We start from the raw sequence: 68908 nt of genomic DNA, 5'->3' as shown, positions 1-68908 counted from the left end.
CCACGCAGCCCAGGTACCCATGGGGAGCGTGGCCTTGCATGGAAAGGGGGATCTGCAGAGGGGTCAGGCTAAGGGTCATGAGCTGGGAGAGCCGCCTGGGCTCCCCGGGTGGGCAGTCAGTGCCGTCGTCTGTGCCCTTATAAGAGCGAGGCGGAGGGGCTCAGGCCCCACAGAGAAGGCGATGGAAGGTGGAGCAGAGAGAGGTTGGAAGATGCGGGCCTCGAAGGCTGGTGTGAGGCAGCCACAAGCCCAGGACACTGGGGCCCCCAGAAGCTGGGAGAGAACGAAGGATCCGGCCCCTGAGCCCCTGGAGGGAGCAAAGCCCCCCGACACCTTGACTCTGGCCAGTACTACAGATTTCAGGCTTCTGGCTTCCAGAACTGTGAGGGAATAAATGTGTCTTGTTTGAAGCCATCAGGTTTGTGCTCAGTTATTACGGCAGCCCCAGGACACCACGACACCATCCCACGAAAGCCCACGTCGCCTGCCTCGTGTTTGTGGGCACCGAGGGTGTCTCTGCGTGTGCCTGAGGGGCTGGGGGCTCCTTGGCGGGGAGGGGGCCCCACTCATGTCTGCTGCCCCAGTGAGGAGGGCACCCCCAGATGGAGGACACCTACCGGGGGGCAGGGAGAACCCCCACTGGTCCCAGCGATGCGGGTGGAGGTGGGGGGCAGGCATGCCCGGCGGGCAGGTGGGAGCCGCCCGGCTGGCTCCCCGAGGACGAGCAGGCCGGGGGTGGGGTGGGGACCCTGGGAGGCTCCCGGAGCGGGAGGGTGCACGGGCGGAGCACGGGTGGGGGCTGTGAGGGACCCTCCGAGCGAGCGTGACTCCGTGCAGCGTGTGGCAGCCAGCCGAGCCCTTTTAAGAAGAAACACAAATATTTGTGCTGCCTGTCGTGCGTGTTGGGGTTCAGTTTTCTCCTGGAGGCTAAAAATAGGCCCTTGTCGGCCCCCCGTGGCCTGCCCTGGCTTGTGCAAGGCCCGACTGGGGCTCCGGGCTGCTGAGTCCTGGCGCACCTGCCCGAGGACCCGAAAACGATTATGGGATTAGGGCGGCTGCCCCGGGGCCTGTCCCCGCCGCCCGGGAGGGGGCATCAGCCGGGCCAGAGGGCCCCACCCCGGGGGCTCGGGGCAGGGAGGACGGGGTGGGGGCGGCGACACCGTCCAGACCCCCTGCCCCCTCCTCACTCGAAGGTTGACATAACAAACGCGCCCTTGAGGAGTGAACAGGTGGGGGAGGTGTGGGTGCCCTGCAGGAAGTGGGGTCCTGGTTCAGGCCTGGGGGTGATCAGGAGCGAGCCAGGAGGGGGAGGCCGGGTCCCGGTCAGAGGGGGCAGCGGGGACACAAGCAGGGCCGGGAGGCCGCGCCCTGGGGTGCGTCCCAGACGGGGGACAGTGCTGTTCCCACGCTATGGTGTGCTCAGGGACCCCACCCCCACCCCCACGGGGCTCAGCGGTCAAGGGGACGGGGTGCAGGATGACAGGTGCAGCTTTGACGGCTGAGGGAGCCATGGGGGGGCTGGGAGAGGAGCCTGGGGCCCTGAGCCCCCCTCATTCAGGGGCCAGTGCCAGGGAGGGTGTGGAGGGGTGAGCGGGGGGTGGGAGGACCCAGAAGACGAGCAGAGGGGTAGGAGAGGGGCTGCGGGGTCTTGGGGGGTTGTCAGGTAAGGGAGGGGGTGGCGAGCTGGGGGACAGTGGTGAGAGGGGGGTGTGGAAGTGGGGCCGTGGGAGAGCTTTGGCTGTAAAGGGGGAGGGGGCAGGTGGCACCCGGCGGGGGTACACATGGTTTTTCAAACAACAGAAAAGACTCAGGTGAGTCTGGGGAGGGGTGGGCATGAGGACATACATCGAGGGTCTTCATCCCACCAGACAACCGCCCTGCAGGGTGCTCGAGGCTGAGCCAGCCGGTGGTCGTGGGGCCATTTGTGAACTCTGTGTCATCACCATTAAGTGATCCAGCTGCCGTCAGAACAGCTCCCGGAGCACCCAGCGTCCCAGCAGCCCCACCCCTGGGGCCTGGCCAGGGGCCACCTGCCGACCGAGGTCCCCAGGGAGAGAGCGCAGCACCCCCCCCCCAGGCAGCAGTGGGGCTGGCCTGCCACCCTGCACCCCCTCTAAGGGGCAGCGATTGCCCTGAGCCAGGCAGGGGCTGGAGGGGGGCACTCCTGCCTTCCTGGGGGTCAGAGTTGGGGTCCCAGCCCAGGGGAACATCTCTCAGCCCCTAGATGGCCTGGATGGCCGGGAAGGAGAGAAGTAGGAGGAGGTGGAAAAGGATCAGGAGGAAGGGGAGGAGGGTGGAAGGGGAGGGGGAGGATGTGGGGGGGCAGAGAGGGAGGGGGACGGGGAGGAGGGGGAAGGGGAGGATGTGGGGGAGGACGGAGAGGAGCCATAGCCCCTGCCAAGCACTCTCCCCGGCCATCCCTCCCAACCCACATCACAGCCCCTAGACAGGCTCTCTCGCCCTGTCTTAAGAGGAGGAAACCGAGGCACAGGGCTGAGGTCAGGTGGCCAGAGAGTATCAGGGCAGGGACTCGGAGCCGCTGGCTCTCCTGCGCTCGGAGCCTGGATCTGTGAACCCCAGTCCCTGTCTCACTGGACTCGGGGAGACCTGGCCGTGGAGCCCCTCAGGGCCTGGGTCCCGCCTCCTCCCCACTCCCAGGCCCTGGGACGTTCCCACCCCTCTGGTCGTCTCCTCCTGAGGCGCAGCTCAGGGCCCCGGCTCCTTGGGGCGCTGCCACTCTCCTGCCAGTGACATCCAGGCTCCTCCTCACCCATCTTCCGCTACCACCCCTGCCCCGGGACCTCGCTCTGCCCAGTAGCCGGAGGGTCCCACTGAAGACGGAGTCGGGCCACAGGCCCTCCCAGGCCCCAGACTCTCTCAGAGGGAAAGCCCCGGCCCTGGGGTGGGCCCCAGCAGCCACCAGCCCCAGCACACCTCCCCCACCACCCCCACCCTCCGTCCCAGCCCCGGGGCCTGCGGCTGCCCGGCCCCCCAGGCCTGCTCTGGCCTCCACCCTGGCTGGAGCCCCGACCACCCTGAGCCTCTGGGACCGTCTCAGGGACCCCTTCGCTCTGATAATCTCTCCAGGCTGAGGAGGTCAGGATTTACTCCACTGAGCACGTTCCCAGGAAATGCTCGCTGTCTCAGGCCCCTCTGGACGGCCAGCTCCTCAGGGCTGGGCTTTCGCCCGCGTGGCCCCTGCCGTCCCCCAGCATCCCACCGTCTGCCTGAAACACCATAGATGCACAGTCACACCTGTTGAATGAATTAAAAAAGGGGAAGGCAAAGACCTTCTGCCTCTAAAGGGAACTCCGGGTGCCAGGCAAGACGGGCAGGGTCTGGGTAAGACGGGCCCTCCAGAACCCAACCCTGCACCCACTGGGCTTTGACCCGGAAAGATGATCCCTTCAGACCACAGGACCAAGCCTGGTGGTCCTGGGACCCCAGGCCCAAACACACAGACTCTTAGCATCCAGGAATCGTGGAATCAGAGCACCGCAGGGCCGCAGACCTCCCACCCCACCACCTAGAGATCAAGCCATGCTTGAATTCCTCTGGAGATGGGGAGCTCACTTCCTACAGCTCAGGCCACGAGAAAGGCCTTTCCAATGCAGACTGAGCCCTGCAGCACCCCGCCATGACTGGGTCTCCTGGGGCTGCCCCAAAGGCCCCCAGCTGGGAGGTGCCAGGGACCCCAACAGCCAGCAGACCTTCCTCCAGAGCCCAGCCCTTTGAGACGGGGGTGCTCCCCTCCCTGCAGAGAGAGATGGGCCCATGACTCAGCCCTGCCGCCACCTCCCCCTCCTGCTGTTTGCCGTTGAGATTTAATCGATCCCTCTTCCCTGGGATCCCAGGCAGGGAGGCAGGCATTAGTCACCAGGTCTGTGTCGGGGCCCATCGGTGGGCCCATCCTGCTCCCTTGTTAGCTGAAAGGGGACAGGCCTGGGGAGCCCGGGGGCACCTCTCAGTGACCAGCCGGCTCGGCCACCCTGGCAAGTGGGGCCGTCTGGGACCAGCCAGTGCAGACAGGGCAGCGAGGCCCCTCTCCAGATGTTTGCACTGAGCTGGTGGGACCCCGTGAAACAGCCTCCTCTCTAGTCTGGGGGAAGGGGGGAGAAGAAGCCTCGGGGGAGACCCCAGTGCCGAGCCCTGGCTCCCCTCACACTCCCACTCCCAGCCCAGTGACTCTTACTTGAGACACTTTTCTACTGGGAAATGTGTCCAAGCTCTAGACATGTCAGAGAAGCCAGCTGGCAGGCAGGTCCTTTGCCCAGAGCAGTGTGGGACTGGGTTAGCCACAGTGTGTGTGGGGGGAGGGGGCAGGGGGGGTCCTGCCAAATGCTAAAAAAACCCACAGCATCACATGCAAGCTTCCCCTCCATCCTTCCAGAACCTTCCAAAACCTAGTCAGCTGGGGGATGCCTCTTCTAGCTCCACTCTCTTCACTGCCCCAGCTCCGCACCTCCACCCCAAACTCCATGCTCCACTGTCCCTTCGGTTAACCCTGGGTCACCCTGGACCCTCACTCACCACCATTCCTTTGCCCAAATCGTCCTTGTCCCTCCCTCTGCCTCCCTCCCACCTCCTCTCTTTGCTTCCCTTTCCTCCTCCAGGAGGCTCTTACTGACCACCTCCCTCCCCAAGGCCGGGGGCCGACCCACCCGCGCTGCCCCAGCTCCTCCGTCCTCCATTGCAGACTTGAATATGGGGGGCTGAAAGGCTGCTGGTTCTTCCTTCTGTCCCCCAGCCTGGCCCGGCGGCTGCTTAAAGGAAACCCCCCTTTCAGACTCAGCTCTGGGACCCGCGACGGCCGGCTCCACACTGGGCCCCGCGGCGCTCAGCAGTGACCGAGGAGTGACCCAGTGAAGGGAAGATGGAAGGATGCACGCACTGCCTCGTCCTGCGTGGTGCAAAAAGCAGAGGCTCGGGGACAGAGGGAGGGCTTGGGTCAGAAATCAGGCGAGGGACGCCGGGCGAGGTGCCCCGGGGTGCTCGGGGCTGGGCTTGGGGGCACATCCCCCCGCCAGGGGCTCCCGGAGCTGCAGACACCCGAGGCCCCTCCCAGGGCTAGTGCTGGAAGGGCTGGTGTCCCAGATGCCCTCCCACTGCTGCAGTGTGGGGCAGGGTGGGCGGGCTGCCCAGGAAGGACCCCCTTAGCCAGCCCCTGGGGGTGTCCCAGCCCTGTCCTACCGGCCACCGGCGTTTTGCCTGTAGGTGGAGTAAGAGGCCTCTCGAAGCTTCCTGGCAAGGCTGTGAAGGTTTCCCACCCTACTGGATCCCATCCTACAGGATCCCATCTTACTGGATCCCATTTTGTAGGATCCTTCCTACTGGATCCCACCATACGAGATCCCAGCCGTGCTCTGGTTGGGGAGGGCCCAGGCCAGGAGGATGCTGGCTGAGAGGCAGCCGGGCCACGAGAGGACGGGAGAGGCAGCTGGAGGCCCAGTGCCCTCCCCTGGCACAGCTGCACCTGCTCTGCGGTGGGGCCGCACCTCTCAGTTCTGGCTGGGGCACTGCTCACCCCAAACCAGCCGTTGGGGCCCTGCAGGCATCACCTGCCCAGGTAGGCTGCAGAGGGCCAAGGGGCCCCCTCTGCCTCTCTCTGTTGGCACAGCCGCACACCCCAGGCCTGTAACTCCCTGGGCCCTTGAAGACTCACAAGGGTCCTGGGACACCCAGGCCAAGTGGCTCTGAGTCCCTGAGTCCTTCAAGACCAAAAACCCAGGGGACAGGCAGTGGAAACCCAGAGAAGGGAGGCGAGGCCAGCTCAGGCCAAGAGGAAGGAAACGAGAGAGAGTAGCAGCAAGCAAGCCCCAGGCCAGCTTCCAGCTGAACTTCCTGGCTCCTGGTGGTGAGGGGCAGGCAGCACTGTTCCCAGGCTCAGCCCTCCCAGGAGCGGGCCCTGGCCGTGCAGCCAGGGGAGCCTGAGTGATTCAACTTCCATCGCCCCTCTCTTCCCCCTCCCGGCCCACCTCCTCTCTGCCCCCTCAGACCACAGGCCCCACCTGCCCCGGGTGGCTCCAGCCCAGGACACCTCCCCCTCCTCTCTTTACCAGAGCGGAGGTGACCCCATAGCCCCTCCCAGCTGATCCCCCTCCTGCATCTCCCAGCCTGGGAGGTTCACCCTGATGTCTAACCCAGATCTTGCCTGCTGCTTTTGAACCCAGTCTTTCTTGTTCTGTCCTTGGTGAAGAAGCAGCATTGCTTGCCATCTCCTCTCTACCTGCTTTCACCGTTCCCTTCCCACTCACTTGACGTGTCGCCTTGGGCCAGGACCCCAGGCCTCCCTTTTCCCTCATGGGAAGAGGCATCGGAGTTGGTGGGAAGGAGCTCCTCCCTTGGCCCCAGAGGGCTCTGAGTTCTGTGACCTTGGGCAGGTCCCTTTATTTCTCCGTGCCTCGGTTTCTCCATCTGTAAACGGAGTTAGCACTAGCCCATCTGAGGAGGGTGCTGTGAGGGTTGGGGTCGGGGCACGGTCAGTATTCCGCAGAGTGTCCCGCTTCTGGGGAACTTCAGCCTGCTTGGGGGTCAGGGTCAGCCACAGACGTGGGACCCCTGACCCTAGGCCTGAGAGCCAGGATAGGGTGAGGGAGGGAACTGAGGCCCCAGCAAGACTCATGGGAAGGAGGGGCGGGGGGAAGGCCAGTGGGAGCAAGGGCCCCCCAGGCGGCAAAGGCAGGGGCTGCACGTGGTGGGCAGCCCTGGGGGAGGCCGGCAGGGGCTGGGGGCTTCACATGTGCATGGAGTGGAGCAGACGTGGGAAGTGAGGCTCAGCAGTCGGGAGGGACTCTAAGGCCACCCTGAGGAGAGAGCCTTTGCCCCCTCCCCCACACACAGGCCGGAGGAGGGCTTTGGGCCGGGGCACACGCGGTGAGCTCTGGCTGACAGGTAGCAGCAGGGCGGACAGCGGTGGCCATTGTGGGATATCCCGATACTGGAGCTCAGCCTGAGGGAAGAGTGTGGGCAGGGGTGTCCTCCAAATGGAGAAGGAGGGAGCCCAGGCCTCGCCAGGGCACAGCATTTGTTCTTCTTATGCCCATTCTACAGACGGGGAAACCGAGGCTGGAGGCATGGAGGAACTTGTCCAAGGCCCTTTCCCTTCTCCCAGGCTGCTCAGTCAGCAGACCACACCCCCTAAAAGGGGCTGCCTGCCGCACCAGCAGCCATGGGCATGGGGCAAGAGAATGCGGCAAAGGGCCAGAGCCCCTGGAGGTCAGGGCCAGGCATGAATCATCCCCACGGCATCCCACCCAGGGCTTGGCCTCAAGAGTGCTGACAGAGTGAATGAGCAAGCAAATGGATGGATGAAGGCTAGAAGGATGGATGGATGGTTGGATGGGTACATGGATGAAAGCATGGATGGATGGATAGATGGATGGGTACATGGATGATGGAGGGATAGATGGATGGACAGATGGATGGATGGATAGATACATGATGGATAGGTGGGTGCATGGATGGGTGAGTGGATGGACAGATGGATGGGTGGATAGGTGGATGGGTGGATGGATGGGTGGATGGGTGGGTGGATAGATTGATGGGTGGATGTATGGATACATGGATGAATGGATAGATGGATAGGTGGGTTGATGGATGGGTGGATAGGTGGATGGATAGATAGGTGGATGGATAGATGGATGGATGGATGGGAGGATGGATGTATGGATAGGTGGGTGGATGGGTGGATGGATAGATGGATGGATGGATGGATAGGTGGATAGGTGGATGGGTGGACTGATGGATGGATGGATGGATGGGTGGATGGGTAGATGGGTGGATGGATAGATGGGTGGATGGATAGATGGGTGGATGGGCAGGTGGAAGGGTGGATGGTAGAAACATGCTCCCAGAACTCCAGGTTCTCCCCAATGAGTTTGCTGAAATCCCACCCACAGAAGCATGCCCGCTTTGCTTCTGCCTGTGCTACTGCATGGCAGTCTGCTCTCCCGGAGTGGAGCGGGAAGCTGAGCCTGGTGAGGGAGCAGCCGGGGTAGACAAGGAGAGGCAGCAAGGCACCTGGTGCATGCAGGACCGGCTGGAGCTGAGGGGGTTTGAGGGGGGTGGAAAGGGTAAGAGGCACAATGAGCCACCCCGTGGGGCAGTGTGGGGCTGGCCTGGGGTAAGTGCTTCCAAAGTTCTAGCTTTAGAGGCAGGGCTGGGGACTGAGGGTCAGGCAGGACCCCAGCCCAGGCTGGCAGTGTGGTCTTGACACCTGGGAAAGGGTCCCTCAGAGGATGTGCTGGGCCCACTGGTGGGGTTGAACCGTGGCCAAGCCCTAAGAACAGTCTGGGCACTGGGGCTGTGGCATTCTCGGTGCTCTTTCCTCATTCCTGCCCCTGTGGGAGTAGCCGTGCCCAGGCGTTCTGCAGTAGCAACCGCCACGGATTTTCTTACCATCTCATGTGGAATGGGGCCCCTGCCAAAAACCCAGCCGCCAGCCCCCAGGCCAATCCTGAGTCCTAGCCCCAGGCCACCCCCACTCTCCAGATGGGGAAACTGAGGCCATACATCTAGGGTGAGGGGAGGGAGAGGATGTAACAGAGGCTGCCCTGCAGTCTGTGCCAAGAAGGGGCAGGCCTGGGACCCGAGGGCAGGGCTCCCCCTCCCCACACCCCCTCCTCTGTCTCCCACTCGGCACACCCGGGAAGGCTGATCCCCCTTGAAAAGCCTGCCTGGTGGGCCCCTGCACTGGGGCCGGGAGCTGGGGCCAGGCTCCGTGGGTGCCTGGGCTGCGCGCAGGGCGGCCAGGGCTGTTTGATCAGCGGTTCCGCCCGATGCCAGGCCGCCTGGACAGCGGGCAGTGGCCAAACCGGCCGCGCTACATACCTCCTGGCCCTCAGCCCCCATCAGGAATGTCATTCACCCAGGGGTGTGCAGGGCTGGGCCCAGCCAACAGGGGGGCTCCTGCCCAGGGGCACTGGGCCCCAGTGGAGGGACTGCAGGGCCCCTGGGGGCAGGCCCCTTGCAGGGCGAGGGGTGCAGAGGCATAGGCATGGCTGATCTGGCCAGCCTGAGAGCAGCCCCCACCGGCCCCCACGTGGGCTCCGGGGACAGGCCATGGCCCTGGTGTGTCTGCAGCCCCGGGCAGTCCACGGAGGCCTCGGGGCAGTGTCCAGTCCCCACCAGCCTTGCCTGTGGCCTGCAGGAGGGTTCTGGAAGGTTTTTGGAGGCAGGCAGACAGGACTCGGGAGAGCCCAGAGGCAGCGGCTCGGCCCAGTGGGAGCCCCCCGAGCCGGGGAGAAGGGCGAGGATGTACAAAGGACTGGGGTGCATGACGGCCAAGAGGGCCGGGGGTTTGTCCTCAGTGGACAGTGCATGTGTTCAGAAAGAACGAGAACCTCCCCAACTCCACCCCCAGGGGGCCAAGCAGGCCAGCACGGCAGGAGTGTCACCCAGGGGTCCACACACACGTGCTTCTCCGATTCCAGCTTTTATTGAGCCGAGTGCCTCCCTGCGGGGTCCCACAGCCTGGGCGAACCCCACCACCACCACCGCCCTCGTGGGGGATCCTGGCTGGCATGGCTCGCCGCATCGCCCCGGGCCAGCCAGGTCACCAACAGCATCAGGAGGCGGCCGGGATCCCAGCTGGGCGGGCAGCGGGCTGCAGTGGCGGCCGAGGCACAGTGCAAGGGACTCGGGGCGTCGGGAGCCCCAAGGGTCTGTTTCAAGCGGAAGAAGGAGCCTGGCTGGGGGGGGGGGTGGCCTCGGCACCCCCCGCCCCTCCGTACCCAGTGTAGGTCACAATAATTTAAGACACTATAGACATTTCGACGCTATATAACAATATAAGTTAATCAGGTTCCTTGGCAGAGCATGCTGGGCCTGCAGGCTTGGGGTGTCCCGGACTTGGGGAATGACAGGGCCGGGTGGGGTGCAGGGCTTCAGGGCAGCCCAGGGCTCCCCACGACGGCAGCCAAGGGAAGGTTCCGGCAGCTGGGACACGTGAGCTAGAACGCCAGGGCCAGGTCCCAGATGGGGCCACTTGCCCCAGGCCGACGTCCAGCCCACTCAGCTCCTTGGCAGCCCCGAGAACATGTTTTCCAGAAGCTTCTGTTGAGAAAACGGGGCCATAGGCAGTGGAGGGGCAGGTTGCTTGGGCAAGTGGCTCCCTGGCTTCAGTCTCCTCAGGGAGGGTGGGGGGTGCACCCACGAAGGGCACTTTGAGCCCCAAGTCCCAGGTGAGGGAGCCCCCCAAGAGGCCCCCAAAGGCACCGTGAGAGGGTGCGGGCCCAAGTGTGTGGGTAGTGGGGAAGGGGTGGCCAGGCTTCTCCAGGCATCGGGGCCTTCTCGCCCCCACTCCCGGATGGTTCCAGAACATCTTGAGCTGAGTCTGAACGCCAAGCCGTGCAGGAGCCATCGCTCACGACTGCAGGGCCCCTGGCACGTCCTCAGGCCTTTCTGGGCCTCAGTTTGTCTGCTATTGAGTGAGGCAAACATCCCTGAACAAGTCAGCAGCCGCAGCGCTGGGTGGGGGGCTCTGTCAACCGGAGCGAGCCGGGCTGGCGAGGGGCTGGCAGGTGCCGGGGAGGGGCTGTGGCACTCAGGAGCCTGACCTGGTGACACCTGGATTTGCTCGATGTGATTTTCAGGAAGGAGGAAAGAGGGGGCTGGAGGGCCCTGTCCGTGCCCCTCCTCAGAGCCTCCCAGGCACTGGGCCAGGAGCGGAAGCAGAAGGGGTGCGAGGAAATTCCCTAACACGGAGGACGGTGAGACCTGGCTATGCGTAGCTGGGGATCGCTTCTGGGACTAAGAAAACATAAATAATTTCTGTCAACATCTGTCCAGATCGTCCAGGGTCAGCAGCGGATATGGCCTCGGTTACAGTCTTGAGTGTGGCCAGCCCATGTAGCCTCTCCATGTCCGTGCCACTGGGCAGGGGAGGGACACTCCGATCATGTCACTTTGCTCCCAGGGGGCACATGTGTGTCCTTGGGATTCCCCCTTCCAGACAAAAGGAGTTTGCCAGGTCCTGTCCCAGGGCCATTTTGCTTTGCCCTCTTGGCCAGGTCGTGGACACTGTTCTGCCCCCAAGAAGTGACAGAGGAAGTGCAGGAAGGAGCCGTGGGGGGTCAGCGAGAGGGTGACGGGCCCCCGCTGGTGCCTTCCTGCCCTGCGCCCCCCATCTCCACCCACCGAAGCAGGCAGAGCCGCAGCAGAGGACGGTGACGGGTGGATGTGCAAAATGCCTTCGGCTGAGCCATGGCTGCCCGCCGGAGCCCCCTGCCCAGTGACCGTTCTCTGTGGCCCCTCACCGCCGTGACTGCCCGATGCCACCCCACCCGCCGTGGCCCCGTCACCGCGGCCCTGCCTTGGCTGCCGGCTCACTTGCAGGTGAAAACCTCGGTGCGCTCGCTGCATGTGTTGCACTTCACGAAGCAGCACCAGTGGAACTTGCAATTGCACTGCCAGACCTTGGTGTACTGGTGAGTGTTGTAGCCGCGGCCGCAGCACATGGTGTCGCAGCCGTCGGCGCCGGGCGAGGTGCGGTTGCACAGGCGGCCCTGTGTGCCCACGCTGCCCGTGGCCGCGTCCTCCTCGCAGTAGTTGGGCGACTTCTCGATGTACACCAGGTCCGTCTCCATGGGCTTCTGGTAGCTGCGCAGCTGCTTTATGCGCAGGAAGGTGGGCTGGCGCAGGCGGCTGGCGCGCACCACCTCCACCTGCACGGCCGCGTTGTACTTCTCCTTGAGCAGGTGGCCCACCTCGCGGAACTTGGGCAGCGTGGTCCAGCACGTCTTGGTGGTGCACGAGCCCGACACGCCGTGGCACTTGCACTCCAGTTTCATGCGCTCCTCCAGGACCTGTGGGGACAGAGTGGCCATTCAGTGGGGGTGAGCCGGGCCCCCGCTGCTGCCCGGCCTGACGCGGGCACCCAGCCGTGGGAGCCTCGGTCTCCTGCTCTGTCGAGGACGCTGACAGCGGGACCTCCCGCACGAGAGGGTGCATGCTGGGAAGATTCAGTACGCAGCAGAGCATGGCATGCATTTATCAGATGCAATCCGTTCACTTCCACAACCAGAAAGCTGCTGTGATGACTGCCAAGGCACTGATGGGGTAACTGAGGCTTGTGGTCCCAGAATTTGCACCTGGTCACAGGGAACAGGTGGCAGAGCTGGTGCTCACATCTCTGCACCGCCTCCTGAGAGGCACCTTGCTGTGGCACCTGGCCTAGCAACAGTGGGCGTTTAATAATTGCAGATCCCATTCCTCTCCCTGTGTCGGGCATAAGGCTTGCATGCAGTTGGAGCCTAATAAGTGTCTGTGAGAGGAAAGCTGGAGTGTAGATGGAGCTCAGTCCCTGTTTGCTAAGGCCTGAGGAAGGGGATGAGCAGGTGGGGGGCAGCAGCTCTCCCCAGCTCCGTGAGGGACGGCAGCAGCCCAGGCTTTCCTCGGGCCTCCCCCTGGGGCCCCGGAAGACTGCTTCCCAGAGCCAGCCCTGACCCCCGGCACTCATTTACCTGGATCGAAAGGGCCTGCCAAGGCCTGATTGAAGATGGGGAATCATTAGCCGCCAGCCGTGGCCTCGGAAGGACCATTTGTCAGCTGCTGGGGCTCCCGCCGCCCTAACCTTGGCAGCCTGGCGCCGCCGGGGGCTCGGCCACCCTCTGCCGCCCAGGCCAGCACCCACCGCCATGGAGCACCCCTCTGTCCACCCCCACCCCGGTGGCCTGACCCAGGGCCTCCTCCCTCCCCACCCTGGGATGGGGTGGGGAGGCAGCCAGGCACCCCGCTGTGTTACCACGGGGGCTGCACTGAGCGACTTGCCCTGAGAGGCCAGTTCCCAACGCCAGTGGGACATGCTGGTCTGTGCCCAGGGCCCGATCTCACTCCTGGGAGGGACAGGCCTGGAGACCAAGTCCCAGTGGGCCTGGACGAGGACCGGAGCCAAACCCGGATCCCGTCTCCTGGCTCCTCCCCTCACCGCACCCCCGGCTCTGCCCACGAGAGCCTGATGGTTCTGGCCCAGATGAGGGGTCCCCTGGTGCACGAATGAATGAATGAATGAAGGAATGAATGAAAAAGGAGAGAGAAACCATCCCCTAGGGATAGCTACTGCCCCAAGCCCCCTCGCACATTTGGCCTGGACCTCAGCAAGGAAGGACACTAAATTCTACCCCCTCGGGGCTCCCGTCCAATGGGGACAGAGAAGGAAACCAGCAGATGCAATGCAGGGGCCGTGGGGTCCTGAAGGCCTCGTGCTGCCTGGGGCAATCGGGTATAGGGTGAGGGCTTCCTGGAGGAGGTGTCACCTACACTGGGCCTGGAGGTACGAGTGGGAGTTCACTAAGCAAAGCTGAGGGGGGGTGCTGCAGGAGGGGTTACAGCCTTAGCCCAGGGCTGAGGGGGGACGACTCGGCCCCACGGGGCATCAGCTGGGGGCTGGGGGTCCTGGGTCAGATTCCGAGGAGGGCGCCCTGGGGCAGGGGCTGGAGGCTGAAGGTGGGGGAGGCTGAGCCACGCCAGGGGCTGTGCGGAAGGCACAAGGGGCCCAGGCCCTGGGGGCGGGAAAGGGGCCTCCAGACGGGACCTGGCAGGGCCGGGTGACGGGGAGTGGGTGTCTGGGTGGCGGTGGGCCTCCGCTAGGGGAGTGCATCCTGGGGCCTCGGGGTCTCCTCCCTGCTTCCCGCCCCTCTCCACCCGCCTGCCCACCCCCAGTCAGACTTCCTGGAGCCCCACGTAGCTCTGGCTGGACTGACCCCATCCTCATGCTCACCTTTGCTTGCACCCCGTCCCCTCCCCTGGGAGCCCCCTGCACCTAACCTGCCCCTCAGAGCCCGGAAGCCTCTCCCGCCCTGGCCACTCTGCTGTGGATGCCCTCAGGCCAGGCCCTGCTCCAGGAGCTGACCCAAAGCACCCCCTCTCGGAGCCCCCAGCCTAGGGGGCAGCTGGGCCAGAAGACCCCTCCTCAGACAGGCCCTGACGGACGGAGACATGGGGGTGTCCACCTGGGCCCCCACCCTGCAGGACTCCGTCGTCTGTCCCTGACCCCTCCCCACCCTCACCCCTGCCCCCACCTCCATTTCCCCGCGGAGGCAGGGAGCCCGGCCTCGGCCCCCCGGGACAGCCAGGCCCCGCCCGGCCACGTCCAGGTGGCACCACCTGGGCAGCTGCCCTCAGCGGAGGGGCTGTGTCCTCCCTCCACTGTCCCCTGGGCCACCGGCTCCCCCGGGAAGGTGCCGCATCCTGCTCCATCGTCCACGTGATAAGAGGGACGTGAAGGTGGTGGTGGCTCCAGCCAGGGACCCCAGACCAGCCCCTCAGCCCCGGGAACCTCAAGGGGACCCCAAGACCAGCTCCACAGCCCCAAGAGATGCAAGGGGATCCTGAGATGAGCCCCACAGCCCCAGGAACAGCAAGGAGACCCCGAGACCAGCCCCTCGGCCCCAGGAAGGAGCTTCAGAGGCCCCAAGCCCACCCGGGAGGGTGCACAGTGACTCTGCCCTGCCAGGGCCTCCCACGTGGCCTCGTTCACCCCGGCCCTGGCTGGAGCAGGGGTACATGGGGGGCTCCAGAGAATGGCTGACCTGGTGTTATTTCCAGAATAAAGGCACAGGCCTCACTCCAGGAACAAAGCTCGGTTACGGCATGGGGTGGGGGTGTGGAAGGGGGTGACCCCCTCCATGGGGTGGGGGAGCCAGGAGCTCAGGAGGGAGTTCACACCCCATCCCGGTCCAGCCTCAGGCAGGTGGCTCTGTACGGCGAGTGGGGGCCCGCACCCCCCTGCCTGGCCCCCCTCACAGCCTCTTTGATCCGGACCCCTCAGTCCGCGAGCCCTTGGGTGACAGCCTCCCTGAGACCTTGCACACGGCTGGGTAAGGGCTGGGCCCAGACGCACCACAGGCCCCTCTAACGGGGTCCCCTTGCCCAGCCCCCAGCACGGGGTGGCCTCGTCCTCCATGGCTTAGACCGTCACGTCCCCAAGAAAACAGAGCCAGAGCCTCCCTGACTCAGGGCTTCCCCAGGGCCCGAGCCTGCCTTCCCCGACTGCCTCCATCTTGTCCCAGCCCTTCCCACTCAGCATGGGGACCCCCCTGGGGGCAGCCCCAGCCTTCTGACCATAGTGGGCACTCGGCGAGCTGTCCGCACGGGCACCATGTCGCCCCTCAGCAGATGGGAGGGCGTCAGGGAGCCCGGCCAGGGCCTCGGCTCTGCAGGAGCAGGTGGGAGGTGGGCTCCCAGCTCACCCTGCCTGGATGCAGCCCACCTTGGGACACGATGGCCAGGCTGAACCACAAGACCCCAAGAATGGCAGGGGGAACGGGGGGGGCAGGGGGGACCTGGATGCCTGATGGCAGGACCAGAGCGAAGGGATGGACCTGGTTCAGAAGGAAACCCCAAAAGGCCACAGTCTGCCCTCCCACAGCCTCAGTGCCACCCAGTGCTGCTGGGAAGAGAAGATCCCAAGGTCCCCGTGAGGCCACAGCCCTGGTCTCTCCTGAGGGCTCAGGCCACCTGTGTGCTGTGCAGCCCCAGGAGGGGTCGCAGATGGGGAGACTGAGGCTGAGAAAGGGGGAGGGGTGAGGCTGAGAAGGGGGGAGGGGTCAGTCTGTTCCCCTCCCCTGCCCCCTGTCTGGACCCCCTCCTTTCCTCACCTTCACCCAGCCCAGCCCATCTCCAGCCCCTAGTTCTCCAGCCTCCTGCACCCCCAGGGGCCTCCTCCTGGCTTTATGCCCTCTTACCCCCTGCCAGGTGCCCCCAGAGCCCCACGCCCTGTCGTTGGCACAGGGCCCAGGGCTGAGGTAGACACACCCCTTCACAGGAGGCCCATCCCCCCTGCCTGGCACACCAGGCCCCAAGCCCCCCGTGCCTTCTCCCTGAGGTTCCTCTCCCCACAGACCCTTCCCACATCTCTGCCACTGACCAGCCACATCCCCATGGAAGAGAAACCAGAGCTCAGCTCCGGGGGGTGCCCAGCCGGCTCGGCTGCCCGCTCTGGGCCTCACTGCCCTCATCTTCCCCCCAAGGGTGCAGGAAAGTCCCTGCTCAGGGGTGACATTTCCATCCAGGGCTCAGCATGCCTCCTCCTCCAGGGAGTGCTCCCTGATTCCCCCCAGAAAGTGGACTGGACCTCCTCTGCCCTCCCACTGTGGGTGCTTTATTCCGACACATATTTCGATCGAGCTGGGCCCAGGTGTGGGGCTTACAATCTGTTGGTGGGCTCCTTGAAGGCAAAGACCATGTCACTCACTCACTCGTTCATTCATGCACTCATTCGTTCATTTGACGATCATTTAACACCCCCTGCTGCCTTACACCCTCCAAGTCTGCATGATAAAGCCAAGCCCTGGGCCCGGCATTCAAGGCCTGTTCTGAGCCGGGCATGCTTACTTCTCGAACCCCACCTGGCCCCCACCCCACCCAAGCACCCATAGCCTGGCCACGGCAGCCCCCACACGGGCCAGCTCCTCTAGGCAGACTCTGCAATCTCCGTGGGCCCCCGGGGCCCCTGGGGTGGGCTCTGCCCCCTCATGGGCCTCCGGAGCTGGTGTGGAGCTGCTCTCCGTCCCCGCACCCAGCCCAGTGCAGGCTTGGAGAACACAGGGCGAGTTTGTTGAGCAAATGAACGGGCACCTGGAGGCCGCACACCTCGGTCCCTGGGACAGAGGGCATTTTCACCTCCTCACCTGGAGAGGCAAGTCCGTCCCCTGCCCGCAGAGCACCTTGGGGCCCGGGCCCTGGGTGCTGCCCCCGGGCTGGGGAGGAGGACTCAGCGAGAGTTCCGCTTGGCTGGCCGCCCTATCTCGGGCCATCTCGCCGCCATGGCGGCCGCTCCTTCCAGCCCGATGTCTGGGCGCTCATCTCCCGGTGGGCAGGGCCGGGCTTACCTTGACTTCTGCCCCAGAGAGGCCCTGCTGGAATGTCCTTCCTCATCAACCACCAGGCTCCAGCCCACCCATGCGGGAAGCTCCCAGCTCACAGCTTCCGCCCCTCCTCCTGCCTCCTGAGACCACCCCTTCCCCGCGTCTCTCTCTTGGCAATCTCCACACCTCCTCCAGGAAGCCCTCCCTGGTGTGTTGGAAGGGCCCCTCTGGGACCAGGAGCAACACAAAGGATGTGAGCGCTGGGGCCTGGGGCCTCCACCCTGGCGTCCCCAGGCAGGCCTGGCTCACACCCTGCATGGAAATGGGGGCCCTGTCTCAGAGGGCCCCTTGAGGGCATCACATCCCTACACTGAGCCTCAGTGTTTGCTCCCATGAAACAGGAACAGTGAGCCGTCTCTTAGAACTTGGGAGGTTCAGAGGTGACGCTCAGAAAGGCCATCCTGCTTTCTCATAGAAGACGAGCCTGAGGTTCAGAGAGGTCGTGGCCCACCCAGGGTCACACACTGTCACATGACCCTGTGCCCCCTGGCTGCACGCCTGGCCCCCTGGCCGCAGCTCGGCCACCCCCTGGTCGCCCCCTACCCCGGCACATCTACCTGGGACCCCCAGCCCCACCCCGCCCCCATGGCCACCCCCTGGCCTACCTTCCTGCCCGCCTCGTTGTTGTGCAGGTTCATGAGGCGCCGCGCGTTCTTCTTGATCTCGCGGGCGTCCACGAAGCGCCGGGAGAAGTCGATGCCGTAGCGCACGTCGGCCGAGCAGCCGCCCCACTTCCAGCCCTCGGCCTGGTTGTAGTGACCCTGCTTCTCGCGGTCGCAGCCGCAGTTGCTGAGGTTGCCCTGGCTGCAGGCGGCTGTCACGGCGTGGGCCACGCCGGCTGCGGTGATGGCGTAGGTGAAGGCGGCCTCACGGCTTCCTGGGGGGCAGCGGGGGGCACGGTGAAACCTGCCGTCCGGGCCGGGCGGGGCTCCGGGGGCACAGGGCTGGGGGACCCTGAGCTTGGCACACCCCCTCTCTGCAAAGTGGAGACCCCATTGCTGGGCTGCCGTGAGGCAGTGCCGGTATGCAGTGGGTGCTTACTACCTGCCCCGGCCCTCCCACCAGCAGGCAGGGCCTTCCTCGGCCGGTCTCCCTGCCCCCAGAGGGAGCCTGCAGGAGGGGGCTGGGGGGTCTGCACCTCTGCCAGCTTCCCCGTCGCTGCTCATCACCCATGGGCCTTTCGTGCTGGTCCCCGTGGGGACCCCAAGTACATGGCAAGAGGGGCAGTACAGGGGACCCCACCCACCCAGCCAGGAGCCCAGGCAGAGCTCACACGCCCCTGAACCCCACCCTGGGCTCTGTGTCACCGCTTCTTCTCTCTGCCCTCCTCCATGTAGTCCATACCCGACCCTGCTGCTTCTGCTCCCCCTGAGTCCCCCTTTCCCTCCCCGACAGCCCTGCCTGGTCCCCTCTTCCCAGGCTCGCCTGCCGCCCTGGTCCCCCCACACCTCCCAATCACCAGCCAGGTGGTGCCAAAGGGCAGCTCTGGGCAGGGCCCTCCCCCCGGGGCTTTCACTGGCTCCCCTATGCCCACACCGAGCGGGGAAGCCCCCAGTCCCCACCCGCGGGCTTCCCCAGCCCGGTGCAGCCCTGCTCCACCCGAACGAGGATCCCTCCTTCCCGGGGCTGCTCGTCTCCTTACTGCGGGTTTTCCTGGTCTTTGGGGTGAAATTCCCTTCCTCTTCCTGCCCGAGTCCTGTCTCCCAAGGTCGTGTTCGGACACGGCCTCCTGCAGGCAGACCTCCCAGATGCCCCAGCCAGAAGCAGGCCCTCGCTGCCCGACCTCCCTTGGCCCCAGATCTGACCCCTCCTGGCTCTTGACTCCCTCCACCCTGGTTAGTGCTAGGAGTGGAGACTTCCGGGCACCTCGGGGTCCAAAGCTTCCCTGGCTGGTCGGCTCCAGCTTGTATTGTCCACCACCCAGGCTGGCCCTGAGCCTCCTGCCCCCCGGACTCTTGGGCCCGTCTACTTCCCCCCAGCACGGAGGCTCCCGAGGGCCAGGGCTGGGTCTGCTTCATCTTCTTGTCCACAGCACCCAGACCCAGCGGGCTCCACCGAGCTGGCTGAAGAACCAAAAGCCAAATTCCGGGGAGTGGGCACCTCACTGGCCCATTCCCACAATAAAGAGCGTGCCCCAGGGCTCAATTGTGAAGGGCAGCAGGAAACCCACAACCCGGAATTCACACAATTCCGGAAAGTTCTGGAAGGCCCTTGGCATGCTCAGCCACCGTCCCCACCACTCGGGCTGAGGTGATGGCTGTTGAGAGTCAAGTCTGTTCCACAAACACTCACTGATGGCCTGCTCGTGCCCAGGACCACCTCATCCGCCAGCGGCTGTGTCCTCCCTGGGGGCTCCAACCTCACCGGGGTCCCAGTTCCCCTGGGGCTTTCTCCCCACAGGGTGAGGACCGGGGAGGGGCTGCCAGGGGTCAGAGGGGCTTTGTCTGCTGTCAGCTAAAGGCCCCCTGGGAGGAACTGAGGGGACGGTGGTGTTAGGCGCCCCTGCCTCCCCCAAGCAAGGCTGAGTCTGCAGAGGCCTCCCTCCCCCTCCTCCTTTCCCTCCTCCCCTCCTCCCCTCCTCTCCCTCCTCCCCCTGCCACACTGGCCCAGCCTCTCCTTCCTGGCCGCCACCTGTCACTGGGCCCGCTCCATGCTGGGCCAGCCCCCGGCAGGACCCTCACTGGGCATGATCCCAGGGACCTGCCTTCTCCCTCAGCCTCCCCCGCACCTCAGTCAGAGCTCCCCCTCCACACAGCTCAGGGCCCAAGTTGCTCTTTGCTGCCATGGTCACTCTTTGAGGGGCACAGATGAGCCCAGTCCCCCCACATGGTGCCGGCCATGCCAGCAGGGCTCCCGGCCAGGGCCCCACGGCCTAAGAGGACAGAAAGGCATGGAGACGGGTAAAACACAGGAAGCAGATCAGGTCAGGACAATGCAAAGGGAAGCCCCCCAGCCTGCAGGGCCCCCAGACAGGCTGTTCGCACGGCATGGCTTAAGAGGCTCGGACCGGAAGGCCTTGGGCAGGCGGCTGCACCTCGGGCACCACAGGCACAGTGGGGAAAGAACCTCAGGGAACCACAGGTACCACAGGGAACCACGGGGAACCTCAGGGAACCACGGGTACCAAGGGGAACCACGGGGAACCTCGGGGAACCACAGGTACCACGGGGAACCACGGGGAACCTCGGGGAACCACGGGTACCACGGGGAACCACGGGGAACCTCGGGGAACCACGGGTACCAAGGGGAACCACGGGGAACCTCGGGGAACCACGGGTACCACGGGGAACCACGGGGAACCTCGGGGAACCACGGGTACCAAGGGGAACCACGGGGAACCTCGGGGAACCACGGGTACCACAGGGAACCACGGGTACCACGGGGAACCACGGGGAACCTCAGGGAACCATGGAGAACCTCGGGGAACCATGGGGAACCACAGGTACCACAGGGAGCCATGGGGAACCACAGGTACCACGGGAAACCACGGGTACCACAGGGAACTACAGGTACCATGGGCAACTACAGACACCACAGGGAGCCACAGGCACCACAGGGAACCCCAGTGCACCACAGGGAAATACGGGCACCATGGGAACCATGGGCATCAGGGGTACCACGACAGCACTTTCTTGCAGGGGCCAGAATTGGATGCAGTAGGATCTGGACTTTAGAGAGCATGCTCTGACTGCGTGAGAGAGGAGATTCTAGAACTCTAAGAAGGCAGATGAGCAAAGCTGTACTACAAATGATAATTATGATGGTGATGATGATAATGAGGTTGATGGTGGTGGTGATGGTGGTGATGATGGTGATGGTGGTGGTGATGGTGGTGATGATGGTAGTGATGATGTTGAAGATGAGAGTGATGGTGGTGACGGTGATGGTGATGGTAGTGATGGTGATGGTGGAGATATTACAGTTTGCTAATGCTGCTGTTTTGCAAAACACTAGAAATGGATTGGCTTTTATAAACGGGGTTTATTTGGTTAGAAAGTTACAGTCTTAAGGCCATAAAGTGTCCAAGGTAACACATCAGCAATCGGGTACCTTCACTGGCGGATGGCCAATAGTGTCCGGAAAACCTCTGTTAGCTGGGAAGGCATGTGGCTGGCGTCTGCTTGCTCCCAGATTGCATTTCAAAATGGTGTTCTCCAAAATGTTGCTTTTGGGGCGTTTTGTCCTCTCTTAGCTGCAGCTCCTCTTCAGGATGTCACTCTCAATTGCTCTCTGTTCCTTCTGTCTGTGAATTGCTTTATATTACTGACTCCAGTGATCCAATCAAAACCCACCCTGAATGGGCAGGGCAACACCTCCATGGAAATTATCCAATCAAACGGTTCACTCACAGTTGATTGAGTCACATCTCCATGGAAACACTCCATCAAAGGAGTCTAACCTAATCAACACTAATACAACTGCCCCCACAAGTTTGCATCAAAGAACATAGTGTTTTGGGGACATAACACATCTAAACCGGCACAGTGGTGCTGATGGCGGTGGTGATGGTGGCTAACACTTTCGTAGCTCCCGTGGGGCACCAGGCGTGTTCTCACCGGCTCACGTACATTGTCATTTAACTCTCATGACAGCACGACCTGGGGTCTATGGCCACCTCCATTGTGCAGATGAGGAGACCGAGGAACAGAGAAGCTACGGAACCAGCCCTTAGTGGCGGCGGGAGAGTGAACCCAGGCAGAAGGATCCAAGGCCCTGGGAGGCCAAGGGAGGGACAAGGTCCTGGGCTGTGAGTTTTTGGAAGCCTGTGGCCCCGGCTCGGCCCCTTCCCAACTAATGAGCTTGGGCCAGAGGAGCCAGGAGCAGCCCTTGGGGAGCAGCTGCTGTGTTTGGACCCCCTGGGGGGCCTCCTGATCCCAGCAGGCAGACAAATGCTGGGTTGAGGGCTGTGTTGAGGAATCTGGGGTTCCGAGCTGGCAGTAGAATGAGCGCCTGTCTCAAGCTGGGCCCCTGATGAGGGTTTAGAAAGCTCAAACAGTTGTGCAATCATTTCCAGAGACCCGGCTGGTGGAGGTAAAAAGTCCAACAACCCAGAGAGCCCTGCCTGGCCCAAGACAGATGAGGGTGTTCTCTCGGGGGCCGCAGAATCTGCCAGCCTCCTGGGACCTCCTCTCCTGCGATGCCCCCACGGAGGGCCCACCGGGCGGTTTGGGCATGGTGCCGTCCTGCAGGCCCCACGCCAGGAGCAGGTGCTGAGGCTGGATTGTGCTTTTCAGGGACACGGAGCGGAAACCTAGCACCCCTCCTTCTGGGCGCTGCTTTCGCTTGGTTTCTGCCCGTAGCGGGCACAGATGCTCAGTTACTTACTCATCAGTTACTCATCAGACCGCCACTCCCACCAATTCCTTTTTTATTTGGTTTTAACGAGACAAACCCGCTCGTCTCCCGCCACTGAGTCGAGGAGAGGCGAGCTGCCGAGAGGAGTCATTTTGGGAGAACCGGTGAGGAAGTGTCGATGACAGCAAGAGAGACGAGCCGCAGATCCAGGGCTGCCGACCCCCCACGTGTGGCTCACGTACTCCCCACTTAGTCCTCACACGGCCCCACGGGGACAGGACCAAGGCCCCTGCTCGAGGGCTTTGTGACGGGCCCCCGATCTCAGTGCACAGAGAATAGGGCCCAAAGGGGGGCCATCCTGCCAGTCCCAGCTCTCAGCCACTTTCTCCTCCTGGCACCAGCCCTGGTGGGCCAAGAACCAGTGAGTGCTGAGATTGTCAAAGAACCTGACTTCTTTAAGCCTGTGGGCTGCTGCTGCTCAGCCACCCTCCGTGGCTCCCAGGGTTCTGAGCCGGCTCTGAGTGCCTTAGCCTGGCTCCCAGGGCCCCTGAGGCCCGGCCCCACTCAGAGCCCCCACCACCCCCACCCACCTGGGCAGGGGCCCTACCCCAGCGTGCAGCGGCGATGTGTGAATGAATGAATGGCCCCGCGGCCTGCCTTGGAGGTCAGCGGCCCTCGCTCTTTTGGGAATGTCTGCCCCATTCCCACAGGTCCACACCCTTCCCAGGTTCCAGGAGGCAGAACCAGGGGGAGAAGGTGCCCTCAGTCTCCACACCTGATGCTTTTGTTTAGCCCCCACATTTCCCCCACGTGAGCAGGTCTGGCTGGAGCGTTCTACCCACATCACCTTGTTTTATCTCCACAGCAGCCCCGGGAAGTGGGTCCTTATGATCAGCCCATTTCCCAGATGGGAACACTGAGCCCCCACGGTGGTCAGTGACTGCCCGGGATGCACAGCAAGGCAGCAGTGGCTGCAGCAGACTGCCCCCAGGAGCCGCTCTAGACGTGTCCAGTGACGACGGGGCCGGGGGACAGCAGGGAGTTGGATGAAACAGCAGGGATGGTCTGCTCGGGGCCAGCTGCTGTCTCGGGGCACACTCGGGGGGTCTCAGGAGCCCCAGGGACCCTTCTCAGGCCCTAGAGACTGACCAGTGGGGTCGGCCCGCTGGGGGCCGGTGCCCTGGCCTGTGAGCACAGGTAACGGGGCAACAGCAGCTTTCAGCAACCAGGCCGCACGCTGGCCCCCTCACCTGCAGCCTCCCAAGTCCCAGGTGGGCTTCTGTGCCCTGAGGGTCCCTGAGCCCACCAGCCCCATGCACAGCCCTGCCCCCCATGCTGTCCCCCCACCCTGGCACCCAGACAAACCATTAGCCCTGCCAACCCTGGCCCGAAAGGCTCAGGGAAAGCAGAGGGAGGCAGTGGAGGGTCAGGGCGGAGCGGACAGGCTGCTGTGTGTCCCCAGGCAAGTCGCAAACCCTCTCTGAGGCTGCTTCTCTACTTGCCATGTGGGGCTAGTGATCTCCAGCCTGCCCCACGGCCCCTGGGGCCAGCTCTGTGAGCAAACCCAAGCGGTCATTGCCATCCCCAATGTGGAGAGAGCACATGGGTCAGAGCCAGACACGGCACAGGACGTCTGAACTGGAAAACACCTCCTCCCGGAAGCAGCCCTCCAGGACCACCCAGCCATTCCCACTATAAAGAGGAAACCCAGAAAATTAGCAGCAGAGTCCCAGGCACTAAGACCACGGGGTAGACTGAGGCTGCTGGGGGCAGGGGCTCACCCAGACCACTCGGGGACAATCCAGCTCTGCACGCCCCTTCCCCAGCCAGGCAGACCCCGGCGCCCAGGGACGTCCGCCCTCCTCCCTCCAGTTGGCCCTGGGCGGGCACCAGGGAGCCAGCCCCGAATTCATAAGACGCTTCTGGAAAGGGCAAAGCCGGGGCTGGGGCAGAACAGAGCTTCCTGCCTGCCCTCTCCAGGTCAGAGCTGGCCCTGTGCCCACTGCCCTCTGCCCCAGGCAGCAGCCCCACGCCAACCACCCAGCGCTGCTGGCACTTCCTAGCATCCACTTCCTTGCTAGCACACGATTTCTAGAAAGCCACAAAGAGCCACCTTGGCGCTCATGATGACCTGATTAACGTGGGTATGGGGAGGCAAAGCGGGAGATGCCTTGTTCCCATTAGGAGGGGAGCCAGGAGCCAGAACCTCGGTGCTGGGGGGAGCCTCTGGGGCCACCGGTGAAACCCCCCAGCCTCCAGCAAGGAGCCTGAGGCCCAGAGAGGGGCAGACAGCCTCCCGGGGCCACACAGCAGCTGGGGCAGTGGGGGAGCCCAGACCCAACGCATCTGCAGTGGCTGAGGGGACCCAAAGGCTTGCAGTTTGGGGGCACACTGTCCCAGAGCCCTTCTGGAAGCTCAGGGTCTGACACCTTGAGTTCAAGTCCAGGCCCTAAAATTTGCCCAATTCGCTCCCAGGTGGCCGAGTCACTGTGGCTGGGGAAGGAGGAAATGGAAGTAATGGCTAATGGGTGCAGGGTTTCTCTTGGGGGGGATGGAAACGTTCCAGAATTGACTGCGGAGATGGCTGGATGGTTACATTGTACCTGTTGTGAATTTGTGAGCCGCAGAGCTGGGCCCCGACCCCGGACCCCTGCCCCTCAGACAGAACCTCACCCACCCCCAGGACAGGGCACCTTCTCCATTCAGCCTCCCGCTGCACAACCAGGCCCAGGGCCCCGTTTGCCAGTGCCCGCTGTCCAACACTGGCTCCCACGCTCTCCCCTTCTTCCCTGCCTCATTTTGTCGCCCTCTGGGTATCTCCCCAGCACCAAACACAGCCCCCCCCCCCACCTCCTGGCCAGACCCCCAGAGTCCAGGGTGAGGCGCTCACCACACCTGTCCGTCCAGCCCCTGCCAGGGACCTGCCCCGGAGCTGAGTACACGCAGGGCAAAACCGACACGCCACGCAGGGGGCTGAGGGGCTGGGACGGGCTTCGCCAGACAGTGGAGGTGGGGGGCAGTGGGAGGGGGCAGCTGGGGGGCTGGGGTGTAGGTGGTCAGGGGGCCCCCTCTCAGGAAGGGAGCCACACAGAGGTGCAGGGAACAGTGTTCCGGGCAGATGGAAGAGTGTGTGCGAAGGCCCTGAGGTGGGAGTGAGTGAGGCGTGTGAGGTGTGAGCAGCAGGAGTGGCAGTGGGTGAGTGCCTCGGGAGTCACCAAGAGGGCTCTGGATTTTATCCTCGGAAGACGGGAACCCCCTGGAGGGAGTCGATGTGACTTACATATAAGAGACCTCAGTGGTCCTGGTAGCACGGGTGGAAGCAGGGGCACCAGGCGGAGGCCATGGCAAGGGTTCTGGTGACCAACGGGGGCTGGGCCAGAAGGGGGAGGCAGCCAGTGGCCAGATTTGGAGCCAACAGGATTTGCAGGTGGATCGACAAAGAGGGTGGGGAAAGAGGAGCCCAGAAGGGCTCCCAGGTGTGGGGCCTGAGAGCCGGGGGGCTTCCTCCAAGAGGGGGGCACTTGAAAATGACCAGGTTTGGGGGCAGTCTAGAGACTGCTAGGGCTGTGGGCAGCTCGAGGTGCCCATGGGGCAGCAGGGGGAGGTGACCCCCCAGCACTGGGGCCAACCCCAAATGTGCCTGGGGCGCACGTGCATGGCCTTGGCCAGGATCTTTCCCTGGACGGGGGAGGTGAGGACTGGGGTAGGGTCTGGAGGCTTCTCTCTGTGGGAGGGCTTTGTGTCAGGTGGGCACCCCCCAGCAGGAGAGCAGAGCAGGGAGGCTGGGGCAGAAGTGGGGTACAGGTGGATGGGTGGGGGCCGAGTCACCTCCAGAGGCCTGAGCTATCCCCACCCCACCTGCACCCCCAAGCTCCTCACCAGCTGGAGTGGGTGGGTGAGGACTGCACCCCCCGCCAGTTTAGATATGGCGAGATCGAGGCTCAGAGAGACGAGGCAGCCCTGGGTCACACCACCAGCTCCTGTGTCACGAGGTGGGCTGGGGTCCAGGTCCCTGGGCCATGGTCCACAGGGGGCCCTTGGGAGACCACTGGGCATAGGAGCTGGGCCTGAGAATCTCAGGGACCCAGGCAGGGCCCAGAGTGTCCCCTGGGCTCAGCTCAGCTTTGGGCGGCCCCGTCTGTGGCCTGGGGCCAGTCCCTCTTGACCCCTGGCATGGGGAGTGCCCACTCCCTGCCTGCTCAAGCTGGTCTCAGATCTGCATCCTCAGGACACACAGGGCCCGAGCCGACGGAGCAGGGGAGACATGGGCTCAGACCAGGGGACACTGGGGAGACGCGGGGATGGTGGAGGAGGGACAGCGGGCACCAGGGGAGCCCAGAGATGCCCACTGGGCCCTGGGTAGGCCCAAACCCCTAATTCTGCTGATGAGGAGACAGAAGCCCAGAGCCCTGGCTGGCCGCCACCCCGCAAGCCTGGTCAGGGGTTTGGAGTCGGAGCCTGGTGGGACCACCCAGGTCCCACCCAAGCTGCGCCCGGGGACACCGGACAGGTGGCTTCACCCCCGTGTGCCTCGGTTCCTGCACCTGTGGAGTGGAGGGACCAACAGCAGCACCTCACTGGGCAAGGAGAGCCGCGGGGTGTGCGCGATGCAAGGGGGCTGCTTGCACCATCGCCCTCAGAGTGGGCACAGACCCTGGGCCCTGCAGGCCTGGGAAGCGGGCAGGCGAGTGGGGGGCAGCAAACCTCATTAGCACTGTGTGTGCCCATGAGAGTAGGTGTGTGATGTGTACACGTCTGCACAATTGTATGTGCGTGTGTGTACGTGTGTGTGCCTGTGTGTGTGCATGTGTGTGCATCTGTGACGTGTGTGCCCGCACAAGGACATGAGCGTGTGCATGTGTGTGTGTGCATGTGTGTGTGCGTGCACGTGGGGCTCTCTCCGTGTGTCTCTGCCTCTCCATCCTTTTCTGCCTCTGCTCCTCTTTGTCCCTCTGTCGCTCTCGGTCCCTCTGTCTCCCCCCAGCTCCGCCCTGGCCCCGCGGCTCGGGCTGAGTCAGGGGCTCCTCGCTAAGCTCTCCCCTGCTGCTGTCATCAACAGAGCGCGGGAGCAGCCGGGCCAGGCCCGAACACGCCAGCGCACCCGGGTGCCCGTGGCCTTTGCTCCGCCTCAGCGGAGACCCTCACCCACCGCCGAGCGGCCCCGCGGGCGGGGCGGGCTGCAGCTGGGCAGCGACTGTCATGTCCCACCCAACGCATAGGACCGGGGGTCACTGAGGCCCAGGGCAGGCAGAGATGGGTCCGGGGCCACGTGGCAAGGGGAGGCACGGAGCTCGGGGTCCGCATCCCGAGCCCTGCACCCTGAGCTGGGCCTGGCCTTCTGTGAGCTCCCCCTCGGCCCCCCACCACTGGCAGCTCTGGGGGTGGCTGGGGAGGCTTTCTGCCAGCTCTGCCCTCATCCGGGGCTTGCAGCAAAATCAGGGCCCCCCCTTGCCTCCCGGCACCCAGACCCCTCTGGGCATGGTGGTTGAGTGGGTCCCTGTGCGGCCCAGGGTGAGTCAGCCCCCCATCTGTGGCATGAGGAAAGAGGCCCTGAAACGAGGGAGCTGTGTGAAGGGACCCCCACCCATGCCCGGGCCCACAGCAGGGCCGCAGGAAACAGCTGATTGTCGCACAGCAGCAGGAGGTGACTGAGGTCCCTGCTCGGCCTTGCCCTCGGGGACTGTGTCCTGCCTCAGGGGCCCAGAGCCCCTTGTCCAGGGGAACCCTTGAGGGGAGCCCCAGTGTGGGCAACTTGGGGCTGGGGAAGCAGGAGGCCTCCCTGCCCCCCATTCTGAGGGGCAACCTCCAGGTCCTGAGTGGGCCCCAGCCCATCCTGATGCAGGTGGGTAGACCGAGGCCCCGAGAGCACGAGAGCGTGGCGCCCTCTCCCCTCCCGAGCCCACCTCGCCTCCCCCAACGGCCTGGTCTACCTGCCGGGACCCTGCCCAGGGGGGTGGAGACTTCCTGTCATGGACCCAGTCCAAGGGCCCTTCGAGGGCTGTGTGGAGGGACCCGGGGCTGGAAGGACAGACCACCCACCCAGACCCCGGCCCCTGGTTCATCGGCAGGGCCCGGCCTGCTGCCCCCCAGAAGGCACCTCTACAGTCACCTCAGGAATCCCCCTCCTGGGGGGTAGCTGGCCTCCCAGGGGAGGGGACTGAGCCCCAGCCCGGCCCCCCAGTCACCTCAGGCCTGGCCCCCCAGGGCCTCCGTGCTGCATTCTGAACCCCGAGCCGGCCAGAGAATCCCTGCCTCCCAGCTGACTGTCGGACCCCTGCCTTTGAGGCCCCAGTCACCCGCTGTGCTCCGAGCCTCGGAAACATCCGTCCTGTGGCTGCCTCAGGCTGGGCCTCCAGAAGGGGAGGGTGGGGGTGGGTGGGAGGTGGCAGGGTCCTCAGCCCCTCTGAAGCCCCCCCCCCACAGCGGGGGGCCCTGGGCCAAGAGGGTGCGGCCCTCCCATCACAGCCCCTCCCACCCGTGCTCACCAAGGCCCCAAGCTCTGAGATGGCGGGGGAGGGGGCCTCCCCCACCCCCAGAGCCCTGCCCCAGACCCAGCATCCAGCAGGCGCTCAATGCATGCAGGCTGAAAGACAGACGGCGACCGACAGAAGGGAGCCACCCTCCAGGCCCCTTCCTCCCATACCTTGAGCTGCCCCCAGTCACCCTCGGCCCTGGGGTCCACCGAGCTGGCACTGGGGGACGAGGTCCCAGAAGGGGATAGATCCGGGTTCAAATCTCAGCCCTGCCCCTCCCCAGGGTGACCGTGGGTCTCTAGCCACCTCAGAGAGAAGCACTGCCCAACAGGAGCCTAAACCAGCCACAGAGTACTTCAAAATGTTCTAGAAGCCACACTAAGAAAAGTGAAAAGTAAGCATGTGAGATTACTTTTAACAGCATAGTTTATTTAGCCAATATTGACAAAGCATTATTTCAACATGGAATCAATAAAAAATTATCAGTGCAGTATTTTGCGTGCTTCATGTGTGCGAAGGCTCCGAGCGCGGCGTCTTACATTTAACAGCACATCTCCGCACCCGCCTTGTTTCCAGCGTTTGCTGTAGCGGACAGTGCGGCCCCAGGGCCCTCATCCCTGCAGGAGGCCAGACCGCCCCTGGGTCTGGTTTGCAGAGCCCGGGCCGGGTGTCAGCAGGCCGCAGGGGCACAGGCCCAGGAGCCCCCCTCTTCTCCGGGGCCCCAGCCACGGACCAGCAGGGCAGCCTGGAGGCCTCGCCCCTCAGACACCCCAAGCAGAGGCCGTCTGCCCTCCTCCCATGTTCCAGGGCCTGGAGGCCTTTCCGGAGCCCTGACTCTGCCCGGCCAGTGGGCTCAAGCTCGGGGCTCCAACAGGCAAACACCCTGGAAAGCCACTCCCAATGCAAATTGCACCCACAAACAAACAGGTTGGGAGGGAGCTGCCCTGCCGCCCCGGGGCCGCTCATGTGAGCCGGGATTAGGGCAGCCCTATGCCTGGTCATGGCCGAGGCCGGCACATGACGGGCAGACGCAGCCTTCCAAGGAAGCCCCATGGGGGGCGGAGACCCAGCACACACAGCCGCAGCCCCTGTGCCCAATGTCAGCGGGTCCCAGGGGGCTCCGGGCCCAGGTGGGGGTGTGGCAGGGACTGGAGGGGGCCAGCGTGCAGAGAGAATCCCCTGCTGCCTCTGCCCCTCCAGCCCCAGGGCTCCCTCCTCCACCCCCCTTGACCCCTGATGTCCTTGCAGTTCCTGGAAAATGCCGTCCGTCCTCTGCCTCTGGACCTTAGCACATGCCGTTCCTTCCACCGGAACCCGCTTCCCTGCACTCACCCCCAGGCTGGCCTGGGTCACTCCGACCGACCCTCCCTGGGTTCTCAACCTGCTTGTCACCTCTTCAGGGAAGCCCTCACCAACAATCGTAACTTGGTTGTGGGCCCCGAAGGACACTTCCTGACGTCCTCAGGGACCCCAGGTTCTCAGAGACTTCCCTGGAACACAAGGTTCACCCCCATTCTCATGTCTCCCCCTCAGCCCTCAGGTGACCCACCCTTGGGCAGTCAATAGCCAGGTGAGAACACGGTCACCCCCAACTTGCTTCCAGCTAACAGGAGAGACAGGCGGGGAGGACCCTGGCCAAACGCCTCCCTTGAAAAGTGAGGAGCAGGCCTGGGGAAGGCTGGAGGGTGGGGGGCTGCCAGGCCTGAGGGAACCCAGGCGATGTCAGGGAAGGGAGGCCCAGAGTGGGCCTTGAGCCCTTGAAGGGAGCACAGCAGCCAGCACCGGGGGCCCCACGGCAAAGCCAGCCCAGGGCAGTCAGAAGAAAGATCTAGCTAAGGGGCAGGAGTGAGTTCCCTGTCCCTGGAAGCATGCAAGCAGCAGCACCAGGTGCTGGAAGAGGGATTGGGATTTTGCACAGGGGGCCAGTTTGTCCCTTTAAAGAGGTTCCCTTTAGCCCCGAAGATGTAGGCATGGCCCAAAGTCACAGGCAACCCCACCCACCCAGGCTGTTCCCCCTCTCACAGCCAATCATTAATTGGCACGGGGTGAGCGGCTGCCCCCCGAGTGCCCCCCGGCCGCCTGCCAGCTCGTGGCCCGGCTCCCATCCCGTGCCTGGGGCCCCCAGCAGCCCCCACAGGGCTCGGCCCCTCTCCCGGCTCACGCCTCCAGCACCCAGGCCTGGCAGGGGCACGAAGCACCAGGAGGTGGGGGGCTGTGGCCTGGCTGTGGCCAGAGAAGACCAAGGAGGGGACAGAAAGGCACCCCCAGAGGGAATGAGCGGTAAACAGGCAGAGCAGAGGGGAAGGGCCTCCCGGGCTGAGGGAACAGCAGCTGCCGAGGCCCAGAGGTGGGACGAGCCGGAGGTCCCCGTGGGTCGGCCACAACGAGCAGCCCCCAGAGAGCCACCGAGCCGGTCCTGGTCCCAAGGGAGAGGTGGTGGCCGGAGACAGGGTGGGGTCAGCAGGTCCCCGGGCAGGAAGGAGCTCCCCGGCTGGGGGGCACCTGGGGAAGCCAACACCTCCCGGCCAGGGAGGACTCGGAAGGAGCAGCCAGCGAGGTGAGGGGAGCTGGGGCCGGGCCCGGACCTCCCAACCCAGGGACGCGGAGGTCACTAAGGGCCCCGACAAGGAGGGCCAGGGGCGAGGAAGAGGGCAGCGGGTGTGGACAGCTCTGCCGAAAAGCGTGGCTCGGACAGGCTTGAGCACGAGTGGGTGGTCCTCGGGGGGGCTTCCCTGGGTGCGGAGCCTGCGGGCTCGGGTGCTCTCGGGGGAGAGGGGGCAGGGAAGCAGGACGGGCCCGGGCACAGCAGCCGGGGGAGGCCGCGGCCTCGTGGCCTGGGTGGAGACCAGCTTCCTTCCACCTGCGCCCGCGGGGAGCTCTGGGCCCCTCGGCCACGGCCGCTCCTGGTGTGGGGACAGCTGTGGCCACTCTCAGGCCCCGGTCCTGCCAAGGGCCAGAGTTCAGAGTTCCCCTCGCGGAATCTCAACAGCATTTAAACACTCAGCAAAGGGGACAGGGGGCTGGCGGGGCTGCTCCCCCAGGGCCACCCTTCAGGCTTTGGACCGTCAGTGGGAGATGATTTCTCGGGGTGCCATCATAAAACCCCTGCCTGGCGGGGAGAGGCCATAGTGTCCAGCACACCCTCTGTAACCATGGCAACCACAGCAACTTCTCGGTCGTGGAACGGGGATGCTCACAGCCGCCTCAGAGCCCAGAGCCTCGGGGGTGCCCCAGGCTGACAGCCCCCCCACACTGGGGTGCAGGGGCAGGGGCACTCCACCGCTGCCCTGCGGGTGCTCGGACGGAGGGAGCTGCACTTGGGTGGTGGGGCCCTAGGGAGGGGGGCGGTGCCACCTTCCTGGCTGAGCCAGGAGCCACCCACAGCCTGCTCACCGCAAAGGGGCCCCCGGGGGCTTTCCGCGCCACCCCCAGCCCTGTGCCAGCCTTCCAAGGCTTGAGGACTCGGCCCTGCTTGGCCCTGGCTCCTCAGCCCGTGGGGAATCAGGAGGCCGTGCCGTGCCCGTGGGCTGGGAGCTGAGCTAACAGGGCTCCCTGGCTTACTTGGCCCTGCACCCTGAGTTAGCGCTCCCCAGGTTAGCGCCCCCCGCCACGTGACCCTACCTCGTCCTCACCCCCACCCTCATTCATTCAACGGCAATTAACTGAGCCCACTCACAGGGAGCTCAGATGACAAACGAGGAAACTGAGGCCCCAAGCTGCCCCAAGGGTCGTGCCCAAGGTCATGCGGCTGGATTCAAACCCAGGCCACTTCCAGAAATGCCACTTTTTCCTTGAAGCCCCTCCCTGGGCTGCCAGATGGGCTCTCTCTGTGCCTCAGTTTCCTCATCTGTAAAATGGGCACATGAGCCCCTTTCTTGGGGCTGTGAAGACAGGGAGAGGAGGCATCAGCAGCGGCAGGGCTCGGTCAGCACGATGCGTGCCCCCAGCTGAGGAGCTCCAGCGGCCTCCACGTCCTCTTGTCTCTGCCCATCGCTCCTTGTCAAATTGGAAGGTCACCCTCTCCCCCAGTACCGACACCGCCTGCACACCCCACCCACCCTGCCCTCCAGCCACCGGGCCCCAAACCCAGCACACTGGAGCTGTCTGCCCCCTTCACCCATGCTGTTCCCTCGGGCTGGAATTCCCTTCCCCTCGCGGAATCTCAACAGCATTTAAACAGCACGTGCCGTGAGCCGGCGCTCTTCTCACTCAACCCCCGGCAGCCCACATGGCAAATACCATGACGTTCCCCATCATTCAGGCGCAGAAACGGAGGCACAGAGAGGCCGAGCGCAGGCATCGGTCCGCACCTTTGGGGTGCAGAAGCAGGTATGCCCGGCCCTGCGTGCCCCCAGCCTGCCAGGCTCACACCCATGCTGGGACGACGTGCCCTGGCCACGGCCCAGAGTGAGGCCCACGCCTGCCCACTCGGGCCAGCCCTGGGTCTCCATGGAGGGGGCCTGGCACCCCAGCCACCCCAGCCCCGAGGCCAGGCCCCACGAGCCCGGAGAGCCCTTACCTACTCGGAGCTCTTGCCCGAAGACAGTCTTCTCTCCAAGGGCGGAGCAGTTCCATCGGCCGAAACGGAACTGGTACTGGCACTCGTTGATGCCCATCTGAGCCCCCTCCCCAATCACGATGATGGCATCGGGCCGGCTCTGGCAGATGGCGCGCTGCCGCGGGGCCAAGCCGGGGATCTTGTTGCAGATGATGTTGGCTCCCAGGGCCACCACGGAAGACAGCGCTCTGTGGGGTGGGAGAGGGACAGGTGGTGAGATGGGGGGCTCGGTCTGCAGCCGGCGGAATTTACCAGCACCCACCGCGAGCCAAGTGCCGTTCACCACTGAACGAAGCACGGACGCCCGCCTTCCAGGGGCTCACACGTGTGATTCCAGCTCGAGAAGGCCCTCACGCCCTGCTTCCGCCCCAGAACTGCAAATCCCATAGAATCGCAGGAACGTGGAATCCTGAGACCCAGTCATCGCAATTCCCATGGAATCACAAATCCCACAAATCACGATCCTGTGGAATTGCAAGAACCACAGAATCACAAGTCCCACGAATCACAAATCCCACAAATCTCAAGCCCCACAGATCTAGAGTCCCACAGATCTCAAGTCCCAGGGATGACAACTACCACAAATCAGAAGTCCCACAGAATTTCAAGTCCCATAAAACTTCAAGTTCCACGGACTGGCAAGCCCCATGGAATCACTGAACTTAAGTTCCACAGCTCCCCAAGCTTCTGAATCAGACACGCAGATCCTTCAGGGCAGAGAGCTCCACACTTGGGATCTCTCAGCTGTCTATTTGGGACCATCTGCAGCTGCCCCCAAGCAGCACACCCCAATCCCAGACAACCAGGACTTTTGTAAACCCCGAGTCTTCCTGGGTCCCTGGGGTTGGCAAGCTGCTCAGCGGTCCGGCCCGGGCTGGGGGCCAAGCCCATCAGTGCTGACTTTTCTTTAGCCCACATGCAACCTGGGGACGGCACTTGCCTCTCTGGGCCTCAGTTTCCACATCCATGAAATGGGTTTATAATAACTGCACCCCGGCCCAGATGGGTGAACCACGGGAGAAGCGCCACATGTGAGGGACAGCGATTGTTATCATCCACTCATTTCTGGGTGACCAGGCTCGCTCGGGGAGGAAACAGGCCTGGCGTGACTCGTGAATCGAGCACCTGCTGCGTACGTGGCTGTGTGCAGAGGCCTCACTGCATCGTTGTATCCTCAAGGCAGGCCCTGACTCATCCCAGCAACCACAGGGACGGAGGCCCCTGGCAGGGCCACACTTGCCATGCTATTTCTTTATAGGAGATGTTATCACAGGGATGGGCCGGCTTTTTTCTGTTTTTAAACTGAGATGAAATTCACATAACATAAAGTTAACCTTTTTAAAGTGAACAGTTCAGTGGCATTTAGTACATTCATAATGTTGTGCAAACCCAGTCTCTATCTAGTTTCAGAACATTTTGATGGTCCCTAAAGGAAACCCCATATCCATTTGGCAGCTACTCCCCATGCCCCCGGCAACCAACCGTGTTCAGTCTCGAAGGATCTGCCCATTCTGGACGTTTCTGATTCGTGCAGTCACAGCACATCACCCCGAGACAGGTTTCTTCCACATGCCATGAATTCTAGGCTCACCTGTGCTGCCGCCTGGATCAGAACCCATTCCTTTTCATGGCTGAATAATATTCCATCGTCTGTATATAACACATTTGCTTTGTCCATTCACCAGCCGATGGACACTTGGGTTGTTTCCACCTTTTGGCTCTTGTGGGTCATGGCACTGTGAGAATTCACGTACGCGTATCTGAGTCCCCATTTGAGACAGGGATACCTAGGAGTGCAGTGGCCAGGGCATATAACAACTCTGTATTTAACTTTTTGGGGAACTGCCAGTGTTGTGGCTGCACCAATTGCCTGGTTGTAAGCACCCAGGGGAAAGGGGGTGGCAAGGCGGAAGGAGGGGAGACCAATGGGCAACAGACGGATTTCAGAACAGCTTCTGGCTTTGAAACGACAGACGGGGACTCTGGTGAGGGGACAGGAGCGGAGTTGGGGGGGGCACAACCAGGGACCCCCCAGAACTGACACCTTCTGCTCTGACCCCTTGGCACGGTTCTGGGCCCTCCTTCTGCCCGCTGCCAGCCCCGTTCCGGAGGGACATGAGTCTGTGTTTTTCCAGGGCAGCCGAGCACCCAAAACCAGCTGGGAAAATCCCCGGGCGGCTGAGCCCACAGCACGTGCCGCAGCCCGCAGGGCGGCCCAGCCCCAGCCGACACCCGATCGCCGCAGCCCGCCCACCTCGCCACCCTCCCATGCCCGCTAATCTGGCCCGGGACCCCCCTGGGTCTCCCACGGGCACAATGGGGCAGCAACGCTAGGCTGGTGTTAGGGGAGGGCACTGGGGCGGGTGGGGCTGAGAGCGGGCTGGAATCTGGGGAATTCAGCCCAGAGTAACTGTAGATCCTTGGAAAACCAACCTGGGGAAATGAGATGGATGGGAAACCTGCCGGGCACCGGCCTCCAGGCCACGGGTCAGAACCTGCTTTGGAGCCTGGACGCTGAGAGCACCGCACCCTCTCCCCAAATCCTCCCGGCTCTCAGGCTGCAGAGCCCCTGCTGCCTGGGGTAAGAACCTGCGGAGAGTGACGTTGCCAGCACCCTGTCACCCCCCTGCTCGGAGGCCATCCGTAGCTCCCCATCGCTCTCAACTCCATCACCCACAGGGGGAGGGCTCCAGGGATCTGGTCTCCAAAGACACCACCAACATCACCATCCCCTCCACTTCCCGTCCCCCCATGTCTGCCTGGGATGTGCTCCCCTCCCCTTTTCTGTCTGGCAAACCCTACTCCCCCTTCCAGGCCCACGGGAAGGCCCTCTGTGCTCCGAGTCCCCTGTGCCCCGAGCCCCCTGTGCCCCGACTGGAGGAGACCCCCGGTGTGCACCTGTCTCATGAGTACCGAGCTGAGCCCACCATCCCCGAGCTCGGCGTCCCTTCCAGAAGGGGAACACCTCGGGGGTGCAGCCAGGGCAGAGCCAAATCTGGCCCTCAGGGACTGGCCCAGCGGCGCAGCCCAAATGTGCCCGCAGGACGGATGGATGAACGATCAAGTGGACACTCAAGAATCATGCCTTAAAGAACCCTTACACCTCAACAGCCAAAAGGCAAACCACCAGATAAAAAACTGGGCAAAGGATCTGAAGAGACATTTCTCCAGAGGAGATACACAAATCGCCAATAACTGCACGAAAAGATGCACCGTGGCTTTGCTCCCTGGGGAAATGCAGATCATAAACCACAATCAGGTGCCACCTCACAGCCACTAGGGCGGCCACTATTAAAAAAACGGAAAACAGCAAGTGTTGGTGTGGATGCGGAGAAACGGGCACCTCGTGCATGGCTGGTGGGAACGGAAAATGGTGCAGCCGCTGTGAAAAACAGTTTGGTGGTTCTCAGAAAGTTCAACATAGAATTGCCATATGACTCAGCAATTCCGCTTCTAGATACATCCCCCAAAGAATTGGAAACAGGTTCTCAAACAAAAACCTGTACACAAATGTGCATAGCAGCCTTATTCACAGCAGGCAGAAGGTGGAAACGACCCAGTATTCGTCAACAGATGAATGGATAAACGAAATGTGGCACAGCCACACAATGGAATACTATTCAGGCGTGAAAAGGAATGAAGTTCTGATGCATGCGACTACATGGATGAATCTCGAAACCCTTATGCAAAGTGAAAGAACCCAGACACAAAAGGTCACGTATTGCCTGATCCTATTTCTATGAAATGTCCAGGGTGGGCGAATCCCTGCAGAAAGAATGCAGATTGGTAGTCACCAGGTGAGGAGACGGAGGGGTGGGGGGAAACTGCCAAATGGGTGTGGGGTTTTCATTTGGGGTGACAGAAAAGTTCCACAACTAGAGAGAGGTGGCAGTGACGGAAGATGACAAATGTACTAAATGCCACAGAGATGTACCCTTTAAAATGGTTAAAGTGGGAAACGCTACGTCCTGTCTACTTTACCACAATAAATAAAAGAATGTCTCTATGTCAAGCTTCGCCACCCCAAGACATAGAATCCAGGTGACGGCCCACAGGAGCCTTGCCCGGCTAATCCCCACTTTGCCTCAGCTGTCTGCCTCGCTGGGGTGGGGGGCTGCTGGAGAAGGGGGCCCGGAGCCCCACCCACCCCTGGCGCTGCCGGTGCCTGGGTGAAGGGCACTGTGAGGGCATCAGGAAACCGAGTCTCACCTTTGCACCAGGACCCTCAATAACCAGACACGACTGATAACTCAAAAATAATTTCACAACTGTTTCCCTTTGAGTTTCGGTTTTTTTCCACTCATAATCCTAAATCCTCCCTTCCTGGGCACCAACCCGGGAGCCTGGGGCCTCCGGTGCGTCTCAGGGAAGCGTTGCCGTCCCCACGCCACAGGTGCAGACACTGGAGCTGGGGTGCGGAGGGGGCCTGTCCGGAGCGGCCCGGCGGCCTCGGGCCCAGGGCCCCACGCTCAGGTGGAGGTGGCGTGGGGCGGGCTGGCAGTGGGTGTGCACCAAATACTAGCGGATTGCCTTTCCTTGCTTAAAATTCCTCAGGTCGTTCACTCAGGCATCCCAGGCTGCCCCTCCTCTGCCCTCCCCCACCCTCCACGTGCGCGTCCAGCTGGCCGGGCACCCCCCCCCCGGCCCCTCGCTGGCCTTGCCCGCTCTTCTTTCCACCCAGAGGGGAGGCGGCTGCAGATGTGGGCGACGGGGACTGACCCCGTCGGAGGCCATCAGAGTGGAAAATGGGATAAAAACATATACTAACCAAATAACCAGTGCTTCGGAGGAGGCAGACAAGTGGGCACAAGGAACATTCTGGAAGAACTGGCAGTTTGGGTGTGAAGCAAACCACCCCGCAGAGTGGGCTTGGCTCTCACCTCCAAGCAAGAAAAACTCCTCTGGGCCGGCTACCTGCCCAGATGCCACCCAGGCGCCCCGAGAAAGGCGGGCCAGCGAGGGTCTGAGGGGCAGAAAGCACAGAGAAGCCAGGCAGGGGCGTCTGTGTGTAGGTCCGTGACTTTCTCCCTGGAAAATTCTGCCCTGGGTGCACGTCCCTGTGCTGCTCAGGTGCACTGAGACACAGGATGGGCAAAGCTGGAAGTCTGGAAACTTCCCTTACTCCTGGCCGGGGCCAGGCCACAAAGGAAGTGGGCCCTGAAGACAAGAAGCTCTCCGCCGTCCCCCGCAACTGCCCACTGGGCCCTCCAGCCTCAGACCGGGTACACACTTGTGTGCAACGCTTCCCGGCACTGGGTTCGAGCCGGTGCCGTGCAAGGTGCGGTCTGTGGGGTGCTAGAAAGATCTTTCCACCTGCCAGAATGGCTCAAAGGGGAGGGGGTCGCCTCCAGGGATGAGTCCAGTGGTGGAGAGAGAACACCGCAGCCCCTCCGTCCACTGCCAGGAGACGGGTGGGGGCAGGAGTGGCCAAGAGGCTGACACAGGTACGAGAGTGCCCCAGCAGCCCTGGGGGGCAGTGGCTAGGAATGCGGGTGCTGACCCACCCTGCTCTGCTACTTCCCAGGTACGTGACCTGAGGCAAGTTTCTCCGGCTCTCTGTGCCTCAGTCTCCTCATCTGTAAAACGCAGTAGTAACAGCCCTGATCCCTCGCAGCACCCTCAGGAGGGGTCCGTGACGTCAAGTGCAGAGCCTCTGGCCGGCCGGCAGCGAGCTGTGTGGCTGTTGGCGTGAGGCAGGTCCCCAGCTCTGATGGCCCGGCCTCTGAGCCCCAGGATGCAGCCCTCCGCTGGGGAGGGGGACCAGCTGTGGCCCCCCCTCTTGGGGGGCCCAATGCTTCACCCCACAATTCTGGAGCCAGCTGCCCACCACCACTGGGCTCTTCCCTGGGTCGGCTCTCCCCCACTGGCCCAGCCGTCTCCCTCTGGGGTCTTCACACCAAGAGAAGTGAGCGCTCATGGTCCCCTGAGGACATGTCCATGCGGGTACCACACGAGCACAAACCGAAGCAGCAAACCAGATGTCCACCCACAGGGGAACAGAGGAATAGACCGTGTTATATTCACCGTGGAATACTACGCAGCGACGAGAAGAGGGAAAAACGCAGACACAGGTGAATCCGAGCAGAAGCAGCCAGACATGCGAGCTCCTTGCCCCGGATTCGGGCCACGTGCCCGCCCACCCCAGCCCTGCCCCTAAGGAGGGGCTGGCCCAGGCCCCCAAAGCCCCCACGAGTGCTTGCTGGGAGCGGTCAACACCAGGCCAGGGTGTCCACACACGGACAAGGCGTCCGGGAATTACTTTTAATGTTGAGATTTCCTTATTTCATTTTAATTAACTAGTGTAAGAAAACTGAGAGTTTTTTATTCTTGCCTGATTCTGCCAACCCGACTTTTCTCCAAGGTTTGGTATTTTACTATTGCGCTTTGTTTGCTGGGTATGACTTACCTAGAGCAAAGTGCAGAAATCTCAAGTGAGATTTCCACGTGTGCCTCCATGGAACCACCACCCACTGGAGATACAGACCGTCCCGGCACCCCACAGGCTGCCTCGGGGCCCCCAGCCAGCACCTCCGCCGTGGGTCGCCCCTGGGCTGACTCTCGTCTTGAAGATAAGTTCTGCTTGTCCTAGGACTTCTCTTGGGTGATAACATATTGTCTGCTTGTTTCTTGTCCGGCTTCCTTGGCTCAGCTTCACCTGTCTGGGTGTGTGGCAGCAGCGTCTGCCCCCACCTGCCCTCCTGTTGCCCAGAGGAGCCGGGCCCCCCAGGGAGTCCAGGAGGGGAAAGAGCTCCAGGCCGCAGCCACTCCAGCTAAGACCCTCTTCCAGGACAAGCCCACGTCCGCGGAGGCCTGGCCAGGGCAGCCTCCCTCCTCCAGCATCCTCGGGGAGCACTGCGGAAACCTCACACCTGGCAACAGGGACCCCGCGGCCCAGCAAGGGACCGGAGCAGCATCCTGCCCCACCCCTGTCTCCAGAGGACACCCTCGCTCTGTTCAGAGGGTCGAGTCCCCCCAAAGCCTGCCCTGGCAGGCAGGAGACACTCCCTGGAGTCTAACTTAAATCCCTCCTGCTGTCTGGGCTCTCGCTGTGTGTGTGTGGGGGGGTCTCCATTCTGCCCTCGAAGGCAGAGCGAGCCCTGCTGTGCTCTCGATTCTGGGCTAAGGGGGTCTCCTCGGTGCTCGTAGCTCACAGCCCGGGGGCCAGAGTGCTACAATTATTATTATTACTTCCCAAAGCTCAGAAAAGGAGCCGGAGGCCCAGAAAGGCCCACCTGCCTTCTGCATGGTGCGGTGAGGCAGGGACGGAGCAGGGGTGGACCCCACCCGCATCCCCAGGCAGCTCAGCGCCTGGTCCACCATCCGTGCCCTGTGAGCCGTCCTTCCCTGACCCCCACAAGTGGGTGGTGGGCGGTCATTTGCCTACCTGGGGAAGCCACCTCCCCTGGGACAGGAGCCTGAATTTGGGGGCAGGTTGGGTCAGGGGAGAGCCATCCGTGAGGGGGTCCGGAAGAAGGACACCGACTTGCCCCAAGCTGGAAGGGGCTTCCCGGGCCAGAGGCTGAGTCCCCCTAAACAGGGTCACCCCCACATCCCCCAGGAGGGCAGGGCCCGCTAAGGACCCCGCAGACCCTCTCCCATTGGATGCCTTCCACCCACTGGCCCCTCAGGGAGCTCCAGGGCCCTGTGCTCAACCCCCAGCCAGGGGTCCCCAAAATTGCCCAGCACCCCATCCCAGCCTCCAGCCCAGCCCCCGCCCGAGCCCAAGCACCTTCGCCCAGAGCTCCTTCAGCCCACGCTCCCGGCCCGGGGCGCTCTGTAACTCTCCCCTCTCGGGCATCCTCGGGCAAAATATGTGAAGAATGTTCTAATTATCTGTGATCGGCCGGGAGGCGGGCCTGGGTCCACTCATCCAGGAAGTGACCCGCAAATCCCCGGAGGGCGATGCCTAGCCCCCTTGCCCAGCCCCATGCCCCTCAGGTGGGCAGGGGTTGCACCAGAACTTTCCAGCCACGGATGGGCCAGAGGAGGCTGCCCCTTGGTTCTGGGGCTGGCAGGCCCCTGGGGCAGCATGGGGCAGGGGCTGGAGGTGGCCTCGGGGTTTCTGTCCATCTAATGGGAATGGAAACGCCTGGGGGACACTTGGCCGGTCCCCGAGGTGCAGCAAGCTGTGACTGGCTGAGCCCCACTCCTGCCCCAGGACAGAGCTACCCCCTCACCTGCCCCACAGTGTCTGATGCCCCCAAAAGGCCTCCCTTGGCCCCAGGGAACAGGGCGGCTTCAGAACTAGAAGCTGATGCAAAAGGCTGGGGACCAGTCAGGGCCCCCGACCTTCCTCTGCTCCTCCTCGATCTCCCCTCGGCCCCTTCCCTCTGCTGGGGCTGCAGGTCGGGGGAGGCCTGGAGGAGGCTGGGGCCCGGCCACTCCCTTCCCGGCCTCAGCCGTCAGCTGGCCACCCTGCGGCTACTCTGGGCCTCGGTTTCCTCCTCTGAACATCGGGGACATCCTTTGGCAAGCGCCCCCCCCCCCTTGCCCCCACAGGAAGAACCTGGAACCCGGAGAGGCCCTGGTGGGGGCAGGCCCCCTCGTGCCCACCCCTCACCTGCCCAGACCTCCCTGCCCGAGCAGCACCCACCGTGCACTGCCCCTCAGGAGGGTTCTCCCACCCTGTCCCACCCACCCCACAGGGGGTCTTCAGGGGTGAGGCCCCCCGCCCAGAATAGAACCGCAGGAGAGGTGGGCTTGCGTGGGTCAAGGGGAGGGAGAGGGACAGCAAAGGCACCGAGCAGGGATGGCCTCAGAGGGGTGGGTGGTCACCTCCCGGGGCCCTGCTCAGAAACTGCCCCATCCTGGCCTCGGTTTCCCATCTGTGTAGTGAGAGGCTAAGGCAACAGCCTAGGAGCCCGGAACTATAGCCTAATGAGGGCTGCTCTGGGTTTTGGGGAAGCCAGGGGTCCTGTGTTCAAGTTCTCCTCAGCCTCTCCAAGCCTTGGTTTCCCCAACCGTCCAACGTGGAGAACAGCCCCTCTCGTGGGCAGGGTCCCGCAGGCCGGAGCCACCGACCAGCCCCTCCACTGTGGGTCCTGCCCGCCGCAGCCTTTCCAGGCCACTGCCCCGCTCAGCTCACTGCTTGCAGTGTTCCCGGGGAAGAGGGCAGAGCGTCCACTCGCGCCCTCGCGCCCCCGGCGGGCAGCGCCCTCCCGCCCTCCCCACATAGCTGGCATTCCTGGCCCGGCGTCCCAGGACCCCTCCCTGCAGAGAAACCAGGCGGCGGGCAGGAGGCCCCGGGCAGGGCTGAGGCCGCCAGAGGTGGGCAAGCCATGGGCAGGGACCCTCCACACCCCACACTGGCACAGGGAGCCCAGGGCTGAGGGGGCCCGAGGGCAATGGCGGGTTCATCTAGCCCCCATGCTGTAAATCTGTGAAATCAGAACCTAGCCCAGTCACTGTGACACCCCCCCCACCCCCTGCCCAAACTTCAGACGGACCCTGACATCAGGAATCTTCAAGTCCTCGGGCGGGCATTTGGGACCCACCAAGACACATGGGGTTTAGCACACTGGACCAGCTCTTCCCCTCCAGGGGCACGCTTCCCCCAACTGAGCAAAGTTCCAGGCCCTGCGTGGTGCCTCCTCCTCCAAGAAGTCCTCTGGGTCTCTCCTCCATTCTCCTCCTCCCCCTCTCCAGCCATGGTCACGTCTGCCAGGCCCCCGAGGAGGCAGCTGGGGGTCCAAACTTGGCAAAACCCACCTGGCCAGGGTGTCTCACCCTTCAACCCTTCTGCCATGCCCCAGACCTCCCAGCACCACGGGCACTCTGACTGCACACTTCACTGCCACCCCCACTCCCCAGAGGGGGCACTGACACCCAGAGGCGCCCAGGCCCACATGGCAAAATAGTGCCCAAGCAAGGATGAGAGCCCCCAGCCATGGCCTCAGCCCTGATGCCCAGGGTCTATGTGATGTGGGGGTGCCTGGTGGGCCTGGGTGGGAGCCAACTTGGCCGGGATACCAACCAGAAACCTCAGGACAGACAGACAGAGACGAACGGGCAGGTGGAGCACGTGGGCGGAAGCCTGGCAGGCTCTGCTGGCCCGGGGCCAGGCTGGGAGTCTGGGTGCCCCATGGTGGGGCCAGCGTCTCGGCCTCCCCGGGCCATCTGCCCACGGTGGACAGTGAGCCTGCATCTCCCTGCAGACTGCAGAGCAAGGCCACGCTCCTGCCCGGACCACGGCTCCGCCAGAGTCAGCCCCCCGTGCCCTGCGGCCCAGCTGGGATGACCCAAGGGCCAGCACCTTCAGATCCCACCTCCAAGCCTCAGGGGGGCCCTAAGACTTGACTGAGCAGCACGGGCCCCGAGCACTGCCCCTGCCCCCCCAGTGGCCAGCCCCCAGTCAGGCTTCATCACTCCCATTTGCCAGATGGGGCTTGGAGAGGAAAAGCTCCTCGCCTCAGGCCGGACACGACGCTTGCAGCAGAGCCAAGAACAGGCCCAGGCTCCCCACGGCTCTGCTCCCCACATCGGGGCCCTGTCCCCAGGCCCTGTTTCCTCGCTGTCCCTGGCCCTGCCAGCTGCCCTCCTCCCCGCCCTCCCCATCCCCACCCCATTCCCACCCTCCCCCTCCCTCCTCCTCCCCCGCTGCAGGAATCCTCACCATGGAGGCAGTGAGGGGGTCCAGGGGTCAGGTCTGATTGCAAATCCAGGCTCTCCCCCCATCCCGGAACCCGGCACCCGACCTCTTTGGGAGGTACTCAGACACAGGCACGTGGTGGGCTGGCTCTCGGGGGCAGCGCCGGCCTCCCCGACATGCTCCCTCCTCGAGGCTAGACAACAAGGAGAACTTCCCTGCTAGTGGGGCTGTCATCCTGCCTCACCCACCTCCCCCCAGAGATGCCGGAAAGGAGCCAAAGGAGCAGGAGTCCGTGGCTCACCCTCAACCACCCACTCTAGGAGCCGCAGCCCAGAGGGGCCCCCTGCCCGTCCCACAGCCAGCCGGGAGGGTTCTGAGAGAAGGGACAGGCGGAGGGGCGTCCCCCGGGCAGCTTACGGCCTCAACCCAGCCACCGCGCCCACCAGGAGAGCTGCCCTTCCAGCCTCAAATCTACACTTGGAGGTGGCCCCTGAGACCTCGAAAACACCCTCACCCGTAGCCTCGGTACTCTCGGTCCCCAGACGCTTCTCAACAGCCGGGCCCTGCAGGATCACAGGCAGCGGATCACAGGGACGGAGGGGCCACGGGAGGCCGCGAACCAGCCCCACCAAGGACCCGGAGACAGCTGGGACCTGGGAGCCGGGCATCCCCGGGTTCCCCGCGGCCTCAGCACACTGACCCCCACCTGCCTCGCTCCCCCGCCTGCCACGGCCCTTTTGGTTCCTCATCCTGACAGCGGAGAGGAGACAGGTGCCAAAGCAGACCCAGGGTGCACATGCACACCCCCGGGCATGGGAGGGGGCCCTCCTGGGGGCTGGCCCGGGGCCTCCGGGAGCGCCAAGGCCAAGCTCCGCCTCCTCCAGTCCCCGAGGAGGGCAGGGCGTGCATTCTGGAGAAATCCCCATTCATAGGGGCTTTTACACGTGTTTTACCACTCGGGATTCTGGGGGCCGAAGTCCCAGCTCCAGACCCCCGGCACCTGCCCTGGACACCCTAACCTGGCCAGGAGACCAGCTACCAGCCGAGACGCGGCCTGTCCTGGACCCCGGGCTCCTCCCCTCCGGGGATCTGGCCTGTCTGCCGCTCCTGCGGACATGGGGGCAGGACACTCGCGTCCAAGGATTACGCCAGATCTGGGAAGGGTGGGGAGAAGCAGTGGGAACAGGGATCGCCATAGGGAGGACGTCTGGAAAGCGACGGAGGCCTGCGGGTGTCCACAGGGACGGCACCTGCCAGGGGAGGCTGAGGTGGGCGTTCCCACCTCGCTGATGCCCGGGAGCTGCTGGCCGGCTGGAGCCACGGGCCTCCTGCTCTGGGCGCCTGGTGGCTGCAGTGTCTGCCAGGGGCTGCAGAATTCTAGTGCCTTCTGCTCACATAGCACCTCGGAGTCCCCGAATCGCAGCCTTGGCAGCCTCCCTCCCCAGCCGGGAGCTGGTGTTCCAAGTCCAGCTCTGGGTGCCTTCTCGGGGCCTCAGTTTCCCCATCCACAGAATGGGTCAGCCACACTGTTGGCTGCTTTTCCCAGAGGACCAGCTTCCCCGCCCAGGGCAGGCCCCTCTGAGCATCTCTGACCCTCATCCTCCTGCACCTGCTTGAATCCCTTCCAGGCCGGGGAGCTCACTGCCTCACTGCTGACTGCAGGGCTGGCCCCAGCCTCGGGTTCCGCACCCACGCGGTGGGGAGCAGGACTGAGCAGGGGGATGTGGGGAGTGCTGGGAGACAGTGAAGGAGGAGGAGAGCAATGCACCTGTGCCCACCCCCACCCCGGCCAGCCGGCCCGAGGGGAGGCCCCCAGCCCCGCGCCAGGGAAGGAGGACAAACAGCGGTTTTGTCCTTGGCCAGCGGGCGGCCCAGCCACACAATGACCCTTTCATCAGGCTGAGGGAGCCCTCGGCCAGGGGTTTCATCTGACAAGGGAGGGCACCCGGCCTCCCATCCCCTTGGGGGTGGCGTGGCTGAGCCCTATCTGAGCTGGACCTGGGACCACGCAAAACAGGGGCCTCAGGGGAGCCAGCCGGAGCCCCTCCATCTCCTCCAGGGAGGGAGAGAGAGTCCCGAGAAGTTAGGGGACGCCCAGCGGCCACACAGTGGGGTGGCCCTGCTCTCAGTACCCCCCCCCCCAACCCTGAGCTGACTGTGGATCTGCAATCCCACACTCCTGCCCGGCCGCCACCCTCAGGGTCTGCCCAGGACAGCCGGACAGCAGGACACTGGCCCTGTCCCGGCACGGTCCCCTGGATCCTCCCCGGGCACCCGCAGGCCGTGCAGCCCAGCCCCCCTGCCTCCCAGGGCTGGCGTGGGGTTCGGACAGGTGGGTGCGAGGGATGGCGGACGGGGCAGGGCTGTGGCAGCCCAGGGCTGGCCGCCGGGTCTCACCAGAGGAGGCTGGAAAGCTGCGTGGACACGGGAACAAAGACTGTGGACTGGGGACACCCAAACTCACCTTTCATGGCATATCCCTCCCCTCCCCCCAGAGCACCTCCTAGGGTCACCTCTGCCACCCTGAGGACCCCAGAGACCCAGGTCCTTCCCCTGCTGGACCACCCATAGGGAAAATTTCCTCCCAGGGGCAGCAGCCAAGCCGCTGGGCTGGGTGAGGAGCTGGAGCGTGGGAGGGCTGGGACCCTGGGCTCCGGGCCCGGCTCAGCAGCCAGCCAGCTGGGTGACCTCAGAGGAGGGCCTCTCCTTTGGACCCCGGCGTCCTGGTCTGCCCACCTCAGCAAGTCACTTTGAGGCTCCCTCCAGGGGAGCCCCAGAGGGAGGGCATGACTGAGATGTGTTCCCGCCACCAGGAATTTCCCCACACACCTGTCTCGTCTGCAACCTGGCAAACTCCCATCCATCCGTGGAAACCCTGTCTAGGTGTCACCTCCTCCAGGAAGCCCTCCAAGATGCCCCCTCTCTGCCAGACACACAGCCCCAGACCCCCTCTGTGTGACCACTGGCCAGTCCCCCCACTCTCTGAGAGCTGGGAAGGAGCCCCTCAGCTGAGCCAAGCGCCCTGAATTCTCACAGGCACCTAGGGGGCTGGAGCTGCCTTTGCCCCCACTTTACAGAGGACACACCCTGGCAGTAAGAGGTGGGGCTGGGAGGGGAACCCGGATCTGGGTCACCCCTGGGCCCCATGAGGACCCAAGGGAAACCCAGTTAGAAAGCAGCCAGTTCTCCTGCAGCCTCACACCCAGCTCCAGAGCCCACACGGCCCTGGGGGCAGCGGGGTGTGTGTGAGGATGGCCTGCCCCTCCGGGCCTCCCCACCTGCGGACGGTCAAGAGGAGGCCATTTCCAGAAGGCACCACTGCCATCCTCAACTAAGGGCTAACAGGAATCATCCACAGGCAATGACTTCTCGGGAGCTCTGTGTGCCTAGAGAGGCTCAATCCCCCTCACTCAGGCTTGGGGGGGGGTCATCCCCTGGAGGGAAAGCGGCCGTCAGGGCTCCCGGCACCAGCCCGCCATGGGCACAGAGCCTCGGGTACCTCCACATCCCCACGCTGAGAGCCCCACAGCTGGCCTGCAGGGAGGCGTCCCATCCCCACGTGTTCTGGGTTCAGTTGTGGATCCCAAACAAAACACCAGATCCTCACCCCAGGACCTGTGAACATGCCCTTGGTATGAGGGTCACTGCAGAAGGAATTAGTGAAATTAAAATGAGGTCACCCTGGGGCAGGGTGGGCCCTTAATCCTATATGACTGGTGTCCTTAGAAGAGGCACAGAGAAGACACAACTACACGCAGGGAGGAGGGCACCTGAAGCCCGAGGATTGCCAACAAAATCACCAAAAGCTCAGAAGAGGCAGGGAAGGGCTGTCCCCTACAGATTTCGGATTTCCGACCTCCAGATCTCCAAGACAATGGACGTCTGTTGTTTGAAGCCTCCCAGTTGTGGTGTTTTGTTACAATAGCCCCACGAAACTCAGACACCCCCATTACTGAGTTACTGACTGACGAAGAGACTGAGGGCCAGAGAGGCCCATGGACTTGCCCCACACCAGAGAAGACACAGACCCTCCAGGCTCGAACCCCTCATCCCCAGGGATGACCTGATCACGCCTGAGCCAAGCAGCCTCATCCTGCCCCCACGTGGGCTGTGCTGCTGAGGGAGTGGGCCTGATTCAGCATGCGCGCGCGCGCGCGCGCACACACACACACACACACACACACACACACACACACACACACACACACATGATGGTCATGCTCACAGGGTTTTCTGGGGCTGCGGTTGGCACAACCAGCAAAGCCACAGCGGTGGAGCCGGGAAGGGGCCTGGCCTTGGCTCCCGCCGCCCCCCACAACCAGGTGGTCGGTGAGTAACCGCCCCGTCACCCATGACTCACTCAGCTCCGCAGAGCGGGCGGTCACCCTGAGAGGCTCGTACCGGAAGACTTGGGGTGGGGGGGTCGCCGCTGCCAACCCCCACATCTGACCAACAGGGCAAGGGAGACCAAGACCAGAACGGACCTGCCCAGGACAGTAGCTGGGCCTGGCCCTGGCCCGAGGCCTCGGACGGGCCCCCATGCCAAGCTGACGCGGCACTGTGGGGCCTCTGCTTGGCCCACAGCCCCCACCTGCCCTCTCTTGGGCCCTCGCTGACCCCCACTGGCCCTGGGAACTCTGCTCTGCCAACAGAGGCATGGAGAGGGGCCGGGCCGGCCTGAGCTGCCTAGCACAGCTGCGCTGAGCTCAGCGTCCAGCGGGGGCCCGGGGCCCTTCCAGGCCAGCACACCCGTCCAACCTGATCACACGTCTGGGATTCGCTGTGCCGGGTGACAGCCCAGGACAGGGAGCAGGGAGGGCAGCCCAGATGAAAGGGCCAGCATCCACTGTCCACCGAGTTGTTTGTGATCTGAGCAATGGGATGGATGCCTTCTGGAAAGTTCTCTGTTGCAGAAAGAAGCATCTGCCCAGGCTCTCCCGTTCTGGCCTCACATCTTGCAGGCTGACCCCAGCGAGTGCCCTAGATGCCCACCACCTTTCCGAGTTATCAGAGCACCTCTTACTGGCCACTGCACCTGAATTCGGGTGTTGGGTCAGAGGCACCTAAAAACGTGTCTTCTCCGTACACCTGCTTTCGTGCTCATTGCCCAGGCCCTGCACCCTCCCACGACATCTTCCCCATCCTGCCGGTCCTGAGTCCACGAGGGGCAGGGGCAGGGGAACTGAGAGACACCCATGGCCTCCCTCTCTCACTCCTGGGCCTGTGAGAGGACAACTATGCCCAGGAGAGGCTGGCACCGGGCAGGGGGAGCTGAAGGCGAGGCCGGGGCACAGTCTGCTTTTCTGACTGCCACAACCCACACCCGCCCCCAGCACGGGCCCAGGGACACTTGGGAAGATGCTGCCCTGGGAGAACGCTGGCCCCGCACTTGGTGGAGCAAGCCCGTGTGGGTTTGGAGGACAGACTGGAGCGGGATGGGGGGACACCTTTTGGGCTCCCTAAGGTCAAAATGGAGGCTACAGAGGGCCTGGCCTCCATCTGCCACAGGCATAAGGAGGCAAGTCTCAGAGGCCCCCCTCAACTGCTGCCCCGGCACCCCAATCCCACCAGGGCCAGCTCCCGCACCCTGGTCAGCCTCAGGCTCTCACCCCAAACCCCCACCCCTGGCCTCTTGTTCCCCACCCCCACCCCCTCCCCACTGACCTTCAACCTCAGCCCACCCACTCTGAAAACGACTTCCCAAGCGGACCAGGTCTGCCCGGTGCTGAAGACTGAGATGAAGGCCGGGGTCTGGGCGGGGGACTCTGACCTCCGAGGCCCCTTGGTCGCCCCTCTTCCCGGGAGCGGCCGCCAGAGGCTCTTCCCAGGGCTGCAGGGGCGGGCAGCCCCCGCCTCTCCTAGACTGCGTCCCCACCGACCCGGGGTCCCCACCCCACCCGCGCCCTGCCCGGGCCTGCTCCCCCGCCCCAGGCGCTGCCTCGGCAGCGGGGCTGCCCGCCGGGCCTGGAGCGCTCTCCGCGCCGGGGACCTTGTAATTATGTCCCACAGCCCGGGAAACCGCGGGCCTCGCAGCATCTGGCTGCGGTTGCGAACTTTTGTTTCAAGATGCGCGACTATTTATAGCAGGAAAACTAGTAGGATAGTAATTTCCTAGGAGCTGGAGGAGAAATTGGCTGCGTCGCTATTAAAAGGGGGTGGGGGCGCGGGGATTTATTAGCGCTGCGGCGGCGCGGGGGAGGGGCGGCGCGGGGGCGGGAAGGCGGCGGCTGCCCCCTCTGGCCGCGTTAGGCGACCCCGGACGTGGCCCGCCTGTAAAGGAGGGGGAGGGGGAGGGGACGGGCAGAGGGGGGAGAGCCGGCTCTGAGGTTTCATCGGTAGCATCCAGCTTCAATTCCCCCAAACGGCGGTTCCATAAATCAAACTTCTTTTTAAATCGGAGGCCAGAGCATATGCGTCCCATTAGGAATCAGGCGAAGCCACCGCTGCCTCCGACGCGCCCCCTCGGCTCGCTGGGCCAGGCCGGGCCCTGCCCGGGAGCTTCCCGGAGCCCCGCGGGCACTGCACGGGCCCGGCGCACAGGCGCGCCCCCGCTCCCGCACGCTCCCTCGGCCGGGACACCGGGGCCCCCGCGGCCGCCCGCGCGCACTGCGCGCCCCCCTCGCCTCCAGGTGAGGAGTGGGACGGGACTGGGATCAGGCCGCCCAGCGCGGCGGCAAAGGCGCGAGCAGCCGCAGCGACCTCGGGGCCACCCCGGGTCGCCGTCCGGCAGGGCGCAACGTGCACGTGTGTGCCAGTGCGTGCGCGGGGCGGCGAATGTGCGCGTGTGGCTCTTCGGAGTGTAGCACGACCGTGGGCGCTGCGTGGGTTTATATGGGGAGGGGTCCCCGCGCCGTTCCAGGATCCGACTGGGACGTGCAGGGCATCTCCGCGCTACCCGCGCGCTCTCAGGCCCTCGCGCTGGGTGCGAACTGCCTCGAGGGCAGTCGGCTGCCCTTGGGCACCCTTTCCTGACCCCAAGAGTCCAGACTTCTCACTGCCACAGGCGCCCCCCAGGTGCTCGACCTCGGCGGCTTAGGCCGGTCAGGCGACCCAAAGTCCCCGACTCCCGCGCGCGCCGGGCACCTCTCTCGTTCCCGGCCGGCCCGGCTCCACCGCTGCGGGCCGGGATCCCCACCCGCCCACCCGCGCGCCGTTCGCGGCACTCACAGGTAGCTGCCGCTGGACAGGATGAGAAAGATCTGCGGGCAATAGACGGAGAGGAGCGCGCTGCGCGGCGACAGCAGGAGCATGGTGGGCCGGCGCGACTGGCGGGGCTGGGCAGGCCCCGCGGGCAGGGTGCCTGGACGAGCTACGGCCAGGGTCCCCGCGGCCCTCCCCGAGGCAGGGCGGTGGCGCGGGGCGCTAAGGGCCGGGGCGCGCGGGCGCGGGCGCAGTGGACGCCCGTGCCCCGTCACCAGGGCCGCGCATCGCGCTGGGGTCGGGACTGCGGCGAGCGCGGTGGCTGGAGTGCGGGCCGGGGGCCGGGCCGGGGGCAGCCGGCACGCCTCGGTCGCCTTCTGGCCCTCCGTCTGTTGGTCGGTCCGAGCCGGCTCTGTCGCTCGCTCTGGCTCACGTCTCCAAGTCTCCCGAGGCGCGCAGCTGCCATTGGACGGGCTGCCCCTACATCCGCCTCCTCTGCGGGCGGGTTTTTTAAAGGGGAGGCTGACCGGAGCGCGCAGCGGGAGCCGCCCCCGGGCTGGCCAGAGCTGCCTTGGCCGGGGCCCCTCCCGCCCCCACTTCGGCGAGCCGCATGGCTCTGGCCTGGCTCTGGAGGGTGCACCTGGGGGGGGGGGGACGCACCGCGGGGGTAACCGCACGGGGCGTGTACTTCTCATGTGAGCGCTTCTTTGGGGCTGTGCTCGGCACCGTGTGCTTGGGTATGCTCGGGTGTGCTTGGGTGTGCCTGCGTGTACCTGCGTGTGCCTGCGGGAGCGTGGGCGCCTCCAGGAGGGCGCAGGTGAGAGCGCACAGAGGGGCGATGTGTGTGCAAGCGCCTCTGGCTGCGTGAGCCCCTGGGTTTGGTAAGGTAGCCTGTGCGTCGTTGGCGCTCACTGCCCTAGCCACCCAAATCCCCCTGCGCTGGTACCGCAGCCGGTGTCTGCAGGGTCCGACCTCGGCCTCACCCAGAGAACCCCAGCCCTGGCTTCCCCATCCTGCTTCTTTTGCCCACCTTTTAGAGGTTGCTTGACATGGAGAGGGGTAGGTCCGAACTGGCACAATTTTCTGAATAATTCTCTCTCCCAGTAATTTTTTTTTTTTTAAGCCCCACAGATTTAGGGCCCCACCTCCTATTGTCTGCGATGCCTGGCTACCTAGGAACTTCCCTCTATATGCAACATAGACCCTGTAAACGGGAGTAAAGGCACAAACCAGGGAAGATGGCAAAAAGAGGAGGTCTCTACTGTGTGGCCTGTGGTTCCCATGGGTGAATGAACTTCCCCGCATCTCGACCTGGCTTGGAGACTCACCCCCAGCATCCAGGAGGAGGGGGCTGCCCCCCCACCTCCATCCTTCCTGTTCCTGGGCTCTCAACCCTCTACTTCTCCCAGCCACAAAAGCATATATGGGGCAGGGCTGGTTCTGGGACCTGGGGAACCCCAGAAGGACACCCCCTGTTCCAGCTTGGCCTCCTCCAGGGCTAGGGCTTGGGGGCTGCTCAGTCCAAAAGGGTTCCATGCAAGGAACTGTGACATCCCAAAGCCGCCTTGTTTTGAAATTGCTTAAAATCTAAGGTACATGTGCTCTTATGGCCCCTCCCCCCACCCCAGGCTGAGCTCCTGATCCTGCTGGCACAGCAGCTGCCCCGGGGGCTGCACATCTGCATGCATCCAGGGTGGAGGTGGGGAGTGGGGTCCCTGCTGTGGACATTCATGAACAGGCAGCACCCAGGGTAGGCCCTAGGGGCTGTGATCACACAATATCCCTAGTGCACGCCATCTCTGACTTTGGGTTGGAGTTTTTATAATCCTAAATTCCCACCACCTGGGATTCCGAGGCACTGGAATGCACTGTCTGGAGAAATCCCTAGGGTGTCTGCAGCGGCTGTGACATCCTGGTCATTAACAAATGGAAAGGCTCCCCCTCCCCCCCCCATGCAACCCAGGACTAACCGCACAATGCCCAGCCAGGGAGGGGTCGCTGTTACCCCCAATTTTTCGGGTGAGGGGATGACGACTGAGAGGTTAAAGTGCCCACCCAAGGCCACCCAGCAAGGAGTGATGAGGGGGACTAACTCAGACCCCCCAGGCCTCATTCCTAATCCTGTGCGCTCCCAGCTCATTTAACCCCTTAGGTCACTCTGGGCCCAGCTGCCCCCCCCCCCAGAGGCTGGGTTGGCTTTACAATGAAAGGAGGGCTGGGAATGGTCCTGTTTGCTCCAATAAAGGGGGCAAGGAGAGTCCTGTAGTGGAGGCAGGGGCTGGGCCTTTGGGGAGAGGGGTGACTGAAACCCACCCCCATCCACTTAGCAGATCCCCGAATGGGTCTTTGGCTTTTCCAACTGTGGTTGCACAGGTGCATTTGGAAGCCGCATTTCCTCCTTTCCCCCCAGCAGTGGGCGAGTGTGCCTTTTAGGGGGTACATCACAGCAGAGCCAGGGCTGCAGGCTGCACAGCGAGGGAGACTGGCACGGGCACCTGGGAGCCCAGGCTGGGACATAGGGAGGTGCAGTCTCAGGAAAACCTGGGGGCCCCAAGATGGCCAGAGCTGCAATCCCATTTACCGAGGGGACGGGGGCTTGGCAAGGGGGTGGGGTACCCACTGCCCATGGGCATGCAGACCTCAGAGCCCTGGCCCTGGCCCTGGAAGTACAGGCTGAACTTGGACTCCTCTTTCTGCTGCCCAGGTGTGTGGGGGTGGGGGTGAGGGGTTAGTAGCTGAGATCTTCCCCTCCTGCCCTCTCCCAGCTGGGAGGGTGAGGTTGCCTCTGCAGGACTTCTCTGGGGGACCTGATGTTAGTGAGAGTGTCTAGCAGGGAGCTTCAATCCCAGCTCTGCCCTCACTACACGGACATGTTGCTCACCTCCCTGTGACCTGATTCCTAATCCCTGAAATGGGAAGAGTAGAAGCACCTAACTCTAGGGTGCAGGAGGACGGGAGGTGGCAATGCTGAGAACCAGGTGGCCTGGGCACAATTGCTGGGGTTGGAGATTATTTCAGGGGCCACAGAGTCTGTAACTGCAAGGGCCTGCTGGAGAGTCCCTAAAACAGCGGCCTCCCCACCCTGCCCCCAGCGTGCTCAATACAGCACCCCTCACCACCCCGTAAGCAAACACCCAGGGACACCCAGCCTGCACACAGACCCACAATAAACAGAGCCACCGGCGCCCGCAGACACGCCTGTCCAGTAGGCCCGCGGGGCTGAGCCAGGACGGGGCTTGCACTCTCCCCTCTGCAACCACCTGCTTCAGTGGCTCTGGGCCTCAGTTTCTCCATCTGCAAAATGGCTTGAAGGAAGGGAAAATGGACAGAGGGGTAATGGACGAGGTGATCCTCAGGGTGTGCTAACTCGCCGGACAGTCCCGCGGCACCTGGGCCAGATCGGTCTCCCGACCGCAGGAGGCTCACAGTAGGCGCGCAGGTGGCGGCGGGGCGCGGGTCCCCGCAGCGGCAAGGTGCAAGGGGCCGGCGCTGGTTGGTGGGCGCCCCGGGCGAGGTGCGCCACCCACCCGTGCGGCCACACCGCCCCCCCCCCCCACACACACACTTCGAGCAAGGCCGAGACAGATTCTGTCTAAAGGAGATCGCAGCTCAACAGGTAAGGACTCGGCTGGGTTCAGGAATGTGGAAATACGACTCGGAGCAGCTACTGCAGCGAGCAGCGAGCGCGGCCCGCCGGGCGCCCGCCCGCCCGCGCCAGGGGGAGCGCGGAGAGAGGGGCCGGGGCCGGGGCCAGGGCCGGGCGGGCGGGGGCGCGGGGCCCAGGGCGAGCCCCAGGCGGCGCGGCCGGCCCTGCGGCCCATCCCGAGCCAGCCAGACGAGTTGTCAAGGTAATTTCAACACGTCCGGGTGATGGATAGGGACCGAGGACTTCGGCGGGTGCCCGGGCCTCCGCGCTTGCGTCCGGGGTGCGCGCCCCCCGCCCGCCCGGGCCTCCCGGGGCCCCCGACGTCTCCCGCCCCGCCGCGCCTTCCAGGCGGCCAGCGCTCTGCCCGGGCTCGGCGCCCAGCGCAGCCCCGGGAAGGAAAGGCGCGTCCCACCCCCAGGGCCTGGAGCCCAAACAGGTGAAAGTACGCACCCGGCACGCTCGCCGCTACCCGCGATCCCGGCCGCCGCCGCCCGCGCCCGCTCTCCCTCCTCCGACCCTGGGCTCGGCGCCCCTCGGGAGCCCCGGCCGCTCACCGGGCTCGGCTGCGCCTTCGAGGGACTGGAGCGGGAATCCCACACACAGGCGAACCCCGGAGTTCTGAGGGACGTCCTGGGCCCCTTCGGGCCCACGTCCCCGCGGGGCTCCCCTGGAGGCGGCTCCTCCGGTTTGCCCGGACCCGGAGCCGCGGCTCCCGCCCCTCCGGGATACTCACCCAAGCTTCACGTAGAGGACGCCAAAGCAGAGAAACACGTAGAAAATCCACTTGCGAAAGTTTCTGTGCATGATCCAGGGAGGGGGGCTGCGCCATAGACAGCGGCGACCGGAGGGGACGCGCGGGCTGGACAGGGGCCGGGGACTGCCGGAGGACCGGGCTCAGCCGGCGCTGCGGCTCGGGCGGCCGGCGACGCGCGGGCACTCGGCGCGCGCTGCCACCATGGTGAGCCCGGGGCGCCGCCGCCGCCGCGTGCGTCCGGGAGAGTGACCCGGGCTGGGGGCCGCGACCTTGGAGCCGGGCCGAGCGGCCACCGGGCCCTAGGAGCGCGGGCTGGGCGGGGGCTGGGGCTCGGCGGGCGGGCGGGCGCTGTTTCCACTGGGCGCAGCCGCCTGGGGCCGTGCGCGCCTCTCTGAGCGCCGCGGCGGCCAATGTGTCCGCACTTGTCCGCCTCCCCAGGTGACTCGCGGCCCAGGCAAGCGAGCCGCGAGCGAGCGAGCGCGCCCCAGGTAGGAGGATCCGCCTCCCGCCCGCCCTCCTCGCTCGCCGCGCGCTCTCTCTCCCTCGCTGCCTGGCTCTCCCCTCCCTTTTCTCCTCCCTCCCCCGTGACACACAAACGCATCCACCTCCAAGGTCCCCCTCCCCAGGCCCGCTCCCTCTCGGTTGCCCTCCCGGGACTGGGCTGGGTGGGGGGGAAATCGGGTGCGCTGGGGGAGGGGCGTGGGGGAGGGCGCGACTCGGAGAGACACCTGCAGCGGGGCCGGACATTTCTCTGCGCTCGCGAGGGTGGGGATGGGGGGGGGGGGACGAGGAACGACCATATCAGGTCGTGGTGGGCACTCGACTTCTAGTTTTTAGTGTGGGGGGGGGGGACCTCACCCCCATCTCCATTCCCCGCGGGCTTCCCCTCCCCCCAGCAATTTTCCATGTGGGGTACTCCTTGCGGCCACACCTTAACCCTGGGTTTGATGCCTCCCCAGCAGACCTTGACTGGAGCCCCCTCCCCCCGCACCCAGGGACCCATCCACCCACCAGTACCATTGACAGTGAGGCTAGCCCAGCCTGGGGACAGGGAAGGCGGACAAGCAGACCCGCTGCCCAGATGCAGGGGGATGGCTCAGATGACCTGCAGAAGCTGTTTGACCAGGAGCCATGATAGGGGCGAGTAGAAGGATACTAAAGAGGCTTCCCTGGCTTTGAGGCCGGCTCCCGTCCCCCAGGGGAGGTCTCCTGGCTTTCTTCTACCCCCAAGGCCCCGCGGTCTGCGCGGTCTCCTCTGCCGGCGCCGGCTCAGTGTTCGGTGCCCAGAGCGCAAATCACACCGGCCGCAGTGCCCTGCGCACCCGGAGCGGATCTGACCTGGCTCAGTCCCGGGCGAGTGGTCGCCGGAGCCCCGCAGACCCTGCTGCGCGGAAACTTTGTCCCGAGGGGGAAGGACAGTGACTGCCATCCCGACCGGGCTCCCCGCCGTTCCGCGCCTTTGCAGCCCTGGACGCCTTCGAGCGGTGCTACCCGGGGGCGCGGATGGAACCGGGGAGAGCTTAGTCCCAGGTCTGCGGCCCGGCCCCGGTCCCGGAGTGGTGGGAGTGGGGACGTGTGCGGGTGGGGTGGGAGCTTCCGGCCGCGCTCGGTCCCAGCGCCCTTTGAGCTCAGAGCCTATTTCCCCAGCCCCCTCCTAGTCCCGCTCGACCCCCGCCCCTGATCCCCTCTTAATCCCTCCAAATCCCTTGAACCTTTGCCACGACCCGGGCGCGGACCACTCCGGCCCCTCGATCCGAGGCGGGGGTTGGTGCAGCTGTGTGGGGCGGGGCGGGCGGGGAGGGCTCCCAGATGAAAGGGACTTTGGAGATCCACGCAGGCGGGGACATTGTGGCACCGAAAGAAGAGAAATGACAGTCGCGGCCTCGTCCCTGCGGTCCCCGCGCACCAAACCCATTTCGCGGAGCGGGAAGCTGAGCCCCGGGAACCCGGAGGTCTGGGTTCGGTCCTGGCGGCCGGAGGCGCGAGCAGAGCCCGGGGAGGCCGGCGGGGGGTGGAGGAGCCGCGGGAGGCGCGCGGGCGCACGGGCTGATGCTGCCACCCGGCGGCGACCCGGCGCGACGCTCCGACTCCGGGCAGCGGACGCGCCGGGGCCAGGCAGGATCGCGCGCGGCCGGGGCCACGGCGGGGCAGCGCGTGCGCCAGACCCGGGGCTGCAAGGCTGGAGGTGCCCCCGTGCCCGGCACAGAGTCCGGGGACCACCCGCCGCACCAGCGTCCTTCTCCTGGGGCGGCCTCGTTCCGGCTCCGGGCCTCGGACTCCGCCCCCGGACGCACGGACCCCCACCCCAGGCTGTCCCGGGCCCCGAGGTCGGGTTGAGTCCCCGACCGGCTGGGAGGTGAGGTGAGGGTTACGGCCGGCCCGAGGAAAGCCTGGGTTCCCTCACCGATTCGGCCTGCCGCTCCGTGCCTCAGTTTCCCCGGGAGAGCGGGGTGTAGCCGCGCCAGGGTCGCGGAGGGACCGCGGCTGAGCCTCCTGCTGCCCCCTGCCGGCCGCGGGAGGGAAGCGGCGCCGGGAGGTCCCGGCTGAGCAGGTGTCACTGGGCCAGGGGCAGGAGCAAGGCCTGGCTCTGCCACCAACGCTGGCAGGACCCAGGGCAAGTCGTTTCCCGGGCGGGGTCCGGAGTTTCGCGTGCATCTCAACATCTCGAGGGGGGTCCCTGAATGTCTCCAGGGTTGGGGGAAGTGTGGGCTGGAAAGAATTGTGTGAACATCCCTCCCTCCCCAGTACACACACACACACACTCACACACACCTAGGCAGCAGGGCAGACTCCAGGGCTCGGAAGTCCTGACCCCAAACAGCCCCCAACCCCACCCCCACCTCTTCCCCCACTTCCCCCCCCATCTCCCCTCCCCATCTCTGGGAGCCTTCATCCCCCTCTGCACTGGGATCGCAGCCCTGGTATCTGGCTCCAAGGGTCCTTGCACCTGTTTGAGAATGCAGGTGGGGATAAGAGGACCATGTGCAGGATTTGGGGGTGATGGCGTGGGAGGAAGGGAAGGGGCTGCTGCTGCAGGGGTAGAGCTCAGGTTCCATGCCAATGCTAGAGGGCAAAAGTCCCCAGAATCATGACCCGCTAGGGGGCCCGGGGGGTCTCGGACCACCTCCAGGCTCTGTGAGGCTTAGCCTGGCCTGGGGAAGCAGCTTTGCTCCTGCAGGGGTCAGGGGTCACAAACCCCCAAACCAGGCTCAGGGAGTGTGGGCCACACCTAATCAGGGAAGGGGCTGAGGGGGCACCAGCTGCCCATCCCCTCACGCCTCCGTCTTTCTGGGTAGGTGGGACACTAAGTGCCTGTGAGATTGGGGATCCCTGCTTGGGCTGGTGCCAGGCTGGGCTAGGGTCTCACAGGGCAGGTGGCCGGGGAGATGTGAAAGGTGGCAGACCCGAGGCTGGGAATCCATTCAAGGAACTTTCTTACTGTAGGAACCTTCCAGAGATGGTATGGACTTTAGTATGTGCATGGTGGCCAGGGTTTCGTCAGGTGGGGTCCCAAGGAGGGGGCTGCTCCCAGGTGCAGGCTGGCTCAGGTGGCCAATCACGGTCCCCACTCTAGGTGTCTATGTCTCCATGCTCTGTCATTCCTGGTCTCTGGGTTGGAGGACAGGACCATGGTGTGACAAGCATGGGCCCTGGGGCCAAGCAGCCTGGGTTCCCTGCTCTGCCTCTCCCTAGCTGTATGACTCCTCCAGCTAAATAGGGATGGTAAGGGGACCTACACCCCCTAGGGTTGTCCTGACACTACAAAGAGTAACCTCTGTAAGATGCTGAGGCAGTGCCCAGCCCTGCAGGCAACCACGCTGTCGTGCCTTTCCATGTGGACCCCAAAGGCTGAGTTTGGCTCTTGAACCTAGGGTGTTGCTGGGCAGGGCAAACCCAGTGTCTGACCCCAGCATCAGACCATGTGCACCCCCCTTCCCCACCAATCCCGCATTTCCCAGCGCAGAGGGGAGCTGACTGTGGGTGGGTGTGAGCATGAGGTGTTCTTAAGCAGGATGAACCTCCAATTGCATCTGTGAGGGGCTCTCCTTGGAGGGTACAATGGGGACCTGGGGGGACAGCTGGAGCCCCACCCCACCACCCTCAGGCTGACTGCGTTGGACCAGCGACCCTCTCTTCCTCTAAGCAGCTGTCTCCACCGAGGCTCTGCCTTCTCTGAGGATGGAGGGCTTCGTGAAGGAGGTGGCTGCATGAAGCTGAGCTCTGGAAGAACATGACCCCTTTGGAGAAAGTCAAGCTGCTCAGTGTGACTGGAGAGAAGGGTGTGACTGGAGGTGGAGCCTTAAAGACCACTGAGGACCCTGGGCTTGACTTTAAGAGCAGCAGAAGCATGGATGGGTTCCACTCAGGGGAGCCATGGGGTCAGGTTTCCAATTTAGACAGCCCCTACTGGCTGGGAGCTCCCCAAGGCCAGGGCCACATCTCATCTTCATGTCCCCTGGGTTCAGAGCAGGAGCTCAGGAAAGGCGAGTGAAAGATGGGTGGACAGACAAATGGATGGATGGTGGATGGGTGGATGGATGGAGGTTGGATGGATAGATAGAGGATGGGTGGATGGATGAATGGGAGATGGAGGGATGAGTGGATGGATGGATGGAGGGTGGGTGGATGGAGGATGGATGGAGAATGGATGGATGGATGGAGAATTGGTGGATGGATGGATGGGAGATGGAGGGATGAGTGGATGGATGGATGGAGGGTGGGTGGATGGAGGGTGGAGGATGGATGGAGGATGGGTGGGAGGATGGATGGAAGGATGGAGAATGGATGGATAGAGGGATGGAGGGATGGATGGAGGATGGATGGATGGATGTGCTGTGGGAGAAGGCAGCAAGCAGCCTGGTGTAAACCAGTATGGCTGGAGAGAGAGATGGAGTCAGATCTGGGTAAGGTTTGCCTGTGACTTTTAGTACTGAAATTTCCACACAACTCCTCAGTCCTGGGCAAGCCAGGACAGTCACCCTAGACAGTCACCCTAGGAATGAAGAATCCAGAGTTTCCCAGGGGCAAAATGTTTCTCTGGTGTCTGGACAAGGAGCGCCTGGGAGTGGTGATGCTGGGATGTTTTGTCTGACAGTGGGATTAGTAAGAACGACAATAATGACAGCTCACATTTGGGGAACAGTCACCAGTGCCAGCCCTGTCCCCCCTGCTTCACTGCATGGGCTCAGAGCCCTCCTGGGTCCCACGGATCAGGGACTACCCCATCCCTGCACCCTGGGTTCATTTGACCTCTTGTTCAATAAGCATGTTCTGGGCACCTGATGGTCCAGCCGGAAGCTTGGTGCTGGGACACAGAGGGGGACAGACAGACATGGTCCCTGTCCTTGGGGGCTGGCATGCTGCAGGACAGCAAGGACATGGGGAGCAGGGCCAGTGCCCCCGCCACCAGCATGCGTTTTGCTGAACTTGCTTGTGTCTTTACGTAAGCAAATCTGCTTGGCACGGACCTCCCTCCGTAGCTTGTCTGTGTCACTGCGCAGGATCTCGGCTCCCCGCTCCAACCAGTCTCCCCCCAGTGGCTCAAGCTGGAATTGGGGGAGTCATCCTCAATTCCTCTTTTTTTTTTCCCTTTCCCATGTCTAATTTGTTCCCAAGACTTTGGTCTTGATTCCAAAAGAGATCTTGGTTACACTGTCCCTCTACCCACCCCCCACCCCCAATGCCACCTCCTGGTCCCAGACACCATCAGCTCCAGCCAGGAAGATGACAGCGGCTCCTCCTGCTTCCTTTCCTGAGCCTCTGCCGAGCATGCTCCAGACGGCAGCCAGAAGAGTTCTGTAAACATGAGCCAAACCAGACCTCTCTCCCGCTTAAACCCTCTATGGCTCCCCATTGCTCTGCACTTGAAGTCCTCATCTGGGTGTCTGCGTGTCTGTCAACCTCAGCACATACATGGTCCTCCTTGTTCTCTCCTCTCATACCCCGTATCTTTCCTTCTGCCGCGTGAACACACCAAGCTAGCTCCTCCTGTTGGGCCTTGAATGGTGTCCCCCACAAACATATGTTCAAGTTCTAACCCACAATCCCATGGCTGTGAGCCCATTTGTAAACAGGTATTAATTAAGGTGAGGCCAAACCGAATCAGGGTGGGTGGGCCTTAATTCAGTATGCTGGGTCCTTATAAGGAGAGGAAATTTGGACACAAGAGGAGACAGGGAGAGAGAGGGCCAAGAGACAGAGGCAGAGATTGAGTTATGGGTGGTCAGCAAGCCACCTCCAGGATGCAGCAGGCCTCAGGGAACGCATGGCTCTGCCAACACCTTGATTTTGGACTTTGAGCCTCCAAAACTGTAAGGCAAGAAATTCTTGTTAAGTCGGCTGCTCTGTGGGGCCTTGTTACAGCCACACTGGCAAAGGGGGGCACTGCCTGGGGCCTTTGCAAGGCTCTAAGTGGGCTCAGCTGTCCCGGGGTCTTTGCACAGTCTGTCCCTCCTGGCTCTAAGTAGTCTCAGCTTCAAGTACCATATCGGGGGGGCCCCGCTTTTCTCCCCCAGGCACCGGTAGTCCCTAACACAACACTCTGCTGTCCCTTTCGTGACACTGAGAACAATCTGTCATCATGTGTTTGCTGTCTCCAAGGGGGCCACTGCCATGTCTCCTTTGTTTACTGCTCTAGCCCAAGACCTAACACAGAAGGTGGCATACAGCAGGTGCTTAATAAGTAATTGTTGAATGAATGAATGAATGATTATACCAGTTGTTTCCCGGGGCAGAAGGCAGCTGGCATCCATGACCTGCGATGAGGAGAGCAGGGACCTGACTTGACCCCTTTGAACCCTGACCTTGACCTCAGTCCACCGTCTCCAGTGTCAACTGCACCCCTTTCTGGCTGCCCCCACCTGCCTCACTCCTGGGGCCCATGGCCGACTTTACTGACCAGCGTTTCCTGCCCCCCAGCAAGTCCGATTCCAATCACACCGGGCATGCCTTGGGTGCCCTCTGGGTAAGGAGCAGGTGCTTGTCTGCTGGACCTTGAACAACCTTGTGAAATGGCGCCAGTGGGCTCACTGAGCAGACGAGGAAACTGAGGGCGAGGAGGAAGGGCCTAGCCAGGGTCGCCCAGCTGGCAGGGGGGAGCGAGAGCTGGGACTCAAACCCAGGCCCGTCAGGCCCAGGGCTCGGGCCCCTCTGGGACATGGGGCCTGTGCCACACGGAGTGGGGGTGCTGGTAAAATCGTCCACATCCCACTGCAGGGATCCCCCGGTCCAATGTGGGGGGCACTGCCAGTGGCAAAGGATGGGAAGACAAGGCACTGGCAGCACTGGGGGGCAGCCTCAAGGGGGTAAGGGGCCCAGGAGAGGGTCTACAGGGAAGGGAGGTGAGATGATCCCCAGGGCATCCCACCCGCACCCCAGGCCTGGGAATACGACGAGATCTAGAGATGTGAGGAAGGTACGTCATCAGCTGACTCCGTGGCCCTCATCTCATCACACAAGCCCTGGAAAAGCAGAGGGTTTTCTCCGGCTTGTGGCAGAAGGGGAAGCTGGGGGATCTGAAGCCTGAGAAGGGGCCGGTGCACACTGCTGGCTGAAGATGGAGAGTCCTTGAGGCGAGGGGTACAACCAGCCCCTGAGAGCAGAGAGGGGCCCCCAGCGGGCGCCTGGCAGGGCAGCAGCCCGGAGAAGCTGAGCCCGCCAGCCCAAATGAGCCGGACGTGAGTTCCTGCCCAGGCTTCTGGATGAGAGCTGGCCCAGCCGACACCTCGATTTTGGCCTCATGAGCAAAGAACGCAGCCTCCCCGGGCCCTACTTCTGTCCCGCCCATCGGTGAGCTCGGAAATGGGTGTTGTTTTAGCCTCTAAATTTGTGGAGCTCTATTATGCGGCAATAGAAAATTAATTTCTCAGTGTTTGGACAGTGTAGACAGGGGAGCGGAAATCTGAAAGTACGGTCTGGGGTGGGCACCCAATCCCTGGCACCAGGCGGGCAGGAGCAGCGTGAACGACAAGGCCAGAAGGAGGCAGGGCCTCAAATGCCAGGCTGAGGAGCATGGGCTTCAGGATATGGGCCCAGGGGGCCCGTGGAAGATTTTGGGGGGTGGGGGAGAAGCACCAGAAGTGAGCTCTGGAATGGAGCATCCCACACTTGCCTGATTGGCAAGAATCACCCCGAATCTACTCCTCTGAAGCCCTCCAGGTAAGGGGCCTGGAAGTCTGCATGGAAACATCCAGTTGGCTTTGGAGATGGAGCCCATTTGAGAAACGCTACTTTGGGGCAAACCTATAAGTCATTGGGAGTTCTGTGACTGTAAGTCAGGTCCTCTCCCTGCACAAGGTTTTCTCAAGCCCCCGTGGGCTCCCAGCCCCTGTCAAAGAGGTGGGGGCCCCAAAGGGGAGAGGTAGGCTCCTTACAGGAGGGACAGAGCCCACCTGGGGAAAGAGGCTGCAGGAGAGAGTCCCAGCAAGAACCCGGGAGAATCTTCTTGAAGCCCTCCTGAGCTTCCTCTGGGGGTTGCTCCTGGGGCAGGAAGGGTGAGTCCCCACAGGGCAAAGCGGGGGGGCAGACAGTTAATGGGGAACGCAGGAGCTGGAGAACAGGGAGAAGGAGAAGATCCCGGAGGCAGCAGCAGCTCACCAGGGATAAAATGTGCCAGGTTGCCCTCTGCCCTCTGCCCTCTGCCCTCTGCAAGGGTCATGGCATCAGGCGGTGGGGCATTCAACAGGGAGGCTCTCAGCAGACTTGTGGACAAGCTCGCTCGATGATGACGAGGGCAATGGGGCTTTAGCCTCGCCGTGGCCTTCCCCGTCATTTTCCTGTTTGCCCCTCCGGCTGGCGTCTGCTTCTCATGACAGGAGCGAGCTCAGAGGGGTCGGCAAGAGCCATTTTCTCCCCACGGACCCGTGTGCACCCTGCCTCACTCCACACATTAGAGTCACTTGGCTGAGAAGCGGGAGGAGCAGCTCATGCACGGGCGACACGGAGAGAGAAGTTGGGTGGCAGCCTGGAGGTGGGGGTGATGGACTGGACCCAATGTCGTTGGCTCTGGGGCCCTGGTGTGATGAAGGTTGCCCTCCAGTGCGGCTCAGCGGGGGCCAGTGGAAGGCCTGAGGCTGTGATGTACACACCCGGGTACGCGCAAAGGATGTGCCTTTCCAGGACATGTGTCTCCTAAAGAGGCCCCGCCTGGCCCTCCTGCCTTGCTCTCGCCCCTCTGCTGGCTGGGTGCAGACAAGGCAGACGCCAGGGCTCCGAGGGTTGGCAGGGGCCCAGGTCGCGGAGGGTGCCACCTGCAGAGAGAAGCCCACCAGCCCCTGCTGAACCGTGATGTGGGAGAGAAATAAGCTTCTATTTGTGTTAATCTGCTGAGATTGGGATGGGGACGTTTGCTACAGTGGTGAGCAGGATTTACCCTAATGCAGAGCTCCAGGGCCTGGAAGAGTGGCTGGATCCTGCACACCTGTGGCGCTCGGTCCCAGAAAAACCAGCAGCTCGGGCTCAGGCCAGGGAGCCGTGGCTTAGCAGTGATGGGCCCTGAGAATGGAGAGGAAAACCCCAATATCAGTACTCGGGTTGGACGAGACAGCTGTGAAAAGATCCTTCCTCGTGCTACCTGCCAAAACTTGCAGAATGCAGTCAAAGCTGTGCTCAGGGGCAAATGCGTTATTTTCACTACTCAGAGAAAAGATGAAAACAACGGACCACGTATTCAGATCACAAATTTTGACAGGTAATGTATTAGTCCAGAGGTCAGCAAACATTTTCGGCCAGGGGCTGGGTAGTAAATATATTAGGCTTTGTGTGGCCACATACGGTCTCTATCACATTCTTCTTTGTTGCTTTATTATAATTATTATTACAAGTCTTTAAAAATGTGAAATCCATTCTTAGCTTGGGATTTGGCCCCTGGCTATTGTTTGATGACCCCTGTATTAGCCAGGACTTTTCCAGTTGCAAATGACAGAAGCCAAGCTGTAAGCAAAAAAATGTAGCAAGGGGTGTAGGAGAGGAAACAATTGATTCATACAACTAAAAACTTTAAGGTCTGTATGGCTTCAGGCATAGCTGGATCTAGGGATCAGATAAACTTCCCAGTGATGTCTGTCTCTCCTTCTCTCAGTTCTGTGTACCTAGAAGTTAGCCTCATTCTCAGGTGGCCCTCTCCATGCAGCTCCAGGCTTCCATCTTGCAACCTGAAAATCCCAGAAGAAGGAAAGAGCTTCTTTTTTCCCAAGGTCTGAGGTCAGGCATGGCTGTGATGGCCCCTGATTGGCTGGCTTGGGTCACATATCCACCCCTGAACTGATTGCTGTGGCTGAAGAGGGAGACCCTGGCCTGGGCCACATGGCCATTCCCACCAGACTAGGACCCACGGGGAAAGCTGGAGGTGCTTTTACCAGAAGCAGGGGTGGGGGGTGAATACTGCTCAGGGCAAATAGCCAATGTCCACTACACGTTTCAAAACTTTTGTTTAGCAAACACCTAATAACATCATTTAATCTTTGTAACAGCCTTGAAACAGAGGAATTATTATCACCCCACCCCCCACTTTACAGATAAGGAAACTGAGGCACAGAAAGGATAAGGAACTTTCCCGGGACCTTGAGGGTGATCCGATATTAGAAATTGACTGTAGCATGTTACAGTAAGAGGGCAAAGAAAAAAGTTCATAAAATCATCTCCAAAGATGCTAAAAAGGTAGTGAGTAAAATTTAACATTCCTGATTTGAAAAAGCAAACACATACACACACACACACACACACATACACACACGAACTCGTAGATAACTCGGACCAGGAGTCTGTTTCACCGGCCTGAGATGCAGCGCCTGGACTTTGCCATCTGTCTTGTTGCTTGACCCCGAGGCCAACATTTGATCCCCCGCCCTGGGCTCTTTACCTGTGTCCTGATGCCAGCAGCCTGGCGTCCCAGCGCAGCTGTAGGCCGTGGTTTTGTGCCACCTGTGTGCATTGGTGCACACGGTTCCCCAGCCTGAAATCTCTTTCCTTCCGCCATCCTTGCCATCCATTTACAGCCCAGGACGGGGCCCTGACTCCTGGGCCCCCTTGTCCTTCCCCTCTGTCCTCAGGAGCTGGACCCCACCTGGGAGCCTCCGGGCAGAACCAGCCTGCAGAAAGGGCCCCGCCCTGTCCAGAGGAGGGAACAGGCCCAGAGATGGGTAGCGTGGCCCCGAAGGCCACACAGCCGGTGAGAAGCAGACTCGGGACTGCCAGGCCTGGGTTGGGCCCTGCCCCAGCTGGGCCTGGTGGGCCAGGGACCCCCAGCTCTCTCTGTGGCCCCAGAGCCAGGCATTTTTGTCTGCCCAAAGGCCGTTCTGGCTGGAAGAAGGCGAAACCAGCATGTTTCCCAGACATGTTCTTTTCCGTGTCACTCTGGTCTAGATGGGCAGAACCCTGGGGGCTGTGGGCAAGGGCCCTGGGGAGGGCATCCCCTCTCCTCGCCATCATTCCCCTGGACAGAGGAGCTGGTTCAACCCCTCTGGGGGAGTTGAGGGGTGAGTTTAGACTGGGGTTGGACAAATTTAATGCACATTTTCTTTTTTTTTTTTAATCATATTTTGTATTGTATAATATAACATATATACATAGAAGTAATAACTTTCCAAGTGCAACGTAACAAGTACAGAGCAAAAGAATGTTATGGGTTACAGTTTCACAGTTTTAGTTATTTCCTTATTGTGAAATACATCATATATACAAAATGGTAATATCTTTCAAAGTATGCTTTAGCAAGTAGTTATATAGAAAATTTCCAAAATTGTTGTGAGTTACAGTACCACAGTTTCAATTATTTCCTTATTGTGAAATATAGCATATATACAAAAAGATGATAACTTTCAAAGTACAATTTACAGCTAGCTGTAGAACAAATTTCAAAGGATGCTATGGGTTACAGTTCCACCATTTCAGTTCTTTCCTTCTAGCTATTCTAATACCCTAGGAATTAAAAAAATTATATATGGAGTCAGTGTTCATAAACCTTTGTTAAATTCCATCTTGTCGGTTGCTACCCCTTGCTCTAGTTTAATCACTTTCTCGATCTTCGGGGATGTCTAGGCAGTGACCACCCTGACCTGTTCATGTTGAAAAGGGGTGTCGACATTGTGGGAAAAGGGGACACATCTGGTGGATGTTCTTGAAGAGGATGTTGCCTCTGGGTTTGGGGACTTAGCTGGCATAGGAGTCTCTGGAGGACTTAAGTTTCTAAAGAATAAACTTAGTGAAACTTTTAGAGTCTCAGATTGGGATCTAGGTATTCTTTAGGGTTTGGGGGACTACTGTTGACTTGAGCTTATCATACTGTGGTCATTTGGCATATCTAGGTGAGGCTTGCATAGGAGTAACCTCCAGGACTGCCTCTTGACTATTTGAATTCTCTTAACCACTGAAACCTTATTTTGTTGCCTTTCTTTTCCCCCTTTTGGTCAAAAAGGCATTCTCAACCCCTTGATGCCAGGGTCAGGGTCATTCCCAGAATCTGTGTCCCACATCACCTGGGAGACACACACACCTGGGGAATGCACATGTTTTCTACTCTTTAAAATAAATTATGAATTTCTAGTTAAAGTTCCCTCCAGGACCCAGAGAGCTCAGCTCAGGCCGCAGCAGGAAGTCCAGCCATGTCCCCACCCTGTCCCAGCCAGGCCTGAGCCTGAGAGTGGGGGTCCCAGGGAGGGAACGTCCCGGGAATGGGGGTTGAGGGCCTGGGTCTCGCAACCTCCCCCACCCACCCACAAGGGGCCTGGAGCCCAGGCTCTCGGTCGGGACAAGGCCTGGCCATCGCTCACCCACGCGCCCTCCCCGGGAAAGGCCAAGGGCCTGTGTTGCTCAGGGCTGCTCCCGGCCCTCGGTCCCTGCCTGGCCCCATCGTCCCTCCCCCACTGCCCTGGTCCTGCCCGAGGACCCCAGCTGGGCTGCGTTTGCAAGTGGGCAAGGGTGCCGGGCACCAGGCTGTGTGTGTGTGTGTATGTGAGTGTGTGTTTGTGGCCCTCATGCCCCTTCTCCCCTGCTTTCAGTGGGGGTAACCTTGACCCTGCCCTCCCCCTTGTTCCCTGACGGCTGCTGGTGACAAGAGCCAGGTCAGCGCTCAGGGGAGTAACAGGCCCCTGCCCAGCCCTGAATAAAGGGGCTCCTGATTCCCATTTGCCGGGACCTTGCATGGAGAGAAGAGATGGATGCCCGAGTCCCCTGGCTGCAGCCACCCATCCGTGACCACCTCCACCCCGCCGCCAGCCTCCAACACGAGGCTGGAGAGCCCAGGACAAGGGGCAGGGGCAGGGCTGGGGGGAGCTGCGAAGGGCACCAAAAGCCGGGTACAGAGCTCAGGCCACTTGCTTCCGGGCAAGGGCCAAGTCCCGTGTCCCCGGCCACCATCTCAAGCAGGCTTGCTCAGTCCGGCACCATTTACCTTCTTCATGGTGGCAGCATCATTGCCACTTCCACCAGCTAGAGGCCGATAGCACCCCGTCCCCTATTGTGACAACAACCAAAAATGTCTCCAGATGCTGCCAGGCATCCCCAGGGCTGCAGAATACACACAGACACACACACACACACACACACGCACGCACGCACGCACTGGATGAGAGCCCCTGGTGCGAGCTCTGAGA

General features: G+C 63.0%; 1 protein-coding gene across 3 annotated transcripts; it reads right to left on the bottom strand.

The window, feature by feature from the left end:
• Positions 1-9417: 9417 nt before the first annotated feature.
• Positions 9418-55551, bottom strand: WNT7B (Wnt family member 7B). 3 transcript variants are annotated; one of them, XM_037846293.1, is made up of 4 exons: positions 55299-55551; positions 33153-33379; positions 17471-17742; positions 9418-11804 (listed from the first exon to the last, which is right to left on the bottom strand). In XM_037846293.1, the coding sequence occupies exons 1-4, from the start codon at positions 55367-55369 to the stop codon at positions 11325-11327; spliced, it is 1050 nt and encodes a 349-aa protein (XP_037702221.1). In that variant the 5' UTR covers positions 55370-55551; the 3' UTR covers positions 9418-11324. The 3 variants fall into 3 exon arrangements, with proteins under 3 accessions (XP_037702221.1, XP_037702219.1, XP_037702222.1); XM_037846291.1 differs by lacking the exon at positions 55299-55551 and adding an exon at positions 50947-51140; XM_037846294.1 differs by lacking the exon at positions 55299-55551 and adding an exon at positions 38696-38728.
• Between the last annotated feature and the right edge of the window lie 13357 nt (positions 55552-68908).

The sequence above is a fragment of the Choloepus didactylus genome, chromosome 8, assembly GCF_015220235.1.
Source record: "Choloepus didactylus isolate mChoDid1 chromosome 8, mChoDid1.pri, whole genome shotgun sequence".
NCBI lineage: Eukaryota > Metazoa > Chordata > Mammalia > Pilosa > Megalonychidae > Choloepus > Choloepus didactylus.
This window is presented reverse-complemented; position numbering and strand designations above follow the sequence as displayed.

Bases quoted from the DNA above. Each gene is read 5' to 3' on its own strand.
- WNT7B (XM_037846291.1), bottom strand. From the start codon at position 51,029: ATGCTCCTGCTGTCGCCGCGCAGCGCGCTCCTCTCCGTCTATTGCCCG. The intron at 17,743-33,152 runs GTAAGGGCTCTC...GCTGCCCCCCAG, and splicing joins CGGGCAAGAGCTCCGAGTAG to GAAGCCGTGAGGCCGCCTTC. The intron at 11,805-17,470 runs GTAGGCCAGGGG...CTGTCCCCACAG, and splicing joins ACAACGAGGCGGGCAGGAAG to GTCCTGGAGGAGCGCATGAA.